The 72,089-nt window shown below is 39.3% G+C and overlaps 1 long non-coding RNA gene across 1 annotated transcript; it reads left to right on the forward strand.

The window, feature by feature from the left end:
• Positions 1–7,027: 7,027 nt before the first annotated feature.
• LOC118973580 (uncharacterized) lies at positions 7,028–44,986 on the forward strand. Its single transcript, XR_005062992.2, has 3 exons — positions 7,028–7,123; positions 42,216–42,363; positions 44,842–44,986. It is a non-coding gene; the product is annotated as an uncharacterized lncRNA (long non-coding RNA).
• Positions 44,987–72,089: the final 27,103 nt, after the last annotated feature.

Consider the following 72,089-nt stretch of genomic DNA (forward strand, 5'->3'; position numbering starts at 1 on the left):
CCAAAGAGCACCGCAGAGTCGAGCATGACCAAATTGGCTTCAGGTAACTTGGAGTTGATGGAAGGGCAGAGAGATGTGAGAGTCCAAGAGGCTCAGGATTGCCAGAGGTTAAGTCTGTTTGGAGCACGGGAATATTATGTGAGGGGAGAATGGGAGGAATAAATGAGTTTAGAAAATAAGTTTGGGGCCACCTGGTGGAAGAGTCTTATAGTCAGTCTAGTAAGTGTGTGTGCAAAGGACACATAGGAGATGTGTAAATAGACAAGTTACATATGTTCAGACCTGTGTTCAGGCAGTCATCTGGCTGCCAAGCAGAGGGACAGGGACCATTTAGACCAGGGGTTCCGAGCTATACCCATGGGCCTTGCCTCCCCTCGTTTTGGCACAGCCTGAGAGCTTAGAATGGCTTTTACATTTTTAAGTGGGGGAAAGAAAGAATATTTCATGACACATGAAATTAAATGAAATTCAAGTTCTAGTGTCCACAAATAAAGCCTTACTGGATGGATCACAGCCATGCCGATTCATTTACATTTTGTCAGTTGCCGCTTTTTTATTACAACCGTGGAGCTGAACAGTTGTCACAGGAACTGCATAGCTCACAAAGGCTACAGTGTTTGCTCTCTGGCCCATTACAGAAAACGTTTGCTGGCCCTTAAGTTAGACAGTGATTTCCATGGTCCACGTGAGGGGTATAGGTATGGCAGTGAAAGTAGTGCGAGAGGTCCTTCCTGGGTAGAATTCTAAGGATTTGGAGACAGACTTAATTTTGGTGATGAGGGACAGGCTACTGACTCCTCATCCTTCTCATTAGTCTTGGGATGCTATGAAATGAGGAAGAGTATTCGGGTCAAGAGTAATTTGATGAAAGAAAGGGTTGGGTAAGGCTAATTGAATCTGAGCTACCTGTGGAAAATGTAGGTAGAGGAATCTCCTATATATGTCTTGAGGGAAGTTGGAGATAATGATACAGATTTATGATTTATGAATTTAAGATTCTATTTGAAACTCTTGCAGGGGCAGAACTGAGAGAGAGTTGGCAGAGAGAAAGAATGTAAATAAGAAGAGAAGGGTTGAGGCAATTACTCTGAAAATCTCAAATGTTTTAAGGTTAGACAGAGAGAGACAAGTGAGAGAAGGAAGAGAATCAGAGGACAGTATTCTAAGAAGAAATCAAAGATGAAGATCTTTTGCTCTAAGGAAGGAATGACTAATAGCATCAAATGCTGCAGAGTTCAAATGAGCTGAACCCTGAACTGGACTTTTTGCATTCAGCTATTGGCTTGTTATTGGTGGTATTAAGCAGTGTTACAAAAGTTGAGGACTGCCTACTTCATAGTATTTCCACCCGGAAGTCTCATGGGTACCTCAAAGTCAACATGTTCCAATAGAAACTAATCATTTTCCTGATTCTGACACCCTACTACTGAAGTCAGTGCTTCCTTTTTTAATGATGACACCATCATATATCCAGCTGTCTAGATAGAAACCTGGGGTCAGGCTGGACATGTTCTTATTCTTCACTCCGACAGCCAATCAATCACCAAGTCATGTTCATTCTATCTCCTTAATATTTCTTCAGTATGCCCAGGACTCTCTTCTGCCATCACTGTCATGCAGTTATAGAGTCTCTCTGCTGGATTCCGATAGTAACATTGTAACTGTTCTTTCCCATCTGCACCTCCTTCTTCCAATTTATGCTCCAGCTACAGTCAGAGTGATACTTTTAAAAGCAAGTCTGATCAGATCACATCCTGTTTAAAGCCCTTTTCCCATTGCCCAAAAGTAAAATCCCCAGTATGGCTCATAAGGCCCCCGTGATTTGTCCATTAAATGTTCCACCACCATCTTTTTGCACCATTTCCTTCCAACCTTCTGCAATAAAGTTATATCAGGCCTCTTCCAGTTTCTTGAAAACACCACATTTCTTTCTACCTCAGCATCTTCTCACCCATTAATCCCTTAGCTTGGGATACTCTCTCCCCACTTGATATGGTTAATTCTTCTACATTCTTTCCTTATGAGGTCATAGCACTTCTTCTGAGAAACCTCCAATTTCTCAGTCTAGTCTGGGCTCCTTATCATGTACTCTCATAACTCTGGAGCTTCTCCTCAACCGAGGTACAGGTCATGAGCTACATCTACCCAGCATCTGGGACAGATGGTGCCTTTTCACTCAGTGACTCCTTGTGGAAATGAACCCGTGTGGAAGGAATACAGAGATGGTGGGTCCTGTAAATTCTGGGTTTGGTAAGTTTTCCATAAACTTGGATTCCAAAGGGAAGGAGAGTAACTCCATAAAGGCAAAAGCAGATTCAAAATAACAAATAGATTCAAAACAATTTTTTAAATGGGTGGGGCAGGCTTGAATATATTTGCAGAGTACTGCAAAAGAATTCAGTATAAGGAGAAATAAAATTCTGAGATAAAGATTGAGAGAGAGGGAATAACTGGTGAAGCAGGGGAGGACAGGGAACCCAGAGATCAGGTGAAAGGTCCAACTGTGCAAAGGAGAGAACTGTCTTCCGACAATGCACAGAAGACATAAGGACTGGTGGATGAATAATGGTGGGTATATTAGGAGCAACATATCAGTATTCTCTGAGAGGTGGGAAGGTGCTGTGGGTTGAGTACCTGTTAGTGTGACCTAATTCGGAAACAGGGTCTTTGTGACCGAAATCAGGTTAAGATGCAGTCATTCCGGTGGGTACCGATCCAATATGGTTAGTGTCCTTATAAGAAGAGGAAAAACACCATGTGAACACAGAGGCAGAGATTGGAGTCCTGCAGCTCCAAGCCATGAGATGCCAAGGACTGACAGCTATGCCCAGAAGCTAGGAAGAGACAGAGAAGGATTTGATCTGGATTCCTGGACAGAGGACCAAGGTGCTGTTGGCACACTGACCTTGGATGTCTAGTCTCCAGAACTGTGAGAGGATAAATTTCTGCTGTTTTAGGTCACCTAGTTTATGGTACCTTGATATGGCCCTAGGAATGAAATAAAGATTTATGATCGGTTTTTGAGAGTGATGAGTATAGCGTTGGCTCTAGGACAGCGACGAAGGGATAGAAGAGTCGCTGTGAAGGATGACAAAGGGAGATGATGAAATTCTAGCAAAAAGCTAGCTGAATATTTCCTGAGTTTTCAAAGTCATGCTAGAGTGATTAAATAGAAAATAAAAAGGACTGTGTGGAACAATGGAAAATTCTTAGGGAAAACCCTTTTTTAAGTGATAGATTTAGCTACACCTTTCCTGTCAGCCAAGTCTAAAAAGACACAAGTCAGATACTTCTCTTTATCTTTTAAAAAGAAGTAAATGTTTCTCAAGAAGAATTAACAGTTTCTGGTGGCAATTTCTTATTTGAAGGATTGTGCACATAATAGCAACAAATTTCACGTAAGATGTAGATTCAATTCATATTTAAGCACCTATTCTTGTCAGACCTCTATGTTACCTCACTTACTTTAATTATTACTTAATGTAGGTATTTTGTTCCCTTATTAATATGAGAAAACTGAGCTATAATGATATCAGGCAGCTATTATAGGGGCATCATCAAGCCTCAGATCAAAACCCTCTAATTCCTAACTCCTAATTCTTCTTTTCACCATACCAGAGCACTGGAAATATTTTTCAAACTGACCTTTAATAATTACTAAGAGTCTAATAAAATGTAAGTTCAATGAAGATAGTTCTTCAAGGATTTAAGTCTATGCAATCCAAGTAAATAGTTTTTTGGAAATCTATGTGTACAAAGAAGACAGTTTAGAATACAGAAGAGGTGAACGGGTAAACTATCTTACTCAAATATCATTTGTCTCTGTTGCCTTTTGACAGAAGCTGTGGAGCAGTCTGTTCAAGTTAAATTCTGGCAGAAGACCTGGATTGCAAATGTCAGGCATTATTGTTTGAAGGAAGGCTCACATGATCTGAATAGCAGAATGCACAAGGCAAGCTTAACATTCTATTGAAAGTTGCAAAGGCTGACTTGTGTCCTTGCCTTTATAGAGGGTCATCTCACCTCTATATCCTAATTAAAAATTCATTGAGTGAATGAGTTAATTAAAAATTCTATATTAACAATATTAGCTCAGAAATCATGTAACAGATACTACTTTGTGGCTCTTTAGAGAAGCATAAACTTTCCTAGCCTTGCTGCCATTGAACATTCTAATTTCATTGCCTGATCTGAAGGTCAAGGGCATGAACTTGATGAAAAACACCCTCCTTCAGGGAATCATTGGAGGAAGCGTGCCCCCAGTTCATCACCAGGGATCACAGAGGAGAGGATACAAATGGTGCACGAAGCATACTTGCCCTTCACTGACCCTCAAGGCACCCTGTGGCTCCATATGTCTCTGACCAAGTTTACAGCCTTCCATTGCCCTTGGCGATTATTGTGATGCACCCGGGGAGAAAGATGATCTCAGGTAGCCAAGATGCAAACTGTGCAAAATTCTTGAGATCACAATCAACCATGCTGACTATTTACATGCAGTACCAACCATGTGCATGATTTTTATCTGTGGGATCAGGAACCACACCGATATATATCATCCGGCGCAGCTTTTGTACCACATCTCCTGGGCATTAAGATAGGAACTGATAGGAACCCCACAGAGCACGTGGATTGTATAACAACATATTTTCTTTGCAGCAGATCTGAAAAGCAGCATTGGATAAGCTCAACATTTGATTAAATCAGAATATCTAATAAATTATTAAAATAAAAAAACACCACATGCAGGCTTTTTGAAGCCTCTGAAATCTCAGCTGGAATATAAATATCTCCTCAATACTCACAAATGCTTCCAGAGCTAAAATCATGCTGTCAACTACTCCTTTAGTGTAACTCTTTTATAATAGCAATAAATTGTACTTGAATTTTAAAAGAGGACTTTGACGTTTATTTTAAAAGTTCACGTACTTTTTTTTTTTTTGCTCTGGATGGTTTCTCTTTTTCTTGGTGCTGTGGGGAAGGGGCAAAGCACAGATTAATGGGGAAGAGATAGATGAGTCTGGGATATTCCACTGATACATTATCCTAAAATGCCAAACATATTTATTCTTTCTTGCATGAAATACGTGAGCTAGAATAAAGAGTAGGTAAGAGAAAGTCAAAAAGACAGAGAGGGAGAAATGAGAGGGCCAAGTGGGTGTGACACGTTTCCATCCAAATCAAATAAATGGGATGGAAATGATACAAATGATACAACAGAAATATCAATACTGTTTAGTTAATGTACGACATTGCAAATAACCTTCAAGAGATGGAATTATCCAGGCAAGATGGTTGTTATTGGAATTACTAGAAAGTTTCATAAAGAAAATTGGAGAACAATTTAGGATAAACTTATTAGCTTTCCTGTTAACAACATGAAAAACTGGTGAAAGAGAAGTAGTTCAGTGACAATACAAGTTAAATTTATTACCTTTTTCACAATTTGAAGTAGGAGAATCATTAAAGAAAAATATCAGAGGGAGACAAAATTTCCAGAATAATCTATCGTGAAAAAAATTTAATTCAGAGTACATAGCCTTTTGACCTTAATTCCCCTGACTGGGTTAAAAAATTATGAGCAGGCTAGACTATCCAGCTGATGACTTGGGGAAGGAATGCTGTTATTTTTAACTAGGAAAATCCATAGTCATCTGTGCTGAACAAAGAAGACTGATAGTCCTGTTCTGCGTTTTCCCTGCATCTGGAGTCTGAACTTGGCTGACTCCAAATTAGGAAGAAATATCCTTGACTTTAACACAACTTTAGAATCAGTGAAGGGTCCCTGTTAGCCACAACATTTAAGTTTTTACTTATAATATTAAGGCACTGACACATTTTCTAAGAAGACATGAAGGAATAAGACCCCAAAGAGTTGTCTGATGAAGGGGACTCCTACTCTGAATAAGTATTTTCAGTAAATTATTAAATGATGCCACAAATGATAGTCCCAGAAGCCACAAATTGAGCCATCACCTAGCTCTACACAAATAACTAACTGCCCTGCAGTAAGTTTTGACCTTTAGAAGAATACTATAAAATACAATCAGTTGTTGTGCAAGTTTATTGCTCATTCCTGGTTGCTTATGTTTTATTTTCAAAGATCTATAGCTTGAGGTAGTAGGTTCTGCAAAGAGAAAATCAACTACTTTTTGTAGAATTCATCCTTAGAGTCTAAATTTACACGATTACAGTCTACAGCCTTTAGCTTAACATTGTGAAGGAGCTCTATTTATTTTAGTTCACCACATTTAGGTATGCTGAGGCCATGCTGCCTTTTGGTGAGTGCTGTAGACTGAACTCCCTCATGGCAAAATTCATACGCTGAAGTCCTAACCCACAGTACACATATATTTGGAGGTTGGATCATCAGAAGGTAATTATGGTTAAGTAAGAGCATAAGGGTGGGGCATTAACCCATAGGACTGTGGCCTTATATGAAGAGAGAGAGAAATACATGTCTCTCGCTCTCCATCATGTGAGGACATAGAAAGTGGCTGTCTGCAGGTCATGAAGAGGGTTCTCACCAGAGACCAATTCAGCAGCACCCTTGATCTTGGACGTCCCAGCCTCTTGAACTGTGAGAAGTGTCTGTTGTTTAAGTCACCCAGTCGAGGGTACTTTGTTATGGCAACTGAAGCTTATTAAGACAGTAAGACTCAGTCTACCTTCTTGCCCCTTTTCCTAGGGCATGGCCCTCCAGGGCATTAAGTCAGAGCTTGCCAAGTTTTTGTTTCCTCAGCACTAAGCACTAAGAGAGACGATGGGCAAGTCGGCTCTGCTTATAAGAGATTTAGGTTTAGACTTATAAGTTCTTGTCATAGACAAAGGCAGAATTAGTGAAGGCTTGGGTGGTGAACTCGTGTTTGAGGCTCCCGGAAGTCTCCAGTTTTTGTCAGTCCTGCCCCGGCCCAAATGCCGACAGTTTGCCTTTATCTTTGCTCAAGGCATAGCCTCTGACTGGGCCAACCCCAGCTCTCAGTGTCTGGCCCCACCCAAAATTGGTAAACACCCTCAGGGAAGAACTCCCGCCCTCAGCTCAACTCTGAGAGGCTCTCCGCTCTCTGGAATTTCAGTCCTTCAATTCCCTTTACTTCTAAGCCCTTGGATACTTTAAAAAACTGTGAGTTTTGTATTTTATCTGACTTCTCTGATTGTTCTTGGTAGAAGCATTGAGCTATTGTGCTGGTTCTACAGCTAGTTGTGTGAAATTGCAGCATTGACTTAAACTCTCTCTCTCTCACCCTCTGTTTCCACATTATAGAATAGAAGCAATAATAGTACCTACCATCTAGGATTTTTATGAAGATTCAGTGAAATCCAATGCACAATACTTGTGTCAATAAGAACTAGTACTTGTTTACAACTATTACTAAGTTGGAAAAGTTACATATTCTAAGTTGATTTCCTTATGCACAGCAAAAATGAACATAATATCTGTCTCATAGGGTATGCAGAAGGATTAAATAAAAATGAATGTTAGCATATGTGAAAATATAGTACTCATTAGTACTCTGGTCACGTGGCTATTCAATAATTAGTTTACTTCCCATCTTGGAAACTTTCCCTGAGATAAAATAAGATTGTTTAAATTTCAACTCCTGCTGGTTTACTTCATATGGATTCAGATTTTTAAAGCACAGACCATATCTTACACATCTTCGTATCCCCAGTACCTGGCCCAGAGCCCATCATGCCAAAGCATATTTGTTGAAAGCATGAATCAGTGAATACTGACTTATAACTCTCTAGTTCATATTCACTCCAGTTCCCAGCACATCTCCTCGTTCAAAGTAAGAGCCAAGTAAATATTTGTTGAATAAATTATTCAGAGTTATAAAAAAGCTTAATAGTTTGTTCAGGGATAATATCAATCTTTTTCTCCACCAGATTTAGGACACAGTGATTTTCATCTGGACAATCATCTACTTGGTTCTGGTAAATGTGGTCTGGGGGTGACAGAGGACGTGCGGCCAAGAATACTTCCTCATCAAATATGTAATCTTCACTCCTATTTATCAGTTTTGGTCACCAAATTCATTTTCATATTCTCCCTGATTATAGAATCATGTAGCAGGAATGTAAATTCAGATGATGGGGCAGTGTAGCTGGATTCAGAGAGCAGAAGCCAGATGGTTTTAACCCTGGACGATTAAAACCTAAAATAACAATTAAAAACTTTCTTTTTAAAGTGCACTCTTACTCATAATATGAGAGTTTAGCAATCACAGGATGGATACAAATATGCTCCACTTAACTAGGAAAATAATCTACAGCATTATTAGTTGCCATGTGACTGTTAAAATAAAAAAATAACATTTAATGGTTTTTATAATATGCTTGGTATTGTGGTGCACACTTCCGGAACATTATCTCAGTTAACCTCACAGACACAACTTCCATGGATAGGTTCTATTGGGGGCCTGCTGCATAGCTGAAGACACTGAAATAGTAAGCATTTGAGAACTTACCCAAGGACACACAGACAGTATGTGGGGGCACACCTTTACCTGGTCTGGCTGTCTCCTGTTTTCCTAAATATTAGCCCTGCTACAGTGGTTCTCTCCTATCAGAACCAATGCCCTCTTTTAAAAATGACTAACTGGTAATGTCTTCTTTACTATCCTGAAATCAAATTCGCAGATAATATAAGCTCTCTATGCACATAACAAGAAAAGCCAAAATTCCCCAAAATTCAAGGAAAGTAATTTTTAATGAAATAATACGTATTTCACTATGTAAATGCTTTGATCTGATTACATGACAAGACATCATGAAGTGGTCAAATGCTTACACCCATCATGATGAACGTGTCAGCTATAAAAAGCGGAATGGTAGTAGTGTGTCTTATCAGGAACTCAAATACCCATTGTGGCACTGCCATTAATGAAGGGGTTTTTCCAAAACGGTTAAGAATTTTTTAGTAAAGTTTCAAACTAAACAAAGTACAGTCTTCCTTCTATTTGCACTTGTGTTGCATTCCTGGAAAATTCAGTTTACCTAAAAAGCATGTGAAAGACTTTGTGTTTACATGTAAAACATGAGATAATTATAAGTAGGCTACATACATGAATGACCAGTGGGACCCTGGGAAGTCATGAAGGATGAGGAGTAGGTTTTCCTCGTGCAGGATGGCCCCCTCCTGGCAGGATGCCTAGGACTCCTGGCCCTCATTAATTTCAGGAGCACCCTCCAAATCATTGTGAAATCCACAAAAACAACTCCATAAGTTTCTAAACTGCCCATGAGGGTGGGTGGTCCTGGCCCAAGTGAGAACGATCACTCTATTAAATGCTGAAAAGAAACTAGCGTTGCAAAACCAAGGGAAATTACATAGCGCCTGATGAGCTAACGGAATATGGGACAGAACTTTAATAATGTAATTAATTATTGAGTGGTATTTAAGGGTAGACACAGAAATAGGGTTTAGAAAGAATGACATTTTAGGAATGAAGAATAAGCACTTTCAGGAGAGACTGAAGGACGACCTCTTAAACCTACCCCCACAATTGCTTCAGGTTCTTCTAATACCCTGTCATAGCATCCCACAGCATCCCATCTACATGCTTTCTGATACCCATGATGACTGTCATTTACTAGGTAGTTATCTGTGATTTATTTAATGTGTGTCTCTCCTATTAGCTGATTAGTTTCAATATCTATATTACTTACTGAATATTACCAACATACGTAATATTTGTACAAATAATTTTTATAGAATTTATACCAAAAAATATTTGTAAAATGAATGTTTTGAGATGCTTGTCTGCAGGTTTTGGAATAGGATTCCGAGAGGTTTTATTGGCATGGCCTTGATTCTGGTAAATATATTTGAGGTCTAGAAACTGATTTTTCTAGCAAGTTGTTTGAAGGCTGGCAAATTAAACACTGGATATTTAGCAGTGGTTTTGCAAGCATAGCTCTAGTGCCACCTTCTGCCAGGCAAAGAAATACGCTCAGATCATTTGCATTCTGAGAATCTGGATATGATGCTCAGTTCTTTATGCTTAAATTAAATATTTAAAAACTTAAAATAATGGGGGATCTATATATTCCCATTTAAAAATGCAAATCTTGGGCACAAATAATGCTGACTGAAGCGAACAAAATTCCTATATTCAATGCTTGAGATACAGAAAGTTTTCTTAGAGAAGAGAGATTTAGTACTTTTGTCTTACTGATTCAATGTCATTGTACATAAAGCATAAAATTATTACAAAACGTCCCAATTACTTTGAAAGCCTATGTACAGGTACTTGCTACAGGCAAGCAGCTTTGTAAGTAGAGTTCTCATGGAAGTTATTAAGGCTAGTATTATGGAGGCAACAGTTTTAACTCTAGTATCTCTGAGAACATTTGACCAGAAGTTTTGCATATCAAGTAAGACTTTCACCTACCATAAAAATAAAACCCATGTTTCTTTATATATATTCATGATAACCAGGCAACTTGAAATGTTCATTTTCTCTTGTAAGAGAGTATCTTCCCTTTGTGTGGCACTTTTTTTTTGTTAATCTACATGCTATTGTGCATTTTATGAATAAACAATAATATTCCAAGACACTAATGGGATCGGGTATTGGTATGGGACACTGTTACATGGCAGGTGTCTGTGTGCTGCATAAATGGAGGAACCATTTTCAATATTTATTCCACATGGGAAGGAAGAGACAACTTCAATGGAAAGAGGGTCAAAACCCTTTTCTTATGCAGAAGCACAGGGCAAAGGCTGGTAAACCTTTTCTTCCAAATATCAGTTAACAAACATTGCAGACTTTGGGGCCATGAAATCTCTATTACCACTACTCAACTGTGAAGCTGTAATTTGAAAGAAGCCGTAGACAATGTATAAACAAATAAGCATGGCTGTGTTCCAATAAAACTTTATCTGCGAAGAGAAACAGTGGGCTGGATTTGGCTTGTGGGTGGTAGCTGCCAAGTCCCAGTGCAGGGCTTTGAGAAGGCAGCTTCAGAATGGAAAACTGTTTTGGGGAGCACCAGAGGGCTTGCTCCAAGAAGAGAGGCGGGGCTCCAGCACCTGGCGTGCAGGGTGGAGGGAAACAGGGCCTTCACGATGAGTCGGCAGCTACAACCCGCCCTGTGATGGAGGGGATACATAAGGCTAAGGCCCCACTGCCTTCAAAACTGCTAGGGACGCAGATGGACACATAAGGAATGTAATAGCCAAAGAGTCAGCAACCAACCAAGTGCTAACGGAGAACTGGGGGTAAAATAAAATAAAACCCACAAGCCTCTGTAGGAGCAACGGGAAGCAGGCTTCCCTCTAGTTGGTCTCTGGGGTCAGCCTCAGGTTCCTGAGACACTGCCCTTAGCAGGCGTCATTTCAGACCGTCGTCACACAGGTTTTTGATTTTTAGTTCAGAAAACACGGTCATCCTTCATTCCTTTATCACATACTCTGGGTCAACTGTATGTCAGGCAATGTTCTAGGCAGGCAAACACTGCGTCCCGTCGGGAGGGCAGGGGTAGGCAATGAGCCTGTTGGCAAGTAAATGCGCAGCATAGCCACTCTCTACCTTTCCACCTGAAGGAACTCTTGAAATAATCTTCAGGTCTCAGGAAACCACAGCCCCAAAATTATTATATCTGCAGCTCATTGTATGTTAGCAGGGTCATGAACTTGTAGATATGGTAATCCGAGAATAAAAATAAAATTCTCTATCTTTTGATAGAGAAGGCTATTTTCTTGTGGACCTATTTTAGCCAGCCTAATAGCCTCTTCCTTTTGTTTGGTACACCCTTCCCACCGAGCATATAAACCCCATAAAACAAGTCAATAATTGTAGGTAGAGGAACTCAGTTTCTCTTTTCTATTAAAAAAAATTACCTATTTGATTTTGCATGTGTTTGTGTTTTTAAGCCTTAGCCAAATGGCCTATGTATTAATTCCCTATTGCTGCTGTAACAAATTACCACAAACCTAGAGGCTTCAAATAACACAAATACATTATCTTACTGTTCTGGAGATCAGAAATCCAAAGTGGGTCAGCAGGCCTGTGTGTCTTCTGGAAGTTCTAGGAGAGAATCCATTTCGCTGCCTTTTCCAGCCTTTAGAGATGGCCTGCATTCCTTCACTGATGGCCTCTTTCTCCTTCATCAAAGCTAGCAGCGTGGCATCTTCAGACCTTTCTCTCCTGCTCCCTTCTTGCATGGATCCTTGTAATTACGTTGCACCTATCTAGTTAATCTAGGATAATCCTCCTATTTTAAGACCCCAAATTTGACCAGTCTGTTACATCCCCTTTGCCACATTAGAATGTGGATATCTTTAGGAGCCATTGTCCAGTTTACCACAGCCTAAAAGTCTTACTGCTCATTTCAATGAGACAAAATACTAATATGGCAAGTGGAAGAGTAGTTTCTCCCTATTTACAACACAAAAAAAGACTTTTCAGCCACTTGCTTAATATACTCAGTTAAGCTTAGATTACTTAAGCTTTATTGTTCCTTCCCATTCATAAATTTTAAAAATTCATGAGACAAACATAATAAACTTCTGTTAAATAACTGTCCTAAGCCAAAGTGAGATTTAATTTCCTAAAGATAGGCCTTGTAGATTTAATTTAAATAAAAGTTATAGTCATTTTAATTAGCATTATTTTTAACATGAAAATTTATTTTCAGTGTTGAATAATAAAGTTACTAATACCATAACCCAAAGCAACATGAGTAAAAATGTATTCTAAAAGTAAGCTTTATTCAAGATTTAGAAGAAAATTTGTTACTGCTTGGCAGAATTAGGCTCAAGTATGGTGACAAATTATTACACACATACAGTTACAAAATTATTATGCACCTGTTGGTTTCTTGGTTTCTTTCATAGTTTCTATGCATGTACAAAGCATTATTTTTTAAAGCAAAGGACTGATGTGTGCCCTTTCATATGACATTTGTGCTTTTGGTTGTTGCAATAAAGAATGAATTTGGGGTCAAATGAGATAAATATACAAATTTCATTTTCAGTTTCAGTGAGATGATTTCTGACTGCTCTTAGTGCTTGGTGTTTTTTTCTTCCTTCTTCTCCCTCAGTCTCTCTTTCCTCTCTCTCATCCCTGCCCCCTCTCTTATTGCATCTCTTATTACAATAGGGCAGTGAAATGTCTCAAAAGGTCATAATTCTTCATTCCTAACCATATGTATGGAAACTGTCCCTAACTATGCCTGGGATGAGAATCCTCCTCTTGCGTCTCTCATCCATCATCAAACATCACCATGTTGTATGTCAGTCATGTTTATAAGACAAATGCAAATAAAATAGAAAACAGTCACAACTAACAAAGAGAAAAGAGCAAAGACTATGAACATCCAATATCCATCTCCTCTAATCTGCACAATCCATGCAACATTTACACAGCAAATCGACAAGGGAGAAGTGAGTCATGGTGCATAAAAATTCCTTCTTCAGACTGAAAATTTCCCTCTGATTTTCGGCTCTACTGGTAGAGCTTTTTTTCTGCCCCACTATGTCAACTTGGGCACGTGCAGGGGTGCTTGGGGGTTGTAATTTGGAAGAGAAAGGCTGACCTCATTAGTCTACTATCCTCCCTCTGTGCAATTCTGCCCTCAACAATTATCAATGGTCTCTTGTATTTCCCATCAAAAATTGATAGAGAACCTAACCAAATGAAGGGGTCTTAGTCTACACTGCCATGTGGGGCAGAAAGGTTTCTAAAGAAGTTTCTGACAGGGCTGTTTGGTCATTGCTCAGCACTATGAGTGTTAGAATTGCACGGCATGCAAAATTCCAAAATTAATGTTGATGTTTTTCATGTCTCTTGCATAGTCTCTAGCAACATAGAGAACCCTAGGATTCTATGGAACCCAAGTTAAGAAACCCTGAGAAGTGTGAAGCAATAAAGCAGAATAGTGGGGATAGACTGCTGGGTGGGGGGTGGGAGTTGTCATTGACATCTAGATAAAAAATAAATAATGAAGAAAAAAAGCAGCCAACAAGCGAGAGTACCTTTTTTTTTTGTTTTTTTTTTTTTAGTAAAAATAGTATTAAGTTTGGAGGAAAAATACATTTTGGTTTTGCAATTGAGAATTGCATTGAACTCATGGTTCTGATAACATATTTGAGTATAGATGCTTAACTCCACTCTTTCCTGAAATCTCACTAAAAATGGCAACAAGAAATTAATAAAGTAAAAAAAGAATGAGAGGATCTCATACCACATGAGAACTGGCAATGAAAATCTGGTAGATGGAACTCTGTAGCTGACAACAGAATCTAGGAATCTGAAACCTAACAGCCTACACAGGGAGAAGCCAAGAAGAAGGAAAATAACTAACACTGCAGATTCCCAGAAACCGGAGGCAAACAGATATCTCAGGATGGGTGAGGCATTGGCTCTGAAGAACTGACTGAAAAGATAGGATTAGTTAAAATCTGTATAAAGAACTGTGAGTTATTTGGCTATTGCTGTGTAACAAACCGCTCCAAAAGACAGTGTCTTAAAACAAGTCATTGAGTTCACAGTTCTGGTCACCAGGGGGCCGGCTGCAGGAGGGCTTGTTCATGCATCTCTAGTCATCTGCTAGGTTGGGTGAGTAGCTTTGCTACTTGATAATGACTGGGCTTTCTCACATCTCTGGGGTTTTGGCTGGTTCAGTGAGGCAGATTGAACTTTGGTCTGTGTGGTCTCTCTTTCTCCTACAGGCTTATTCATTAGGCACAGCCAGAGTCTCAAGAGAATGAGTGGAAGCATGAAAAACTTGTTGCCTAAGCTGTAACCAGCACACCATCATTTCTTCCACATTCTAATGGCCAAGGCAAGTCAGAAGTCCAGCTCAGATACGAGAGTTGGGGAAATATTTCTACATCTTCGTGGAATGAGTTACAAAATCATGTTGCAAAGGGTATGGACACAGGAAAGAGAGAAGTATTGTGACTGTTTTTGTTATCTATCACAAAGAAGTCCTCAGATTATTACCCCTACCCTCCCTCTATAATGAGAACTGGACACTATTGACACTTAATAATATTCAAAGGACAAAAATAACTAGTAGAAAGTAAATACATGATAAAATTTTAAATGTTTCATTAAAAAGTTGTAAGATAAAGTTGAAGAAATCATCTGGTGTATTTTCAGTTACTGCATAACAAGTTACTGCAAGTCTAGTGGCCTACACAACTCTCACATTCATCTTACAGTTTCTATGTGTTAGGAGTTCGGGCATGGCTTAGTAAGGTTCTCTGTCCTGGGGTCCCTCAAGGCAGCAATCTATGTTTTGGATGGGGCTGCAGTCTCATCAGAGGCTCAGCTGGAGAAAGATAGAATTTCAAGTGCAGTTAGGTTGTTGGCCGAATTCATTTTCTTGCTGCTGTATGACTCTGGATCCCACCTTCTTTTTGCTGGTTATTAGTTCAGGTCCTAGAGGAGTGTTAGAGATCCTAGAGGGCACCTGAAGTCCCCACAGATCACTTCCTGTTCCTTGCCACGCGAGCGTCTTCAACATGCCTGCTCATTTTATTAAGCCAGTAAGAACAATCTCTCACTCCAGCTTGCTAACACAGTCTTATACAACAGAATGCAGTCATGGGAAGGACATCAACTCTGTCATGGAATGTAACCTAATCAAAGGCATAATATACCATCAAATCAGAACAACATAACTAAGAAAACTTAAGAATCAAATCTGGTGGTCTAATATCAGATTAATAGTAGTCTCCAAAAAAAGGAAGTGAAAAATTTAATATGAAGAAATTTCTAAAAAGAAAGAAAGAAACTACCCAGAATGGAAGGATTTGGAGTTCTGGATTGAAAGGATCTACTAAGTTCCCAACACAATAAATGGAAAGAGACTTAAACCAAAACACATCATTTTGAAACATTGGGTAAAGAGAAAATCCTCAAAATGTCTAGAAAGAAAAAAAATATGTATAAAGGAAGGGGATTCAGAATGACATTTGATTTCTCAACAGCAACCCCTAAATCTAGGGAATAATAAGAAGTGGCTTCAACATTCTGAGTAAAAATTGTTTCCAATATTGAATTCAAGAGTCACTAACTTTTTTTTTTCCAAAGAGAGTTACAATGAAGTTATTATTTTACAAGCACGTTTTTAAAAAAATTAACCTCCTATGCATCCCTTCTCAGGAAGCTTCTGAAAATGTGTCCTACCCAAAGAAGGAAGTAAATTAAGAAAAGAAAGATGTTAGATCTGGGAAAGAGGAAGAGTAACATAGAATCCTGGAGGTGAAAGGGATTCCTGGGCTGATAGTGAATAGATGTCCTGACATGGTAACTGTGCAGTAGGTTGAGTGAAAGTCCAGACTGGGGTGGGAGGATAGTGAGTTCTAGGACAAATAGCTCCAAGAAAAAAAAATGGAAACTGATGGTTTGCTTACTGTTTTATTATAGTGAAAGGAATTTTACAGCTCTGTTGAAGAATTTGAGAGAGGAATTATATAGAAAAAGAATTACATAGATAAAAGAATTAAATACAAAAAAACCAGTCCCCCCTCTTCTAAAAACCTAAAAAACCAAACCCTGAGGAGATTGTTAAGTAGGAAAAACAAAAGGCTGTACATAAAAGGGAGTGTACTTATGTACTGTAAGACTCATCTCTGAGCAGCATTCACATACTCATGATAGAATGTCGATTTAGTAGAAAAGTATGCTATTTTAGGAATATGGCAGGGGGAGGGGGAGTATATATGTATATGCATGTGTTTGTGAGCGTGTATGTTTGCACAGGTGTGTAAATACAACATACAACTTACCATTATAACCAGTTTTGAGTGTACAATTTAGTGGCATTAAGTACATTCACACTATTGTACATCCATCACTACTAGCCATCTGCAGAACTTTATCATATTCCAAAATGCAAACTCTTTATGTGTTAAAGAGTCACTCTTCATTCCGCCCTACCCCCAGCCCTGACAACCACCTTTCTGCTTTCTGTCTCTGTGACTCTGAGGGCTTTAGGTACCTCATATAAGCAGAATCATACAATATTTGTCCTTTTGTGTCAAGTTTATTTTATTTAGCATAATGTCTTAGAGGTTTATCCATGTTGTTTCATTTCTTTCCTTTTTAAGCCTGAATAATATCCATTGCATACATATGCCATGTTTTATTTATCCATTCATCCATTGTTTGGACATTTGGGACATCTGGGTTGCTTCAATCTCTTGGGTATCGTGAATAATGCTGCTATGAATATAAAGCAAATATCTCTTTGAGTCTCTATTTTCAATTCTTTTGGATATATATACCCAGAAATGGAATTGCAAGGTTATTTGATAATGCTGTTTTAAATTTTTTGAGGAATTGCTTCCTTATTTTCCATGGCAGCTGTACCATACTATATTCCCACCAACAGTGTGCAAGAGTTCCAACTGCTCCACATCCTGGCTAATTTTTTTTGTGTTTCTGTTTGTTTTTAGTAGTAGTCTATCTACAAAATATGAGGTGATATCTCATTATAGTTTTGATTTGCATTTCCTAATAATTGATGATGTTGAATATCTTTTCATATGGTTGTTGGCAAATTGTGTATCTTCTTTGGAGAACTGTTCATTCAAATCCTTTGCCCAATTTTAATAGAGTTATTTTTGTTCTTGTTGAGATATAGGAGTTCTTTATGTATTCTGGATACTAACCCCTTAAGAGCTATATAACTTGCAAATATTTTCTTCCATTCCTATAAGGTTGCCTTTTCACTTTGGTGTGTCCTTTGATGCACAGAAGCTTTTAAATTAAAAAAAATTTTTTAATTTAAGTATAGTGATATTAATATTTTCAAGTATACAATGTAGTGATTCAACAGTTATATACATTATTAAATCCTTATGCCAATTAGTGTAGTTACTATCTGTCATCTTAGAAAGATGTTATGGAACTATTGACTATATTCTCTATGCTGTACTTCCATCCCCAGGACTACTTTACATTATGATTGAGATTTTGTGCCTCTTTATCCCCTTCACCTATTTCACCCACCCATCCCAACCCCACCCCCATGCTAACTACCAGTCACTTCTCAATGTCTATGACTCTATTGCTATTTTGTTCATTTGAAGCTTTTAATTTTGATATAGTTCATCTATTTTCCCTTTAGTTTTCTGTGCTTTTGATGTTATATCAAAGAATTCACTGCCTAAATCCAATGTCATGAAGAATTTCCCCTATGTTTTCTTCTAAGACTTTTATAGATTTAGACCTAAATATATTTTGAGTTAATTTTTGTATATGGTGTAAGGTAAGGGTCCGACTTCATTCTTTTGCATGTGGTATTTCACCTTTTAAAGTATGTATATGTATTAAACAGAAATTTAAAAAATCAAATTTTAAAAAGATAAAAGTAATGTATTTTTTAGTCAGTATATAGAAATATGTCATTATTTGAAACTCAATTTGCTGTGACATTGTCTTGCTGGATAGTCCTTAGATTATTGTGGAGCTGGTGGTTGTAAGGTTTTAAGTAAGGTATTTAATATTTGATGACCTTATCTTAAATATTTTATTTATCATTAAAAAAATTTAGGATCTAAAACTTTTCTGTTTTAGAAGTAAAGGCACTTATGACCTCATCTTAAATATTTTATTTACCATTAAAAAAACTGAGAATCCAGAACTTTTCTGTTTTGGAAGTAAAGGGGCTTAGAAAAAAAACACCACCTCACTGTCTATACCTCACTCACAGAAATGTTTCTAGGTCCTTGACATAATTTTCATCACTGTGAAAATAAATGATGAATGAAAATTATATTGCATATGAAAAAGAGATCAAATACTATTTTATTAATTATTATCATTTAGAAGGTTATTTTACAGATTATTAACATTGTTTTCTCCCTACATAATTAGAATTCTCAAATAAGACTCTGGGATGGAGAACTGGGAAAGAGGAGGAGGAAGAAGAAAGGGGGAGGGAATGAAATATTTTGGGTGTAGAAATCATTCCAATCTATATTCCATAGAAATATGCTTCCAAGAGAGATTGAGTTCTTTTTCTTAAATTATTTTCCAGAAAGGATATCCTAAATATTATTTTAAATTTGTTTGCAAAAGGAGAACTCTAATTTTTCTGAATGTAAATGCCTGTCAAAAAGCCAGTGAAATGTATATTTTTGGCCAAAGGAAAAGAAAATTGGTATTGTTTCCACTATGTTGGTGGCAGAACTCAGGAGATTTCAAATAAATCTTTTTTTTAATGCAAAATTTTATTGCAAAGTTTTATGCTTAAAATCTAGACAATTACACTCCAGGATTTAAACTAATGAATACCACATGTTAGACTCAATAACTTTAGCTGCAGGGTGGAGAATACTGTGTTAAAGCCATTCAGATAATAAATAGCTATCTAGGTCCATTTCAGCTGGAGTAAGTCAACTATATTGAATGTGAGTGAAACATTAATTCTTTATAAGAACATACCCAATTGGCAGACAGTCTGACATGTAATATACATTAGCTCACCATTCCACCTCCATAAAATCATTTCATCCTTTGCTCCAGTCTGTACTTACTTGCATGCCTATCTCCAGTCTCCTGAATCTGTCTTTGGGGTATCACTTACATGTACTTAAAAAACATACATTTTTAAACAGACACATGAATGAGAATGGTTCTACTTTTTCATAAGTGTTAGACTGCCATTATTTCTGTTTGTTCTGCAAATATCACATGGCTCATTTCTGACCTCTGGGACTACCTCTGGGTCTCCCTCCCCATCCTTGGGACTTTAACAACTTTCCCTTCTTTCTTTTCTAAAGTCTTATAAAAACAGAGGAAAGAGAATATTACATGTTAGTATTGGACACAAAGGACACCTGGGGCTTGTTTTGGCTCCAGAATTAAAAAAAAAAAATTCAAGAAATGAAAAGGGAGGGTCAGACCTTTCTCAGACAGGGCTTCCCTGCTGCAGAAGTTATTCTCATGGGACAAACGCTTGCTTTTGAAAGCCAGCCTTGGGAAGCAGCAACAGGAAATGCAGAAAGGAATAAATCTGTCAGACTCATTTTCCTTTCTGTTTTATCGTTGAGTTGTTTTTGTTTTCTTCCCCTGCCTCTTGGATGGAAGCCAAACCTCGCTGAGCCTGGTAGGAATCCCTGAACCAGAAAGGGGGAGGAGGTGGTGGTGGGGCAGCGGCAGGCGGAGAGCACAATGCTCTCCAAATTCTGTCTGAGACACTTACTTTTCTCTAACCACAGTGATGAGGGGAATTTCAGACTTTCACAATGTAGTTACCTCCGTATACAGCATTTCTATCATACTTTTTACCATGCCATTATTAGCTAATTTCATATATATATGTCAAAATTTGAACAAAACTACATATATATGTATAATTTATGTCTGAAGAATATTCTTTGTAGTCATATACACATTACTTTATATACATTAACAGTAGCCTTATAAACGATTCCAGAAGATACACAGACCACCTTTTTAAAACTGAGAAAACTGTGGTTTAAAGAGGAAATGTGAACTGCTTAAGTTCATAAAAGTATTAAGTGGCTGAGCTGTGGTTCTATGAAGACCCTCAAGATCCAGGTCCATTTCTTTTCTCTCCATCAGTGGTTCTTAAACTGGCTTCCAAGGAACACTGGAGGCTGCCCTGCCTGGAAGACGTCAAGTGAGCGTCCACCTCACCCCACCCTGATGCCTCCCCTCCAGAACCACCCAGGCATTTACTTGTTTTGTGCTTCTATGTCACAGCTGGGGGACAGTGGATTCTGAGCCCTCTCTCCTTCCCCATTATAAGACCTCTATGCTACACTATGCTCAGCAATAACTTAGGTGGTTTCAACGCAGCTTAGATCTTTGCCTCTCACAAAGTGAGGCTTTAATGATTCTCTTATTTGTTTGTGATCCTGTGGTCATTTGAAATTTTGTTAAAGCACAAATTTGAATTTCAAGTGCAGAGAGGCTACTTGGGAGCTAGTCAAGTAGCTAGTGGCAGAGCCTCCTCCACAGTATAAATTCTGCAGCTCATCTTGGCTTTGTTGCTTATGGTAAGCTAGATGGCATCACCATGGTTTTAGGTCAGGGGTTAGAAAGTTTTTTTATAAAGGGCCAGACAGTAAATATTTTATGTTTTGCAGGCCTTATAGGATCTTGGTTGAATCTTCTTTTTCCCTCTCTTTTTTTTTTAAACCTCTAAAAAATGTAAAATTTATTCTTAACTGGAAGGAAGGCCTTCAAAAACAGTCCAAAAGGGCCAGATATGGGCTGTCGTTATGGCTTGTCAGCCCCTATTTTAGGTAATACTGCTTTTACTTTGAAGATAAGGCATCAGAACCCAGAGAGAGGAAGTGATTAGTCCAGGTCGCACTGCTCACAGTGAGGCAGCCATGATGTGCCTGTCTTCCAGTCCGATTGTTTCCCACGACCTCTGTGTTAGAGACTATTTCTTAAAGAATTTCCTTTCGCATTCTTCAGAAAGGTAGAGATACCAGTTTCGTGGGGTATTCATTATCATTTTCCTTGAACCTCTTACTATGAGAAATATACCCAAGAGAATGGCCCCATTTGTCAGAATCGTGATGAAAAGCTAATGTGAAACAGACCACACAGCTTCAGTTAGTCACCAAAATTCTGGTTTTGTATTTGTCAGGTAATGAACATGATTTCAACAAACATCTCATACCTGAGGAGAGTCGTTTTTAAGTAAATTGCATTCCATTAACTCTTAACTTTTGTTCATCAATTTTTAAAAACAAATTCAACAACAGGAAACAAAAATTCCCTGAAAGCAGGTTCAGGAAGGAGCAGGAGAGGAGGCCTGGGAGCCTCTCTGAAAGACTAGACACTAGTCTAGGCTTTGGTGATTTTGCAGGTCACTTATTTTACTCTCTGGAAGCGGGGAATGTGATGATGTGGAAATTGAAGCTCCTTCACGAACCTGCTTCTTATTCCGTCCTCTGGAAGCAGGAGACAGTATTGCTCACTGCTTCAAAGCCTACTGAGCCTGGGCCTCCTTTCTGTCTCTATATTACTACACTGTTGTGTGTCATTGGGCAAGTTACTTAATCTAAATATCTATATCATCTCCTATGGCAATTCGGACTACAGTAGTAGGTTCCTCCTATGCTGTGTGAATTAAATGGGATAATATATGTAAAGCACTTGGAAGCAAGCATGCAAAGTTATCAGCTCTTGCTACTGTGTTGACACTAGCACCTTCTTCCCAACAGGTACACAAGTAGGCCTCATGGGCCAGCATGCTTCAGACAGGCTTTTAAGTTGTATTGTCTGCAGTTTTGCCAGAGGGTTTCAGCCCCGAAAAGTTCATTATGGATTTGGTGAGACAGAGAAATGACAATGGAATGTTCTTGGGGTCAAAGGGTTTATACCTGGCTTTATTCTCATGGCGGTAGGTCCAGCATTAGAATTACGTCTGCATCCAGCCGTCCACAGGTCTGTAATGCTCCCCTGTCTCTGCCTCTCCCAGAGGATGGAGCTCTTTATATGGTAACACTAACAATAATAGCTTATTGCCTGTGGGTGTGGAAGCAGTGGCCTAGCAGTAGGGTAGTTTAGGGTCAGGTGAGGATCTTGGCATAGAAACTTCCATTTTCCTCACATCTGTGTTGTACTGTTTTCAGTTGTATTGACTTCCAAATATGGCTTTGTCCCTTTATTATCATTGTCTTATGTGGGGAAGTTGGGGTTCCTATGGCCAGGATCCTCACTGAACTTAAATCACTTGATGATGTAACTGGCCTGTTGCTAGGCTACTGCATCCACAGCCACAGGCAATAAACTATTATTGACTGAGTTACTACACAAAGAGCTCGGCCCAGTGCTCTGGGCAGAGGCAGAGATGTTAGTACTCGACTTGCTGCTGGGAGAACAAGTGGGTAATAAACCCTTTCACCCCAAAGAATGTTTTGCTGTCAATATCTTTGGTTACACTGAATCCATAGTGAACTTGCCCGGGGCTGAAACCCATTGGGAAGACATCTTATTACTGCATTTGTGTTTTCCTAACCTCTGCGTTCTGTGGTCTTAAGACCAGACTGCCACTGTCTATGCCTAGTCCCAGTTCCTGTGCTCCCAGAAGGGAGAAGAATTCAACAAGAACACATGAATCAGTTAATCAAGCCATTTAATAACATAGGCTGCACTAGGCTGTACAGAATGGCCTATGAATATAGGAAATAGGGAGATTGTTCTGAACACGATGTGTGATGGACTGAAACTGGGTGAAGGTATAAGACTGGCACTAAGAGGCTGTTACAGAAATCAAGATGCTATGGCAGGATTTCCTAGCCTGACATATCTAAGCATCACCTGGGTGCTTTTGAACATTCAGATTCCTAGGCTGAGGTAGAGCCCTAAAGCACTGGAGTCCAGGAGGCAGGGCCTGGAAGCCCTAGTTTTAACAAGTCTCTCTGGTGGTTCTTCAGATGATGAGTTTTGCAAATACTGTGCCAAAGCAAAGGGCAATGGAATCCACGGAGACACGGGGATGAACACTGCTCCAACTCACTCTTAGGGGGAACAGCTGCCCCTTGAGTGCCCTTCAGGTGACGGCGTGCTCAGAGGCCGTCCGGGTGTCTGGACACTGCAGGATCCTGTAAGAGGCAACTGTTCTGCTCTCTTCTCGTCTCTTTGTACATATTTGTAATACTGTGCTTAGCAATACCCACTGAAAACTAGAATCACCTGGGACACTTGAAAAATACTAATTCCTGGACTCTGTTCTAGACTCACTTAGTCAGAACCTTTTCTATTCAGTCCCTGTGTTTGTTTAAGTCTCCCAGTCATTCAAATGTGTGGTAAGGATAAAGAATTACTTCACCCAGCACCTTGGGTGTGCCTCTTCTTACTTTTAATCTAGTTTTACTTTTATTTTCAAAATAAACTTTATTAAGATATTTTACACGTACTCTGTTCTAGTTGTTTTTTTACCATAATCATCTTCCAGGGGTTCAAGACATATGCTTCTGGCTCCCGCTGGCCTGGGGGATGGGTATAGCCACGAGAAGAGTACGTGCTTGATTGTCCCTTTCCTGTATTGTGATTATGCAACAAGGCTGAAGATTGTGGCTTTACAACTGTTTTTAAAACAGACAAGTCCTTCCTTCAGAATGACTGGAAGGCTGATATATAAGCCTGCCCCTGTGGGTCCTCACAGCGGCCACCAAGGCCGTGCAGGAGGCCCTCTGGGTTCTTGAATAGTCAGAGACACAGGAAATGTTCCCACCCAACCAGAATCCTCTTCCTTGAAGAGTCACAGACTAGGGAGGGGCACCCTTACGTATTTGCCTTTCCAGTGGACCAGGCCGTTCCTCTGGGGAAGTCCCATGGATGATGAACTAGGAGATGCCCAAGGAGCCCTGCGAGGCCTTTGGGTTTAAGTGATGACTAAAGATGTCATAACCATTAAACCACGAGGGCTTTGATGGAATCCAAACCTTGAAAAAATAGGCCCCCAAATGGTTATGGTATTTAAAAATGACATGGAACCCCTTGAAATATCTCAATGGCTGGAGACCTTTTTCCCTCTAATATACTGATTTTTATTTTTTTTTAATCTTACACATTCAGACTGTCCTGTTGATTTTCTAGCATACTAGGTACTTTGTTGCAAAGAGTATAATTATTCTCAAAGGTTAGGTGGCACCTATAAGCGTGTCCTCTGGAAGGCTGGAAATATCAACACCAAATACACATTAACTGAAGAAACAAAAGCCACTGGTTAGTAAACCACTGCTAAAGAGGTTAATACTGCCTCACCCAGCAGATTCACACACAGCCCTGTCTGCCTAATGGACCAGGGCTCCCAGCTGTCACACTGAGAGAAAACAGACACAACACGTATGTTTCAACTTGAATGTTTTTACCAGAAAACTTAGAGCAGAAGCAACTTTCTATTAACTGGCATTAGCAGGGTAGCTCCTCTTTAATTTATCCTTCCCACCAACACGGGCTCCACCACTAGGAGGCAGCAATTTCCTGTCACTAATTTTCTTTTATAATATTGTAAAATTTATAGCTTTAGCTGCCAGGTGGGGTTGATTTAATATCCTGTACGTCCGATACTGTCCCTTCTTCGGTGAAGTGAGGAGGCATCTGACCTTGTTTACGTGGATGTGGGGAGAGCTAGGGCTTGTGTTGGCCTGATTGGTAAGCACAACATTCATTAACCACCCAACCAAAATATGAAACACAGGAGTTTGCAGTTTCAGATGTTGAATGGGGTTAGTCAACCTTCTTCACAAACCCAATGCAAATTATTTTCTGATTTCATGCTTAACAACTTTTTTCTTACTATTTTGCCAAATTTTTTAAAAGAGAAATTCAAAAGGTACTTTGTGTCATAATAGGAAGTTTGTGTCATAGTTTCAACATGGCCGTTGACTTTGTTTCCCTAGCTCTTGTAGATGACCTGCTTTTACTTTATATTCAGTAACAAGACTGACAATGGTAATAGCTGTGCTTATGTGCCATGTCCTATTTAAACATTTTACACATGGAATTCTCAGTCCCTATAATAGTGATAATATGCTCAGTATTTGAAAATGGTTTATATTCATTTGTCCTTTAAATCTTATTCTCTTTTAACGTCAACCCAGAGGGTAGGCTAAACTGTGAAGCTTACTGCCCCAGGTGACACCAGGTAGAACAAAGGGGTGAACGATCAAGGACTGTTTCTTGATTGCTTTATGTCTGGGGAAAGGTTTTGAAAGTAAATTTTTTGGACAGAGAGATGGGATTTCTAAATTCCAATGACTTGTGCATCTTAAGAGTCAAGTCTAATAGAGGAAAGTAGTTCTAATGTCATAATCAGAGCTAACGGTCCCCAGAAATGCAGTAACACTGGGAAGTGCAAGGGAGGGCGGAAAAGGAAGTCTAAACCTGTCCCTTCATATGTGGTGGCTGGACAACAAGAGAAGAGGCAGGGAAGCCATCAGATATCCAAAATGTGTCACAATTTACCTGCCTCCTGCTAAAATCCCCTGCAATTCCAGAACACGTGTGTGTGCTACTACAGTGATGCCAGCAAAATGCAGAGCGGCCCCTGGCTGCTTTCCCAGTCGGTACCCAAGAGCAGCCGTAGCCTGCTGAAATTCAGGGTGTGACTTGGCTAAGCAGGGGAAGAGCCTGACGTTTGGCTCCTCAGAGTCTCCCTTACCTTTCATGTGGGATGTAGAAGGCCTCTAGATGGTCTTGCTTGTTCTGCGCAGAGTAAAGAAGGCTGGTGGTCTTACCAGAGATGTAGGTGCAATGAGCGAGAGGTGATCCCATAACCCAAACCAGCAGAATGGACCACTTGGGCTGGGAACCATAGCTGTATCTCAGGAGGGATGTTCAGCCAAGAAAAGAGCTGAGGTTGGTGTTCCTAAGTCAGCGGGAGGGCCGCAGAGCCCTGAGGGACTGGAAAGAGAATGAATGACAGCTGTGGCTGTCAGCAGGGGGAGGAGTCCCAGCTGGTCCATAAAATGCACCCTTACGTCTGAGGCCTGTGAGGACTCCGGGTTATACCAAGGTCTCCAAGGAGGACAAAATTTTCTCAAGCTCATCTCAAGATGCCACGGGGAGAAGAAATGGTGGTGATGAGGAACTCTGAAAGACTGAGCTTTCACCTAAAAAGAACTACTGCAAACTAAAAGCAGTCTGCTTAATGAGAAAGGACTGGGTATTATTTCTCAGCAAGTTTAAATTTTTCCTTTACCCAGGAGGCTGGGAGGTTGGTAAACTAGATTAGCTAGATTCTAGAAAAATAAAGAAGCTGTATTTTCTTTGCACAGTGTAGTGTGAATAAATTGTACCCTGCTACAGTTCCATAATATAACAAATGGAAAGAAACAAATTTATAAATTTGTTTCAAGAGCAGATAAAGATCGATATTACTCAAAGTGGATGACTTGGAGAGTCAGAAGAGATTGGAACTTCTTAAGATGCTGTATTTTTGTATCTTTCAGTTTATTCGCTTTAGAGATTGCAACAGATGTTAAGACATGGAATGTATTATCCATCCCCTTCCTTTTCCCCTTCCCATAGCTCTCCAAGTGTTCTTCATCTTTGTCCTCTGCCCAGAGAGTGGTATGTCATTAAGCATGGGAAACAGGTTTTCCACTGCAGTGACCACATTGTGGGGCCTCAAAGGAAAAATTTCCTTTTGAACACACTTAATAAATGGCTCTCTGAGGCAGGACATCAGGAAAGATCCCACATATGTAACAGCAGATGATAAATTCTGGTAATTTACATTCATAGGTCACTCTAAGGACATTTCTGATTTATGGCTCTGAACTGAGGAAAATCTAACTCAATTCAGAATCTTACTAAGGCAGAAGCGAAGACGAAGCGCTCACGTCTGCCATCTGGTGTAAAGAAGAAGTAAATACAGCCATACCTTCAGGATGGAATGCAATTACCTTGTTTACCTGGTAAATGCTGCCTGCCTGACAGATTTTGTCAAAATTTTTAAATTCACAGAAAAACAATTCTTTGACTTCCAAGTTTTATAATGTAAGAATTTCCCTTATAACTTTTTTTGCACTTGGGGTTTTAAAAAAATCCATGTTTCGTACTTGAAAATTGTAGGGGCTGGAGTTTATAAAATGAGGGTAAGATTGATATCCTCAAGGTTATTTTTTAAAATAATTAAATTCTTCTTTGATTGGAATTTGTGAGCATGAAGGGTGTGCAAAAAAATGAAAGAAGCAGAAATTTCCTTGAGAGTTTAGAGTAAGATTTGGGTTTACAGAGCAACGAAATTCAGGGTTAGAGGGGGTCCTCATCCTTTTGGTTACCCTGGGACTGAGATGTTTCCCAGGATGCAGGACTTGCGGTACTGCAATGGGGAGAGTCTTGGGCAACCTGGCATCTTTGGTCACCCTAGGTCAGAATTTCAAATGTGGTTCTCTTAAAAACCGCTTACCAAAACACCACAGAAGCTGTTTGGAAGTGGTGGTTTTAAAATGGATAAGACAAAGTTGGCAGATGTTATTTGCAAATATTTTCTGCCTTTTCTTTTCACTCAATCTATGTTTGCTCTAAGCAGATCTGTGCTTCTGTAAGAGTATGAGAGAGCCACTTCCTGAAACATTGGGAAGCTGGAGGCAGACTTTCTGCTCAGGGACATCTGGTGCTAACTCTGCATTCTTCTGTGTTCTCTAAGAGTTTGTATAGGATTGATATGATTTCTTCCTTAACTGATAGAACTGATCAGTGAAGGGAGTAAGGCCACTGGGTTTTGAAATAACAATGAGCTTTGGTAGTTTTATATCTACCAAATCAGGGAATTTGTCCATATTATCTAAGTTGTTGAATTTATTGTTATAAATTCTTAGCAATATTCCCTTATTATTTGTTTAATGTTTGTAGAACATTTAACTTCTGATATTGGTAATTTGTGTTTTATCTTTTTTTCTTGACCAGTTTAGCTGGAAATTTAGTAATTTTTATTGATCTTTTTCTTTAAGAACCAAATTTTGATTTTATTGATTGTTCTCTATTCTTCTTTTTTCTAGAACTCAGATTTCTTCTTTTATTTTCTTCCTTCTACCTATTTTGGGTTTCATATGCTTTTACTAGTGTCTTACCTTAAGATGGACTCAATTTTAGGCTTTCCTACTTTCTTTCTTTGCTAATATAAGCATTTATACCTATAAATTTTCCTTTAAGCACTGCTTTACCTACCACAAATGTTGATATATTATGTTTTCATTTTTATTCAGTTAAAAGTGTTTTCTAATTCCCCTTGTGATTTCTTCTTTGGCCCTTTGGTGATTTACAAGTTGTTGTTTAATTCCCAAATATTTGGGGATTCTTTCCCTACTATTTTCCTGTTCTGATTTTTAATTTAATTCAATTTGGTCAGACAATGTCCCCTGTATGATTTCCATTGAAATTTATAGACACTTGTTTTGTGGCCCAACATGTGGTATACTTTGGTTGAATGCTCCATGTGTACTTAAAAAGAATACCCATTCTGCTAATTCTGTGTAAAGTGGTTTATAGATATCTATTAGGTCAATGTGGTTGATGGTGTTGTTCAAGTCTTCTATATGTTTAAAATCTTTGTAACTGATACAGCAATTCCAGGGAAAGGCATGTTTACATCTCAAATTATAAATTGTGAATTTGTCTATTTCTCCTTTTAGTTCTCTCAATATTTGATCCATGTATTTTGGAGTGCTTCAGTGTAATTTTAATTTCAATATCTTCTTACAGTATATGTGAGGTTTTGCACTGAAGAAATATATTTAAGAAGTATATCTTTTCTTTGATCTCTTTGTTTCTTTTCTGTGCCCATCTTTTGTTTGTTGACATTTTATGTAAGAAAATTAGCTCTTTGCCTGTGTATTTCTTGCAAGTTTTTCACTTTTGATTTTTTTTTTGGTGGCTTTATAAAGCAGAAGTTTCTGATTTTTATGTACTAGAATTTTTCAGTCTTTAAAAGAAAAAACTACTTCTGGGTTATAGGTTATACTTAAAAAGGCTGCATTCTGATGTTTCAAACTAATTTTTATATTTGAAAAAATATTTTTAATTTCAGTTTTTTACATTTAAATTTTGATCCTAGAAAATTTATGCTGTAAGATACAGTTCCAAATGTATTTCTCTCTATGGTACCCAGTTTTTCTTGTTCTTTTCCCCAGATTTGATGAGATATAATTGGCATATAACATTGTGCAGGTTTAAGGTATACACTGTGTTGTTTCATACACATATATTGCAAAATGATTACCACCATAGCTAGTTAACACTTCAGTCACATTACATAATTAACATTTTTTTGCACTGAGAACATTTAAGATCTACTCTTTAGCTACCTTCAAGAATATAATACAATATTCTTAACTCCAATTACTATGCTATACATTAGATGCAGAACTTACATGGGAAGTTTGTACCTTTTGACCACCTTCACTGCACCTCCCCTTCCCCTACTCCTGCTTCTGGCAACTAACAATCTGAGCTCTGTTTCTATGAGTTTGGTTTCTTTACATTTCCCATATAAGTGAGATCATAATATTTGTTTTTCTCTGACTTATTTCACTTAGCATAATGTCCTCAAGGTCTAGCCATGTTGTTGCAAATGGCAGGATTTTCTTCTTTTTTATGGCTAAACAATTTTCTGCTTTCATCCATCAGTGAACTCTGAAGTTGTTTCCATGTCTTGACTTTTGTAAATAAGGTTATGAACATGGGAGTGCACATATCTCTTTTGAGATCCTGTTTTCATTTCCTTTGGGTACATATCTACAAGTGGAATTGCTGGATCATGTGGCAGTTCTATTATTAATTCTTTGAGGAACCTCCATACCATTTTCCAGAGTGGCTGCACCATTTGCATCTTCAGTAACATGTACAAGATCTCCCTTTTCCCCACATCCTTGCCTGCACTTGTTATCTCTTGTCTTTTTGATGACGGCCATTCTAACAGATGTGAGTTATATGTCAATGTGGTTTTGATTTGCATTTCCTTGATGATGACTGATTTTGACCATTTTTTCATGTGTCTTTTGGCCACACACACACACACACACACACATATATATATATTTTCTTTGGAAAACTGTCAATTCAGGTTTTTTGCCTGTTTTAAAATTAGAGTATTTGTTTTTTTGCTTTTGAGTTGTAGGAGTACCTTCAATAAACGGTGCTAAGAAAATTGGATATTCACATGCAAAAGAATGAAAATAGATCCTTCTTTTATACCACTCACTAAAATTAACTTGAAATTTGAGTAATTACTTAAATGTGAAGACCTGAAAACATAAAACTCCTAGAAGAAACCTTGGGGAAAAGTTCCTTGACATTGGTCTTGGCAATGATTGTTTGGATGTGACATCTAAAGCACATGCAATAAAAGCAAAATAAACAAGTGGGACTACATCAAACTAAAAAGCTTCTGCACAGCAAAAGAAATGGTCAATAAAATGAAAAGGCAACCTATGGAATGGGAGAAAATATTTTCAAATCATGTATTTGGTAAGGGGTTAATATCCAAGTACATATAAAATGAACTCATACAACTTAATAGCAAAAAATCAAATAATCCCATTACTGGTCATTCAAAGACTGTAAATAGACATTTTTATCATCCCTTCATTTCTGAAGGACAACTTTGCCAGGTAAAGTATTCTTGGTTGGCAGTTTTTTTTTTTCTTTCAGCACTTGGAATATACCATTCTATTCTCTCCTGGTCTTCAATGCCTTTGCTGAGAAATCTGCTGATAGCTCTATGGGGGTTTCCTTGCATAAGAGAATTTATTTTTCCTCTTGCTGCTTTAAAAATTCCCTCTGTCTTTTATTTTAGACAGTTTTATTATAATGTGATTAAAACTTTGGGGTGAATTTTAGATTGAAATTTGGTGCAACTTACTAGGTGCACTGGCAGCTGGGAGGACTCTGGATGCTGGCTTGCACTACTGTGACTGCTGGGTTTCACCCTGGGCATAGAGGCTGGTAATGGGGGCTGGCTAGGACATCTAAGTACAGAGCTGGAGGTGCTAGCTGGATTTGAGTGCAGTAATTCAGGCCAGTGACCGAAGACAGTAAGTAGCTGTGGGAGCACTGGCTGCTGGTGTGTGCCCCCATGGCTGCAGAGTATGGAGACTGGTATTAGGCTGGTAGCATACAAATGCACAGCTACAGTAGCAAAAGTTACTGCAGAGCAGATCACTGGGAACTGTGATAATTTCTGCTCCATGGTTGCTATTGGGATCCCCTCCTTTTCTTCTTTGTTCCTAATGGTTTTTATGTCTCAGTTTTGCTGGTAAGGGTGGGTGAAATTGAAGTGGGATCTTCATGCAGTGCCCTGAAAGGCTGGGGGAGCTGATTGTTCTTTCTTTCCTAAAATGACACCCTCTTTCCAGCTCTTAACAGGGGAGCTCCTTGTTAGCATGAGCCAACTTGGGGGATGGGATAATGTAGGCAAAATGGCAAAATGAAGCTGTCTTCTCTTTATTTGTGGCTATTTTCCATTTTTTTTTGTTCTAGTGTTGGTGAAGTTTTTTTAAGTGGACTTCAGAATGCTCCTAGAGCTGATCGTATTCATGGATAGATGTGTAATTGTTGATCTTTGCTGGGGATGGAGTCTGGGGTCTCCTGTGCTGCCATTTTGGTGACTTCACCCCATGCTAGCCATTTTACCCAGATTTTTCACTACCGTCTTTTACCTGCCAATTTGAAATAAGGCCTTTATTGAATAACAAATTCTTACATATGTTTGGACCTCTTTCTGGCATTTCTTTTCTGTTCAGTTGCGACATCTGTTTGGTTATGCTTCAATATCTCAACTTTTAAATATTATTACATGGGTACATTTAAATATCTTTAGGCTAGCCTTCCCCTTTTCTTCTTTTCATAATTATTCTATGTTTGTGCATAATATATCCTATCTGAATGATGGCATCATCTTGTCTAGTTAAAATAAATTGCTTTGATGTTTTTAATAGGATTATGTTAAATTTATAGGTATAGCATCTATAAAATATTGAATATTGTGTCAAAGATTATGATATAACTTTCCAGTTGTTCAAGTCTTCTTTTACATCCTCACAGAATTGAAAACATTTAATCATATAGATCTTGCATGCTTAAAAAGAATTTCCATTGTAAAATGGCTAGACTTTCTAATTGGTTGTTGGTTTTATGAATGAGATATTGATTTCTGTATATTAGCATTTCAATTAATCACTTGCTGAAATTTTCTTGTTCATAATAGCTTTTTAATGAATTTCCCTAGGTTCTCCAGGTATATGATCAAACCATGTACATATAATTCAACTTTTTCCTAGTTTATATACCATATGAGTCTTTCTTTTCTCTCTGGCTAATATGTGCAGAAAAATGTTAAGATAGTGGTGGTGATGATGGACATACTTGTCTTGTTTTTACCATTAATAAAATACTTCTTGTGTTTCTTCATTAAGCATGATAGTAGCTTTAGTGCATATGTTTTATTATTTTATGCATATATTGCATATTGGATGGAATAAGAGGCATATATTTTATCATTTTAAGGAAGTGTCTATATATTCCTGTTTTTATTAAAAGCTTAATTTTATTAAGCGCAGATGTTGAAGCATAAAAACTTTTCCAGAATTTTTAGAAAATGATGTTTAGATTAAAAAGTAAGAAACAAAATGGAAAATACTAATATGTTTGATTAGACTAAAATTAAAAACCTCTGCTCTTCAAGAGAAACCATAAAGAAAATTAAAAGACAAACTACAAACTGGGAGAAAATATTTGCAGCAGAGGAAATGCATGTAGACTATACAAAGCACTCCTACAAATTAATATTTTTCCTATGAGCTCTACACCTTAATAAAAAAGACTTATAGCCCAATAGAAAAATAGGCAAAAGACATAAACAGATGAACGTTAAATTTTGTCAAATGTCTTTGCAGCATATTGAGAGATGATCTTTGATAATTTCCTAACAATAAATACATATAAAGTAAATAAATATATTTTTAATTTCTGGAATAAATCCTACTTATTCATTTAATGTAATTCTGAATTCTGTATAAGACTTCAGTATGTATTTTCTGAATTACATCGGCTTTATGTATTTGTTTTCATGGTGACTGGAGGTGTGTATGGCTATCAAGGTGATTCTTTATAAGAAAAATACATCTTGAGTGTTATTGTTGGGGGTGGTGGGTACAGACATGGTTTATAGATATCGGCTTTGAGCATGTCTGCTCTCTGGATCCAGGGTGACCAGGTTCCTCTCCTATGAGGACCAATACAGACACACGTGCACTTTGGGAGGTGAGAACAATACCCGAGCATTGGATCAATTTAGGTTCACTTGAATATCTGCCTGAAGTTGGTGATCCTGGGGAAAGGTCCAACTGTAAGAGTTTTTTTCTAAAAGCAGCTAATAGCCTTTTCCTTGTATTTTCCCTAATCCGGAGACTGAAAGCATTGCCTAGCCTGTCCATCAGCACAGAATGAGCGCTTGAACTCAAGTTATTTAGGAGTCAGGATATCATTCCTGTTGGCAGCTTATTCCCTCAAAGGATGCAAATCTGTGTTATAAGTATAATGTAGAGATACAAAACTTAATGTCACATAGAAACCAAATACTTCACTCTACTGCTCAACAATGTTGGGCCAGTATTGCCAGACAGCTCCTGGGAGGAGTCCTTTGACTTAGGTTGTCCAGGACTCTCTGCTTGTCTGGGCCATGATGCCAACCTACTGTTGCTATTTGTATAATTTTTGTTCACCTGGAGAATAAAAAAAAATAAGGAAACTTTGTTTGAAACAACATTCAAAATTAGGCCATTTAAACAAATGCTTATTGGTGCTTTGTTCAGAGATGAAGGAAAAAATACACGAGCTTCATAGATTTTCAGCTTCTGTTTCTGTCATATTAACCATTCATTTTGAAAACAGTGTTCACATATTCTTACACTTATTCTACCTAATAGTTCCCGTTACAACCTTGATGAATTGTGGGTTTGTGTTTTACAATTGATTAAAATCTAAAGTCACTATTAACGTGTACAGGTGAACTTGGAAAAAAATTTTTTTCTGGAGCATATATATCTTCTATTTGTCTTGAGTAGAAAAAAAATCATTACACACAATCTTATTCCCAACTGGAATTATATTTTGGCTTTCAATTTTTATCTGTATACTTCTGGAAATTGTTCCTGTATGAGTTCCATACCAGGTAACAGAGACAGGATACCCACAGTAACTCCGGCATCTTTTAGTGTTTTGTTCTCTTTTTGATCCCTTCACAGCCATCTCAATTCTTTCATTGCAGCTGCATAAATATACTTTACAGATCTCACATTCCCCCAAAGTCATATTAGAATCCAAATAAAATCATACCAATACAATAGCAATAAGATCTTGAAACAGAGTCATATATCAGCAGAGCTAACAATGTTTCCTTTCTACTTTGAGTCCTAAGATTCTGTCGACATCATTGTGATAAAGGGAGCGGTAAAATAACGGATTTGGACTTTCTTAGGGTGATGTGGCTGGCATTATAAATTCTCAACATTACACTTTTAAAGTAGGCTTTTTGGTGTTGGGGGGGGGAAATCTTACCTTGGTGACTGACTATTCCAGAAGGAGTTGTGGTGCATGTGAGAAGGAGAGTCAGAGAGGCGCAGGTGCCAGGGGGGATTAGGGTTAACCCCGGGGCTAACTAGGATGGTAGGAGGACAAAGTAGACAAGTGTCCCTGGGATGAAACTCAGCTCCTGGGGGAGCAGCCCCAATATAAATTCTCCCAGCCTGTTTTCACACAAACCTGGTTTTCACACAAGACCCCAGATTCAGCTCTGGTCTTGGCCATTTACTAGCTTTCACCTCCAAAAAGTTACTTCCCTTTTTCTGAGTCTTGTATTCCATGTCATAAAAATGAGAAAAATATTGCCAATTTCCCAGGGTTACTGTGAAGATAAGAAGAGAGAAACAGAGATAACAAGTGCAAAACTCTCAGTCTACCAACTAGCACACAGTAGGCACCTGATACATGTTCTACCCTCTCTCTGGGATGCTTTCTTACCCTCTCCAGGGCCCAAGTGCTTTGGAAGGTGCAATGCCAAGGGCATTAATGCACGGAGGTGTCCAGAGGCAGACTTTGATTGTTTTCCCATTCACCTTCTAATTATGATCACTTCATGGCCTTCATTCTAGTAGAAACCAAACTGTGTTCATGCAGAACCAAGAAATTGCAATGAATTTCTTCAGAGTAAATATTCAGAAGGTTCCTGGTACCCTTCCCAGAACATAATGGGGTGTGGTAAATAGACCCTGTTTTGATTTCACAGGTCCTCAGTCTCACTGACTTGGTGAGATGTACTGGAGTTGTTTGGGAGCTACAATCTCCATACAGACCACTTCTGGGCATGTGCTTCAGTCCCCACAACCATGCTGGATTTTCTTGCACTGCATCTTTACTTCCATTTCCATTATAAAGTCAAGATACTTTTTTTTTAGCTCTGGGTAAATGGAGTTTCCTTGATTTTTTTACCTAATTTCCTTCCTCTTCATTAGGCCATGTCTAACTCATCCTTTAAATCTCAGATTACCAATCAAATAAGCAGGAAAACATCCTTAATCCCCTAAACTAGGCTAGGCCTGCTATTATATGCTATTTTAGTACTCTGCCTTCTTTTTGCCAGTATTTATCAGAATTATAATTTAAATGATTATGTCTGTATATAGTGAAGTTTTATTGTTTCTCTGCTCTGTTTTTAGCAACATGTACAGTTCTTGGATCATGAGAGGAGATCAACAAATACTCATTGATTGAATGCACTGTATATAAATAAACTCACCAGTCTCAGAAATGATGAATAAGGCATTAAATGGGTCTTCATGTAAGTTTCAAATTCGGCATTAAATCTAAAACTTGGCTTTAGTTAAAACTCCAAAGCTTTCTGGGTGCTCTCCCAAGTGTAGTGCCACTTGTCGTAAATCTGTCCCCATGAGGGACAGTTGTCATGCACCGGACTGGTTATTTTAATTATACATGGGAAAACAGTGAGGTTAAAAGTTTCCCTGGTATTCCCAGTTTCCTAACTTAGAATAATTTTTTGTGCTCACTGGAACAAATTCATAAAAAATTCTAATTTATAGTCTATAAAATACTGACATTTTATTCAACTCAACCAACTTCATTGAGTTACTCTGCTCTGGGCCACTTCTCAAACTTCAGTGCACATCAGAATCAGCTGGAGTGCTTGTTAAAACCCAGAGGACCCATCTTCATGGACATCAACATCACTCTCATCAACTGATAAAACTAGTAGGCAGGATGTTATCAAGGACACAGAACTGAACAACACCGTCAAATAGGATCTAATGGACATTTATAGAACACTCTATTCAACAAAAGCAGAATACACATTTTTTTCAAATACCATGGAACATTCACCAAGATAGATCATATCCTGGGTCACAAAACAAACATTAAGCAATTTGAAGAACTGAAACAACACAGGGTGCTCTCGGGCCAAAATGGACTGTAGCTAGAAATCACTAAAAGAAAGACAAGGAAATCTCCAAGCTCTTAGAAATGAAACAACACACTTCTGAATAACCCATGGGTCAAAGAGGAAATTTCAAAGGATATTTAGAAATACATAAACTGAGTGAAAGGAAAAGCATAATATATGAAATTTGTGGGGTGCAGTTAAAGTGGTGCTCAGAGGACACAGAGCTTACATTAGAGGAGAGGAAAGATCTCAAATCAATATGAAACTCCTACCTCAAGAAGTTAAAAGACAAGATGAAAATAAGCCCAAAGCAGGAAGAGAGGTGGATAGCAGATATTAAGGTAGCAAAAATCGGTGGAATTCAAAATAGAAAAACATTCAAGAAAATTAATGAAGCGAAACATGGGCTCTTTGAAACGATGTCAATAAAATTGATAAACCTCTAGTGAGATTAACAAAGACAAAAATAGAGAAGAAACAAATTACCAATATCCTTAATGACAGGAATATGATTATAGACCTGCAGCCATTAAAAGGATAATAAGAGAAAACTACAAACAAGTTTACATTCAAGCAATTACAACCAATTCCTCAAAAACATCAATGTACCGGAACTCAGCCAAGAGGAAATTGGTAACCTGAATAAACCTACAATAATGAAAGACACTGAATTTATTATTTAAGAACTCTTGAAAAAAAAAATCTAGCCCCAGATGGTCTATTGGAGAATTTTGTCAAACATTCAAAGAATTAATACAAATTTCATATAATCTCTTCTAGAAAACAGAACATGTGCCAACTCATTTTATGAGGCTGGTATTTCCCTGATAACAAAACCTAGACAAATGCCCTCCCACCAAACAAAATTCCACCCAATAACTCTCATGAACTCAGGTATAAAAATCCTCAACAAAATTTTAACAAATCACATACAACAATGTATAAAAGGAATAATATAGCACATCCAGGTGGGATTTATTCCACATATACAATGTTCACATATACATCTGAAACTCAGTCGGTGTAATACACCATATCAACAGGCTAAAGGAGAAAAATTGCATGGCCACACCAATTTTAAGAAAAAAGCATTTGACAAAATTCAACACTCTCTGTACACTAGGAATACAGGAGAACTTCCTCAAATTCAGAAAGGACATCAACAACAAAAAAAATACAGTTACCATTGGTCCTAATGGTGAGTCTAAATTCTTTTCCTCAAAGAGCAGGAATAAGTTAAGGAAATCTGCTTTCATAAGCCTGAAGTCCTAGTCAGTGAAATAAGGCAAGAAAAAGAAATAAAATGCATAGAGACTGGAAGAGAAGACATAAAGATGTCTTTATTTGCAGATGACTTTGTCTATGTAGAAAATCCCAGAAATCTTAAAAACAAACAAAAAAAACCCCAAAGTCCTAAAACTAATAGTAAATTCAGTAAAGTCACAGAATACAGGATCAGCACACAAAAATAAATTGCTTTTCTATATACTGAGAATAAACAAGTGGAAACAAAATTAAAAGCACAAGACCATTTACAGTTGCTCCAAAGAAAATGAAATATTTAGATATAAATCTAACACAAGCTGTACAGGATTGGTATGATAAATATGATAAAATGCTGATGAAATAAATCAAAGACCTAAATACTTGGAGAGACATACTGTGTTCATAGGAAGACTCAACATAAAATCATCCACTTTCCCTAAATTGTTAGATTAACCCTATTCCTATCAAAATCCAAGCAAGCTTTTCTGTAGACAGAAACAAGCTTATTCTAAAAGTCATGTGATAAGAAAAGGCTCTAGAATAGCTAAAACAATTTTGAAAAAGAACAATAAAGTGGGAAAAATGAAAATTTATTGATCTGAAGAAATTTACACATTAATTTGTAAGTCTCAAATTATAAATTACCTAAATTAACCTTCAATAGGTGAATAGTTAAACAACCTGTGGTACATCCATACCATGGTATATTACTGAGCAACAGAAAGAAATGAACTACTGACACACATAATAACTTGGATGAACTTCAAGGAAATTATGCTGAGTGAAAAAGCCAATATGTATATTGCACGATCCATTTGAATGATGTTCTTGAAATAACATAACTACATAGATGGAAAACAGATTAGTGGTTGCCAGGGAGTCAGGTGGGAGGAGGAATGGGTGTGGCAATAAAGGGGTAGTACCTGGGGGTACTACAATTAATATCTTGATTGAGGTGGTGGCTAAATGAAGTTACACATGTGATAAAATTGCATAGAGCTACACACACACATGCACAGAGGAGTACATGCATAACTAGAGAAATCTAGTTATCTACATGTATAACTAGTGAAATGTACCAATGTCAATTGTCAGATTCCTAGTTCTGAAATTGTTCTAGTTACACAAGGTGTTAACATGGGGTAGGGGAGGCTGGGTAAAAGGTACATGGAACCTCCTTGTAAATTTCTTTGCCCGTCTGTGAATATATAATTATTTCAAAAAACAACCCTGATTGCTGAGACTTGCCCCCATAGTTTTTGATTCAGTAGATCTGGGATGGGGTCTGAAAATGTGTATTTCTAACATGTGCTTCGTTGATTCTGCTGCTGGCAGTTTAGAGACCATGTGCTGAGAATCACATAGCGCTCGCAGCAGACTGTGGGAAATAGGAAGATGAAAAGCAGGAGTTTCTAGGGTCAATATGTTTATAATTTAGTGAGAATCAGACAAGTGAAAAAGTATCTATAAAACAAGTAGATCTAATACAGATCCAGAAAAGTGATAGTTGTAGAGGTATCTAAGGAGTAATAGATTAAATCTAAGGGATCAAAGGAGACCTCATGGAAGGGGGTGTTTGAGATGCATATGAAGGGATGAGGAAAATTATGATATGCACAAGGATGGGGGCGGTGGGGGGGGAGGTGTATATTTCCATCAGAGCAACTGCATAAGCAAAGGCAATGGGGACAGAAAAACATCACTGGATTATTCAGGGAACAAAGCTTGATAGAACCTGAATGAAGTAAAGGTAACGTGTAGGGGTGTACCGAGCAAGCAGAGGAAAAGTTTAGTTGTAATCCATGTTACAGAGGACCTTGCATGCCAGGCTAAGAACTTTGTACCCAATATTAAAAGCAATGGAGAGCAGTTGAAGCTTCCTGAAAATGTAATTGGAATTATACTCTAAGGTTTGAGGTAGTTTTATTAATAAAAATGCAAAGTTTTGAGCCAGGCTTGTTATGTCAGAATTAAGTGTAATGTGGTGATCAACAGCTTAAGTTTTAGAGTCCTGTGAACGTGGGATCTGATTCACCACCTACGTGCTGTAGAATCCCGGACATATCAGTTAACTTCTCAGATCACATTAGTCTCATCATATTTAGTCCCTCATAATATGAAGGTAACAAACCCTACATCAACTGTTTTTAGGTTTACAAAAGATAATGGTCATAAAGTACTTATTATCCTACTTACATAATGGATAGCTATTATTATTATAATAATTATTATTATGTTTTATTAGAACCTAAAACACTTACTTAGTTTGAAGCATAATATGGAGATATTTTGCCTTAGCTGGTATGATAATATACATATTTCTTGAAACAATTGAGATAATACAGAGTTCATGCTTTGAAATTTCCATGTATACACTATTAAGCTGGCCCTTTGTGTTAATATAACATACCATATATTCAAATATTTTTCTTATAATAATAGACACACACGTATGTTTTATTTGATCCAACAATTAAAATTGGTTGTATTTAATACCAGATACCAATAATGACCTAAACCTACATAATATTTTTTTCCTATTTCCCCAAAGATATTTCTGTAGATACGCATGTTTAAATAAATGTTGCCAGTTTAATATGACTTACAGCATTGTTATAAATTACTTCAGAATAGGCCTTTAGCCTTCATTGTCACATATCTGCTTCTGAAGGAGTAGTTTTCAACCTCAGATATACATAGGAATCACTTTGGGAGTTTTCAGAAATTCTGATGCCCGGCTTATATCCTGATTGATTACCAGAACCTCTGATAGTGTGAACCACACTCCAAGATCTCTGTTGATTTCAATGCAATCAAATCTGCAAATCAATGACTTAAATTTGTAGTATGACTTTCAGATCAACAGTCGGGTAAGAACATAGAGCGGATGGGGTGAAGCCAGCAAAGGGGTAAGGGTAAGCAGTTGATGATCGATCTCCCAGTGACTGGGCATCAATCAAACCTCAATCCAACCATTTTTACTCAGTGCCTATTATCTGCAAAGCATGGTACTGCAAAGCATACACGAAAAGTACAAGACAAACACACACCATTAAAGTAACATAGGCTAGACTCCACTGTATGAACAACACTAGAGTTAAAAGGCAGTAGAGTATAACATTAGAGATGAAAATGTCAAGATTCTGAGGTGTAGAGGTAGAGTGAATTCATTTCCCAGCACTTTTTTCTTGGACCCGGGTCCCCAAAGGCCTATGCTTATTTCCACCTACAGGCATTCCCTTCTCCCTCCACATCTGCAATGCCTCGCCTCTAACTCTGCTACCAAGAGCCTCATGATCAAGAAGCCCTTGGCTTCCCCTCTGCGTTTGTTCTCACACAAAGTGTTCCTGAAGCCTTTGTTGCAGTTCACGCCTGCCTTCAGTTCTCTCTCAGTCTGAGCTTCTGCATCTGTCCCCAGCCCTTCAGTCTCTGGGCTCTGGTAATCACAGCATTGAATTTCCTTTTGAAGGGTGTGCTAGGCTTTAGACCACCAGGACCTCATCAGCCATCTTCTGCTAAGATCAGTTACCTGGAGAATGCTCTTGGCCTTGGCAGTGCAAGAGAATAAAGAATATGTAAAAAAAACCCCAAAACCTTCCTATGTTAATCATAAGAGCTTAGTTTTCCCTCTCATCAGTATGACAGTCTCGAGCCGACTGGAAGTAGAACAGAAACAATGAATTCTGTGTTAACATCACTAAAGTTATGTGAATAGCACATTACTTCTGAACCCTGGTTTGGTCTTTTAGAGTGGGCCTATCAGAGTTGACTTCCAGTGGAGATAAAATTGATTCCCTGTCACTGCAAGCACTTACAGCATGCAGGCCCATAATAGGGGCATGATAGATGCTGGCTGAATTGAATTCCCTAGTCTTAGAGAAATACTGTCACTGAAAGAGAATATAGTTAATTCTCATAAGACATGAAGTATTGCTTCCAAGTTCTTATTGACATATCTGAGTCGAGTGGATTAAAATACCTACTTGACTATACAATTAATGATCTGTGTTATTTTATTTCATTTTCCCATGCAGGTTACCAGGGCTGATTCCAGGCAGAATTCTGAATTCAGAAGACTACATCTTCATTTTCTCCCCTCGTGTGACCTGACACTTGTTCCTTGGTTAGAGACCACTGGGCTTTCCCCCTTTCTTCACTCCATCTATGTATACAAATGTTCAGGTCTGAATCCCCATTCACCCTAGACAATTCCTGCTACTTCCTCAAAATTGACTAATAAGATAAATAGTAGACAGACCATTTGTTTAATGAAACCCAATCTGGCTAATGTGTTCTTGGGAAAAGGTAAAAGCCCCAAATCCCCTTTCCTCAATAACTCAATTACACTTATTTATTATCTTCTTGATGCCACACCTTTGCCTAAACTCGAAGGAGTAATTTTTTTATAATGAGACTTTCAAGTCAGAAGAAAGAAAGTGAGGGTCTCTTTATAGAAAAGGGAAGGTGAAGGAAGGGAGTTAGTGTTGAGCAATTACTCTGGGCTGGTAACTTTGCTATAAGCTAAATACACATGGTTTCGTTAGATCTGCTGCACACCATCCAGTGAGAGAGGTGCTGCTGTTATCCTGATTTTACACGTGGGGAAACTGAGACTCCAGGGAGGTTAAGTGACCTCCCCAAGGTGAAACAGTGAGCAAATAGTGAAACTGGATCCACATTCTCTCCACTCTGTCTTCCTGTGTCCTGGAGCTGAACTGCTTTCCAGGTTTCAGAGTGAGGCCCGCCAGTGCTGTAAGGAATACAGACGAGGCCAAGCCTGCCATCTTCCAGTAACCAGTCTCTCTTGGTGCATGTGGGGCTCCCACCTGTGAGTCTTTGCCTGCCTTTACGGTGGGACTAGGCGCAAAGCCGAGCTCCTCTGCTTGACACGTAGCTGCATGCTGTGGTGCAGTGTGCCCACATGTGCTGAGGGTGTAGGAGGCACATGCCATGGAGCATTCACATCTGGCAGCTCTGTGTTGGTGCAGAAAGGACAAAAGGATCCGTGATCCTTGTTTTGGAGACTTTGAAAGTCAGTTAAAAGAAAGGCCTATCCTGGCTTTACTAGGAAGCTACTTTAGTTAAGCCTGAGGTTGCTGCCCATCCAGTGGGATGTGAAGCAGTGCATGCAGGGGCACGCATGCCATGTATGGCAGCGTTTGTGAACTCTAGAGCCCAAGCAGGGGCACGCATGCCGTGTATGACAGCGTTTGTGAACACTCGAGCCCAGGCACAGTGAGCACTTTCCCGAGGACATCATGGAGGTAGGGAGTCACGTCTTACAGCCTCCATTTATATGGCACTATCCCCAGCTCACTGTCACCACAGTTCTTCTGAATCTGCCAGGCACTCCTGTCCCCTCCCGGATTACCCTCTCATTATTCTCTAGACAGCAGTTGATTCAGGTTTTTGCTTTGAAAGTAGGTGAATCGTCAAACTTGGACAGCACCCAAATTCAAGAGAAGGGTGCAGACCACCCTGCTTATCTGGGGCTTCCCAAGCTCCTGTACCTCCTCTGTCTTCACAGCCCTTTTGCCCTGCCACACAGATGCACTATTGGACCTATCCCGCTGACCCCCGCCTGGTGACAATCGGACCTCACCAATCAGCTATTTGTTTTCACTTATGAAACTGCAATGACACAATATTTGCAATCTTTTGGAGTGTGTGTCATCTAAGCAAGCATGAAAAAAGAGAGTCATGTTTACTCTCTCTGTATCATCCTGTTTCCCCGACCCTTCCTCAAGCTAGTGGCCAGGCTTTTTTCCAAGCAGCAAAAATTGCTTGAAGTTTCTGCTCGTTTCAGAAGCTTAGTTTTGTCATTATTGCTGTTAAAACTAAGCTCAGAGAAGAGATTTTCCTGGGTGTTCTGAGAGGGAAGTTGGGGAGATGTTTGCAGAGAGAGGAATAGTTAGAATGTTGGTAGGGGCTTGTGGCTCATTGCTGGTATTGTCCTGGGGTGGGGACAACATTTCAGAGGCTTAGGTGCTCCCAGGCAGAAGCAGTAGGGTCTTGGGATATGAAGAAATTCTTTGGGTTAGGAGACTGGGCATCTCTGGTAACCAGAGCATATCAGTTACTAGAGGAAACTCCCAGATATCACATCACGTAAAAAAGATAATGATGGTGGCAGTGAATTAAATACTTACTGCATATTTAAGTGCCAGGCATTATCCCAAGAACTTTGTATGTAGCAACTCATCTAACTGTCTGATAACCCTGAGGTAGATGCTCTCATTATCTCCAGTGATTGTGAGAGAGGTTAAGTAAGTTACCCAGTGTCGCACTCTTGTAAGTGGCAGAACCAAGACACTACAAATCTAGGTAGTGTAGTTCCAGAACCTTCAAAGAACATCGTTTCTGACCTCTCTAAATGACACTGGAGACCTTTCATGAACTTGAGTTAGAGGTGGCAGCGAATAGGAGGAAGTTCCCACCACCTAGTGGGACAGAGATTTAGTTTCATTTAGGTTCTTAGAAAGAAAATAAAGAAATATGACACTTCTTGTATTCCTGGTTTGTGCACCAAGATTCAAACACTTTTCATATATAAAATAACTTATTTTCTAAACATTAGCATTACCACCAACAAACACAAGGGAGGAGTGGACTTCAGAGCACACGACTAGTTTAATCGTGCATACTTTGTTCTCTCCTCAGGCCTGCTGACTCTCCCTAGCTGTGTGGCTCTCTTAAGAGACCTCTTCCCACTGAGACCTACAGGGGAAGCACAGCTGGATGGGAAGTGAGCTGTGTGTCCCTGAAGATGATTGCCATGGCAACCCCATGAAAGAGGGCCGGGTGATGCTGCGGTGGGGAGGTGGGCGGGCCTCTGTAGAGACACGCACAAATGCATGTGCATCGATTAGACAATTCCCGGTGTTTTTCAGTATTTGAAATATATCATTATATTAAAACAAAATAAAACAAAAAACACCTTTTGAAGAAAATTCCCCTCCTTTCATTACCAGCTAGAGGGCATGATTTAGATAGTATTTTCCAAGGAGAAATGACAGAGGAGGGATAATTTAGATACTCCAGGCAGCTATGATTTCAGACTGGCTGGGAGCTGTGGGATGAACCGTGAGGGAGAGGGGGCAGCTACATGAATTTTCTTGCAATTCTTTGAATAGATCAGGTTTTTCTTACCTCTGTCTCTCTGTATTTGTTGGGCCTTTTGTCTTAAAATCTCTTTCTCTATGCTTCTCACCATGAGCTTCTCCTCATCCTTCATGCCTCAGTTCAAAGTCACTTCAGGCAGCCTTTCCTGACTACACCTTCTGAAGTAGGTCTCTTCCTGTTCTGTCTCTCAGGATCCTGCTTTGTGCCCTCCATTGTACTATTATAATCCTAAACATTTTATTTGCTTCATTTTTAATCAAGCTATTTATTTGATTGGATTTGCCCTCTCCCTGTTACCCTCCTGTCATGAAAGCCCCATGGGGTTAGAGACCATGTTTGTTTTACTCACCCCTGTACTCAGCACAGTGTTTAGCACAGAGAATGTCATTTTATCTTATTTGTTGGAGAGTGTATGAATGAAACTCCCAGGGCTCAGGCTTGGATATACAAATGCAGTTCCTGTTTCCTCCACGTGGTAGTGCTGCACTTGAAAAACGCCTCTATGCTTACATTCACTTTGCCTCAAGAGAATTCTTTTCCCATTACCATCTTGATTTGAGCCTTAGGCTTCAGCTCCATGGACGTTGACTCGGTTTGCTCTGTGTCAACCTGATTCTCCACCACAGCTTTTTATTCTGGTTTCGGCCATTTAAACTGCTTTTTCCTAACTTCTGCTGCTTCCATTCTTAACAAGAGCTCCTGTTGTTGTCACTTGACTTGACTGGGTCTTCCTTTTTTCCTCTCCTTTAAACTCCCTTAGCAGATGAGTTCCAACTAAGATAAAAGTAATTTAATTGAACAAAATTAAGCTATATTCCCACAAAAGAAAAACAAGAAGCAGATCCTGGCATAATTTGATATTAGGGTTTCAGTCCCAGGCAAGTTCACTCTGGATTTGGTGAGAGCAAATAACAATAATGGAACATTGCAGGTGAAAGGGTTTATACCAAGCTTTATTCTCATGGTGGCAGGTTGAGTGTCAGAGTCATGTCTGCCTTCGGCAAGTCAGCAATCAGTCTCCATCTCTGCAGAGCACTGGGCGGAGCTCTTTGTATAGTAACACCAACAATAATGGCTCTTTGCCAATGGGTGTGTAAGCATTAACCTAGTGGTAGGCCAATTACATCATCAAGCAAATTAGAGTCAGGTGAGGATCCTGGCCCTGGGACTTCCATTTTCCCTACACTCCATCCCTCCAGGATTTTCACTTTAAAAATCTATTATACACTCTCAGTCTTCCATGGTGGTCCCTGTGAGAGAAAGCTGGAGCATTGTAACCAGATTCCACAACAGCAACAGAGCATTAACAACAACATAGAGATAAAAAGTGTGGTACATTTGACAAAAATTATAATAACCCTCAAGCCTTAGATGGAGTGCCACCAAGTGGTCATTCCAGCTGTATTCAAACTGCTTCTACTCAGTTGAGTTAGGGATTTACACTTCCCACGGGAGGCCAGCAGTGGAAATGGTAGGGAGCTCCCTGCACACCCAGCAAGCAGCAGGTTTGCTAGGAGGCATGCCCAATCCACAAAGACATTAGAGATTAACCTTTAGGGTGATAAGACATATGTTTTAATGACACTAACATAGGCGACTCTTGACCATTAGGTAGGATGCATTTAAGAGAGTGGTCTTGTGATAGGACTGTGGCAGGAAGAGGGTCCTGTCTTGGTCTAGTATCCCATACTTTTACCCCTCTCTGTGGGAGTTATTGAGTGGTCTATGTATAGTGCTACTGGAGGTACATGTACTAGCCATAGAAATAAAACAAAACTCCCCAGAAAGATATTCTTACCTTCCAGCTGTTTAGGGTACACTACCATGATCCTTAGGGGTGACTTTGCTGTTACTCCAAGAATACACAGAAGGCCAGCATCCAGGTGTTGCCCCAAGGTGCCAGGTGGGCCAGCCATTGTTAGTCCATGGATTGAAATGTTCAAGGCCACATACACTGAAGGGAGTCTCCATGGTTTATTGTAGTCAGTGCTGGTAGCAAGATATTATTCTTGTGGCCAGATCCTGGCTTCAGTGATTTCTCCTTAGTTTATACTTGCAGTTGTATAGGGGAAGCAGCAACATGTATTAGCATGTTTACAGAGTTCAATGTCCCCTTCTGGGGCTTCTCACTCAAATGCTATAGCACCATCCATATGTGGACTGACAGTCTCCACAGACTATTGGTGTCTGACTTCAGGCTAGATTTTAACAAACCATTGTACCTCTCTATAATGCCTGCCCTGGTAGGATTATATGGTACACGAAATTTCCACTTTATTCCTAAGTGTTACACCCATTCTCATAGTGCATATTGAGTAAAATGGGTGCCTTACTCACTCTCAATTGCCTGTAGTCAGCCATAGGCTGCAAAGAGACACTGTAGTCTATTTGCCACCTGACAAGGGACATGAACCCCTTAGCTATCATCCCAGGTTGCTGTTGCTGTGGAACTACGTGTAAGTTCCTTTAAGAGTACCCAGTTCATTTCTTCCTGGCTTTACTGACTTCTCCAAAGGTCAAAGGCAGGCTCCACCAATGGACTACAGCCCACATTGTTTTCTGTCCCACATGCAACAAACGTTGATGTAACCATTGAGCCACACCTGAGGCAGGCTTTCCTTCTAGCCAATGTACCTGGCCAGTTTGTCTGCTTCACAGTTCCTGGGGATGCCAGTGGCAAATGGCCTATCACATGGCATACTGTAACTGCTTTAGTCTGACCAGAGGCCCATAAGCCTTGAGCCAACTCTTGCCCCCAAGGGATTGGTGACCAACCAACCAGTTGGCATGGTACCATGTCAGTAGCCACAGAGTTAAACCTTGAAAGATGGCCCAGCTGTCAGTGCAAGCAACTAGTGGGGAGGACTCCTGTCTGATCATGAGCCCTACTGCCTGCAACTCTGCCCATTGACTGCCCTTCCACTCACCATCTTCCATCCATATTGTCTAAGTCTTAGATGGAAAGCTACTTCCCTCCATTTTGGGGGCTGCCCATGACTGGAGCCGTCTGTGTGCCATGCATCAGCAAATATAGGGGTTCTTCCCTTCCAAAAAAGTCTCTCTGCTATTAATGGCTCTAAAGCAAATTCTCCATGCCTTTCACTGGTATATGTCACTTGCCTCAGTAAACATTGGAGTTCTCCAGGGGTCAGTAGAGTGTGATGATGCTGTAGGTATGTGCCCCACTTGGCCAGTGTAGGCATCTGTGCCACGCCACTCTGTGGCATTTAGGTCCAGTTCTGTACCCACCCCACAATGGGATAGGTGGTTATTACCTTTATCAAGGCCTTTCCAGTGATGGGCTCCATAGCCAGCAAGGCGAGGTACACAGCAGCCAATTGTTTCTCTGTTAAGGTGTACTGGACCTCTGCTCCTTTCCAGAGCTGTGACCAGAATCCAGTAGGTTGGCAAATTTGTACAAGCCGCTGACAAAAACCCCAGCCACAACCATCTTCAGTCACATGGGCATCCATCTCACAGGGCTTTGATGGGTCTATCATACTCAAGGCCTGCATGGCTTTGACAGACCATTTTGTTGCAGCAAAAGCAGATGTACATGTTTCAGGGCAGTCCCACCTGACACCCTTTTGTACCAAATGGTATAAGGGCTTTAGAATTTGTGATAAGTGTAGAATTAACACTCTCCAGTAGCCTAAAAAACCCTAAAACTCTTGTAATAATGCCACAATTGTAGGGGTAGGGAAGGCCTGGACTTTATCTATGACTGCTTCTGGGATAACTATAGTCTTACCTGACCAGATGACCCCCAAGAATTTGATTGACAAGCCAGGTCCCTGAACCTTTGTGCTGTACACAGCCCATCTTTTCTCCTGTAGATGTTGTAGCAGTCTAGGTGCTGCACCTTCTTGATTTGTAAAAGAATCAAAAGTAAGCATGATACCATCAACATAATGGTACAGTCACACTATTGGCAGTTTCTCCCATGCTGCCAAGTCCTGGGCTACGAGTCTGTGACAGATGGTGGGGCTGTGGAGGTATCCCTGTGGAAGGACATTGAAAGTCCATTGCCATCCTTCCCATGTGAAGGCAAACTGTTCCTGATTTTTCTCTGCTATGTCAATGGAAAAAGAAGGCATTAGCAAGGGTCACAACATAATTATTCCTAGTTCATGACTGAGGGTGTCCATAAGGGCTGCAATAGAGGAGACAACAGCATGCAGAGGGGGTATGACTTTATTCTCTGTAATCCATGTCATACGTCTCATACGTCAAGAGCCATTCAGCTTTTTTACTGGCCACACTGGGGAATTAAAAGGGGCTATGGGTGGGCTTTGTAATATCCTCCCTCTCCAGTTCCGGAAGGATTTCTCCAATTTCCTTATGCTCTCCAGGCAGTTTGTATTGTTTGGTATTAGTCACCCGCCAAGGCACAGGCAAAACTATGGGCGGGTGCTTTGCATGTCCCCTCAGAACTGCCTGCACCACACTTATCCTCAGTCTGAACTCACCTGTAGTGGTCTGCAACCATAGGCTTTGTAGGATGTCTGTCCCAAAATATATTTGGGGATGGGAGAGATATACACAGTATACTCCTTTGGGGGTAGATGCTATTCCCAGTGGTTTTTGTTTCACTCTGATAGCCTTACCCCTGTATCCATCTATAATGCTGAGGGTCTCAGGAAACCACTCAGGGTTGCCATAAATCAGTGAGCTTTCAGCATTTGTGTCTACCAGAGCCAGGACATGTTGTACATTCACTGGGGACCAATTTATTGATATTTCAACATGTAGCCTTGGGTCTCCACTTGGCCCCAAGGTGCGAGATTTGACCCTCCCCTCAGTCAGACTGTATCACCCAATCATCTTGTTGTGCAGGTCCAGGCAAAGCCAGCAGAGTCTCCAGCAGGAAGTATTGCAGGCGCATAGACCAGACTTGTGGCTTTGTCTCTGGCTTCTGTTTCTTGATCCTCAGCAGCCAGAACTGCTGCTTTGGCTTCAAATGTTGCCACAGCTCCAGCAAAATTCTTTGACTTCCCATTCAATTTCTCTTTGTCTGCTCCTGCCTTTATTAAATCAACCCACATCTGGGTCCTCATGGCCTTCATAGGGCCCTTTAAGTCCTTCCTCTCAGTAGAGGACTGCACTCCCTTCTGTGCCTGCACTGCTTCAGCCTCTCCCAAATCTTCCATATTATGGGCAACCCCATTTATGGGTTGCCCTAAGTGAGGGGAAAGAATGACTACTAGGGTCCAAAGAGGGCAAGAGAGCTGTTTGTAGCAACATATCCCTCATCCCCACAGTAAATAGCTCCTCATCCAGACCATAATTTACTGGGTTATAAATGGCATTTTTCATGCCTGACTCCTGTAACACCTGTTGGAGTTAATCTTACATCTGCCATCTAGTGGGGGAAATTGATAAGTCACCATGATTGGGCCATACAGTGTGAAGTGTGATCATTACTTATCCGAGAAGGGAATGGGTCCCAAGGGTCTAGTGTGCATTTTTCAGTCAATGCCACAGGCAAGATGAGTTGTCAAGGAAGCCAGCTTTCCCACGTCTGATCCAGACAGAATGATTCCATTCACCCCTACATCCCAAAGACGCTGGAGCTGCGCTGATATGGACTCCGAGGGTTTCTACTGAAACCAAGAGCCCAAATCCAGCAGCTCTGCCTGTATATAGTGGTACAACATGGAGGACTCCACGACCTGGGCTGGGGGCTGCACCTTTCCTGGAGGAGCCCATGGTTGCTGCATCTTTATTTTCTTGACTACAACTCAGTGGCATTTCAATAGAGAAGGGGTTGGTACCTCTGGAACCACCTCTACCTCCTTGCTCTTCTCTGGCTCCTTCACCATTTCTGGGGCTGATGGCAACTCTCTGGCTCCACAGAGCCCCTCCTCTGCTTCATCCTTTACCTTCTCCACAGTGCCTTGCAGCGACACCATCTCAGTCTTCAACAACTCTTTAACCTTCTCCTCAACACCTCACAGCTAGCATTCTTGTGCTGCCTCTTCTTGAGCATCTCTCAGGAGTATGTCCTTCTCTTTCATGGTCTTTGCCTCTTCCACAGAACATTACAGTGATGACTTCTTATTCTGCAAGGAATCTTTTACCTCCTCCACACCATCTCGCAGCTTGCAATCTTGTGCTGCCTCTTCTCGTGCTTCTCGTCAGGGTATGTCCTTCTGCTTCATAGCTTTTACCTCTTCCATAGCACCTCACAGCAATGCCATCTCATTCTTCAACAAATCTTTCACTTCCTCCACAGCACCTTGCCCCTTGCTCTTTTGCTGTCTCTTCTTGTGTTATCATTACATCCTTTAGTATCTCTGTAGCACCTCGCAGCAATGCCCTCTCAATCATCACCTCCTCTTTCATGACCTTTACCTCTTCTTGTGCTTCTCACAGTAGTGCGTTTACCTCCTTTATGGCCCTTTTTAACACTGTGAGGAACAGCCAGCCCACAGTTCCTGCTGCCACCTGGGCACTGTTTCTCCAAGGACCTCCCTGTTTTGCAGAGGGCCTTCTCTACTGCCTCAGGCATCACCTCCACCTCCCCCTAGTCTTGTGGGAGGCCTTCCTCTAGGAGGATCACCACCTTGGACTGTATGACCATATTCCCTAAGGGCAGCCTGCTGAAGTACCCTTCCCAGGGGGCAGCTTTTTCTGTTTTCAGTCTGCAGTGAATCCTGCTGACTATACCAAATGTTGCACTGGAAGATTTCAGCTCCAGGCAAGTTCACTCTGAATTTGGTGAGACCAAATAGCAACAGTGGAACATTGTGGGTAAAAGGGTTTATACCAGGTTTATTTTCATGGTGGCAGGTCAAGTGTTAGAATCATGTCTGCCTATGGAAAGTCTGTAATCTGTCTCCATCTCTGCCTCCAGGCAGAGCACTGGGTGAAGCTCTTTATATAGTAACACCAATAGTAATGGCTCATTGCCAACAGGTGTGTAAGCATGCGCCTGTGCAGTAGGCCAATTATGTACTCAAGTAGTTTAGGATCAGGTGAGGATCCTGGCCATAGGAACTTCCATTTTCCCTACAGTAACTTGTTTTAATTAAACAAATTAAGAAAATACACAAATTAGTTTTTCAGTTCCGTACTCCAATTTGAGGCTTAAAAATTTACTTTACTATGGTAACTTTTGAAAGTTTCTCTAGAAAAAATATCTACATTTGCATAATATTCTCTAAGGACCTTAGAGTGCCCAGACTTTCTAAGTCAATTTATGTGATGAGAACTATGCCTAAAATGTACTTATTAAACCTCCTCAGTAGTTAGAAACAGTGACACTGGAATCAAGGGAAGAATTCAATCCTTATCAGGAATCCCATGGCTTTCACAGAAGAGACTAAAGTCTTCATCACTAAATGCCTTCATTCTAAGAAAGGTATTCGGGATTTTGAACTTCATCCAAAAGGAAAAGTCCTCCCGAAAGAATACAACTTCCTCTACTTTTTGATTGACACCAGAGCATTTCTATTTTTGTATCTGAACTATCGTCATTTTATCTGCTTGCTACCTAGCTTCTGAGCTCTTTCAACACCCTCTGCCTCAATCAAGAATAGAACTATCCTCAGAAATTTATGCTTATCTTAGTTGGTGTCCCTTCTGTGCATCAGATGGAGGCTTTACATTATGTTTTTGGGGAGCAGGTGGGAGGAGCAGCTGGCATGAGAAGTGAGCAGCCTGACAACACAGTAAAATTGAGAAGAGTGTGAGTGTGAGTGTGTGTGTGTGTGAAAAGAGAGCAAGTGCAACAACATGAACATTTGCCCAAGAATTGTAAACCTTGCAGTCTGTTCTCCAGAGTTAGCAGTCCAGTAAATGTGCCAGGTAAAAATGAGACCCCAGACATTGTGAAAACGAGAACAGTAGAAACTTGGATTGATACTAAGGCAAAGGGATTCATCATAAATTTCAATGGTATATTATGATATTATATCCTTGTTTCTTTAAGAAATTATAATTACATTTAAATTTTTCATTTATTCTCTGACTATTTGTTGTACCCTTATTCTGTGTCACCTCCTGTCCCAGTCTCTGAGTATGGCCATGAACAAGTCAAAGACTCGGCTTTTATGGAATTTACTGATTTTCTTTAAATGAAATAACACTGAGACTATTTTGGATCTGTAACTATTGCTTTTACACAATGAAATAAATATCACACCTTCATTCCAAGTTTCAATTATTAATTATTTTAATAGTTGGTCTGTTGCAACAATGCCTTTTATAGAGCTATTTAATTTAATCCTTCAAAATTTATCCAGCATATTGCCTGAGATTGAAAGTCTAAATATCCTTCCAAATATTTGTTAGCTCAGGATGATACATGTATATGGAGATTATAAACTGTAATTTTATCTTTTTCATTGTGTGAACATTTCCTTTTTCTTTTACTTCATTCAAACATAATTTTAATTTGAGTGGGTAATATATGAACATTTGATAATATTAAAAACATGCACAATGGTGTGAATCATAAGAGTAAGTTTTCCCTACTTCTCTCCCAGCCAGATTCTTCTCCCTGGAGGCAATCTATCTCATGAGTTTCTTATGTATACTTCAAAAGATATTCATTACATAAACAAATATGTATATATATATATTTTTCTTTACTTTTTCAAACACAAAAGGAATTACAATACGTATAGTTTTATACATTCATTCATTCAACATTGTGTCTCTTTTCATTCCATAGAAATGTACTTATCAGTACATAGAAAGTTCCTTTTTACAGCTGTATAGGATTCCAGTGTATAAATATACTTGTATTTTATTTAACCAGTTCCTATTGAGGGACACTCAGGTTCTTTCCAATTTTTAAAACAATGCTGCAGGGAATATCCTTGTACATGCATCATATGGAAAATGTTCACATGTATTGTAGGATAAATTTCTGGAAGTGGAATTTCTGGGCAAAAGTTTTGTGCACTTGTACTTTTGATATATATTGTTAAACTTCTCTCAGTATAAACTGTACTAACACTTAACAATATGTAACTAGCTATTTCTTCAAAATAGGTAGTTTTCCCAAAGAATATATTATCAAAGATTTTTATTTTTGTCAATCTAATAGGAGGGAAATGATACCTCTTAGCAGCAGCTTTAATCTGTATTTAATGTGCTATCACTTTAAATGGTAACATTCACTTCAAATGATCTCTTTTTTTTCTTTGGCAGTCAACATAATAATACTAGCTCCATGTTTAAATTCCTAGACTTATTTTGGTGAGAATCAATGTTACTGTCAGTGTTTCTATTGGAGGTTCTCTATTCATTGCCCAGTTGATTGCAGTTTGTTTCTTAATATTATCTTTCAGAAGGACTCAGGGAGAAACATATTTTTGAGTTTTTGAAAGTTCCCAAGTGTTTTCTGTTATTTTTTTTATTTGAGGTTTCTTCGGTTGGGGATTAAATCTGGGTTATATTTTCTTTCTTGAGGATTTTTCACTTATTTCCCAATTACTATTTTGTGCCGAATGTTGTCGAGGAGAAATCTGAATTGAACCTGAAGTCTTCCCTTTATAGATGGCTTGCTCTTTCCTGTCTCAACCCCTAAAGAATTCTTTATTTGAAGTCCTTCCATTTTACTTGGATATTTTGGGTGTTAAGCTTTGTGTGTTAATTTTTCCTAGACAAAGTTATCTTTCAGTTTTTAGAATTAAATCTTCTTTGATTAATCTTTGTGCTCTGATTTATAATTTTAAATTTTAAATTTGTTTCTCTTATTTAGAGACACTGAAGACCTTTGGTGGATCTCCTCAATCTTTCATATCAGTCATTTTCTCTGCATACATTTTTTTTGCAGTTTTTTCCACTTTTCTCATTCCTATCTTCTATGTCCCTTATTTTGTTCCAGAAGTGTCTTGCTGCATCAAAATGAGTCTTCATTTCTGTGGTGGTTTGTTTTCTTGTTTCCTAAGATTTGCCAGGTCATTTTCATCTTTTCCTGGTATTTGCCAACATTTTAAAACTCATATCTTTGTTTTGAATTCTTGTTTTTTAAAAGTCTTCAGTACTTCTTTAAGACTTTTTTTTTAATGTCATAGAGGATTCTGGTTGCAATTTCACTTGGCCTTGTGGCCATGTTTATCTCTTGTTTGAATTTTTGAATTTCATGTGTGATTTTCCTTGTCATTTTCTTCCTTTATTTTTATTTATTTATTTATTTTTTTAGAGGGCATCTCTCATATTTATTGATCAAATGGTTGTTAACAACAATAAAATTCAGTATAGGGGGGTCAATGCTCAATGTACAATCATTAATCCAATCTTCTGAATTAATCCAATATGCTCCAATCTTCTGAAGCATAACAAACAAGTTCTTACATGGTGAACGAATTCTTGCACAGTGAATAAATTCTTACATGGTGAACATTAAAAGGGCATTCATCACAGAAACTTTCGGTTTTGATCACGCATTATGACCTATAAACAATCAGGTCAAATATGAATATTCGTTTGATTTTTGTACTTGATTTATATGTTGATCCCACATTTCTCCTATTATTATTATTATTTTTATTTTTAATAAAATGCTGAAGTGGTAGGTAGATGCAAGATAAAGGTAGAAAACAGTTTAGTGCTGTAAGAGGGCAAATGTGGATGATCAGATGATCAGGTGTGTGCCCATGGACCAAGTATTAATCCAGGCTAGACAAGGGCAGCAAGACATCCACGGATGCAGAAGATTTCTCTCAAAGCAGGGGGGGTGAGGTTCTGAGCCTCACCTCTGTTGATCCCCAAATTCTCACCTGATGGCCCCCCTGCGACTGTGCCTGTCTTAGGTTGTTCCTCCCTTGAGGAATCTTACCCGTCTCTGGCTAACCAGTCATCTTCCGGGGCCATACAGGGAAATGTAAAGTTGGTAAGTGAGAGAGAAGCCATATTGTTTGCAAAGGTTAGCTTTTTACTTCTTTGCAGATTTATGCCCTGTGGCTTCTATGCCCAGCACTTGTCTCGAGGTATCTTTACCACCTGGAGGAATTATGATACTCGGTAAATTCGATATGAGGCACGAATTCTATTTAAGGGTTGTAATTAGGAAGGAAGAAGAAAAGCTATAGATGTAGCATATGAAGGAAACATGGGAGGATTGATTATTTCTTTGACATATCTTCTTGTAGAGTACCTTAAGTATGTATAGGTTTTAAACTACTAACTAATTTGCACACACATATTAACATAATAGGAATACGGTGACATAAACAAAGCAAATCTATAATTACCATCCATCTCCAGTGAAGCCAAGAAAACCATTTAAGCACCCTAGGCATTTGTGAAAATTTATCTATGATATGATGGATATTGTCCAACTGTACTTGAACCATCAGACAAATTAAAGCAGCCCATTTCTGGGATCTGTTCACATCCCATATGTTCTTTTAACCATAGATAGTCTATAGTCATGAGATTTTGCAGTGCTACAACTTGCACCCCTCCAACTCCTGGTTGAGTTCCAACAGTACAGATCCGGTCAAATTCATTGTCTCACTGTATGCACATGCCAGCCTAGACATCTCCCTCCTCCTTCTTATGGCAAGTCCAGGAGACGGTGGGCTGGATGCAGCCACAACCGCAGCATCGTCCGGATCCCTGTGGAGGCTTTTTGATGATCATCCCCCGGCACAAGTCCCCCAGAGAGTGCTGATGCCGGAAGCTCCTCCTCATATTGTATCTTAGTTCATTTTCTGGGTATCCAAGCTAGGCCTTGATCTTCTGCATAGAAACAAACAAACCCTTTGCCCACACTTTGACATGCCCTCTATACCACTGTGCAGAACTCATTGGAGGTCAGCACACAATAACCGCTTTTTTTTTTTTTTTAATTAAGAGAAAGGAATATTATCAGAAAAAAGTACCTCCATAGCTGATCATCTGACACCCTTTAAGTGATCAACATTAAGGATATTTAAAGCATGCGTTGATCTTTGATTTACCAATAGTTTTATCCTGTTAAGGAGTAATCCCCCTTTTCTTTCTTTCTTTCTTTCTTTCTTTTTTTTTTTTAATTTTTAATCTACACTTACATGAAGAATACTATGTTTACTATGCTCTCCCCTATATCAGGTACCCCCTAACAACCACATTACGGTTACTGTCCATCAGCTTAGCAAAATGTTGTAGAGTCACTACTTGTCCTCTCTGTGTTGTGCAGCCCACCCTCCCCTTTCTCCCTCCCCCCCATGCATGCTAATCTTAATACCCCTCTTCTTCTTCCCCCCTCTTATCCCTCCCTGCCCACCCAACCTCCCCAGTTCCTTTCCCTTTGGTACCTGTTAGTCCATTTTTGGGTTCTGTAATTCCACTGCTGTTTTGTTCCTTCAGTTTTTCCTTTGTTCCTATACTCCTCAGATGAGTGAAATCATTTGGTATTTCTCTTTCTCCGCTTGGCTTATTTCACTGAGCATAATACTCTCCAGCTCCATCCATGTTGCTGCAAATGGTTGGATTTTTCCACTTCTTATGGCTGAGTAGTATTCCATTGTGTATATGTACCACGTCTTCTTTATCCATTCATCTACCGATGGACATTTAGGTTGCTTCCAATTCTTGGCTATTGTAAATAGTGCTGCGATAAAGATAGGGGTGCATCTGTCTTGCTCAAACTTGATTGCTGCGTTCTTAGGGTAAATTCCTAGGAGTGGAATTCCTGGGTCAAATGGTAGGTCTGTTTTGAGCATTTTGATGCACCTCCATACTGCTTTCCACAATGGTTGAACTAATTTACATTCCCACCAGCAGTGTAGGAGGGTTCCCCTTTCTCCACAGCCTCGCCAACATTTGTTGTTGTTTGTCTTTTGGATGGCAGCTATCCTTACTGGTATGAGGTGATACCTCATTGTAGTTTTAATTTGCATTTCTCTGATAATTAGTTATGTGGAGCATCTTTTCATGTGTCTCTTGGCCATCTGTATTTCTTTTTTTGGAGAACTGTCTGTTCAGTTCCTCTGCCCATTTTTTAATTGGGTTATTTGTTTTTTGTTTGTTGAGGTGTGTGAGCTCTTTATGTATTCTGGACGTCAAGCCTTTATCGGATCTGTCATTTTCAAATATATTCTCCCATACTGTAGGGTTCCTTTTTGTTCTATTGTTGGTGTCTTTCGCTGTACAGAAGCTTTTCAGCTTAATGTAGTCCCACTTGCTCATTTTTGCTGTTGTTTTCCTTGCCCGGGGAGATATGTTCAAGAAGAGATCACTCATGTTTATGTCTAAGAGGTTTTTGCCTATGTTTTTTTCCAAGAGTTTAATGGTTTTATGACTTACATTCAGGTCTTTGATCCATTTTGAGTTTACCTTTGTATATGGGGTTAGACAATGGTCCAGTTTCATTCTCCTACATGTAGCTGTCCAGTTTTGCCAGCACCATCTGTTGAAGAGACTGTCATTTTGCCATTGTATGGCCATGGCTCCTTTATCAAATATTAATTGACCATATATGTTTGGGTTAATTTCTGGGGTCTCTAATCTGTTCCACTGGTCTGTGGCTCTGTTCTTGTGCCAGTACCAAATTGTCTTGATTACTATGGCTTTGTAGTAGAGCTTGAAGTTGGGGAGTGAGATCCCCCCTACTTTATTCTTCTTTTTCAGGATTGCTTTGGCTATTCGGGGTCTTTGGTGTTTCCATATGAATTTTTGAATTATTTGTTCCAATTCATTGAAGAATGTTGCTGGTAATTTGAGAGGGATTGCATCAAATCTGTATATTGCTTTGGGCAGGATGGCCATTTTGACGATATTAATTCTTCCTAGCCATGAGCATGGGATGAGTTTCCATTTATTAGTGTCCACTTTAATTTCTCTTAAAAGTGACTTTTAGTTTTCAGAGTATAAGTCTTTCACTTCTTTGGTTAGGTTTATTCCTAGGTATTTTATTCTTTTTGATGCAATGGTGAATGGAATTGTTTTCCTGATTTCTCTTTCTATTGATTTGTTGTTAGTGTATAGGAAAGCTACAGATTTCTGTGTGTTAATTTTGTATCCTGCAACTTTGCTGTATTCCGATATCAGTTCTAGTAGTTTTGGAGTGGAGTCTTTAGGGTTTTTTATGTACAGTATCATATCATCTGCAAATAGTGACAGTTTAACTTCTTCTTTACCAATCTGGATTCCTTGTATTTCTTTGTTTTGTCTGATTGCCGTGGCTAGGACCTCCAGTACTATGTTAAATAACAGTGGGGAGAGTGGGCATCCCTGTCTGGTTCCCGATCTCAGAGGAAATGCTTTCAGCTTCTCGCTGTTCAGTATAATGCTGGCTGTGGGTTTATCATATATGGCCTTTATTATGTTGAGGTACTTGCCCTCTATTCCCATTTTGCTGAGAGTTTTTATCATGAATGGATGTTGAATTTTGTCAAATGCTTTTTCAGCATCTATGGAGATGATCATGTGGTTTTTGTCTTTCTTTTTGTTTATGTGGTGGATGATGTTGATGGATTTTTGAATGTTGTACCATCCTTGCATCCCTGGGATGAACCCCACTTGGTCATGGTGTATGATCCTTTTGATTTACTGTTGAATTCTGTTTGCTAATATTTTATTGAGTATTTTTGCATCTACATTCATCAGGGATATTGGTCTGTAATTTTCTTTTTTGGTGGGGTCTTTGCCTGGTTTTGGTATTAGGGTGATGTTGGCCTCATAGAATGAGTTTGGGAGTATTCCCTCTTCTTCTATTTTGTGGAACAGTTTAAGGAGAATGGGTATTATGTCTTCTCTGTGTGTCTGATAAAATTCCGAGGTAAATCCGTCCGGCCCTGGGGTTTTGTTCTTGGGTAGTTTTTTGATTACTGTTTCAATTTCTTTGCTTGTAATTGGTTTGTTTAACTTTTGTGTTTCTTCCTTGGTCAGTCTTGGGAGGCTGTATTTTTCTAGGAAGTTGTCCATTTCTTCTAGGTTTTCCAGCTTGTTGGCATATAGGTTTTCATAGTAGTCTTTAGTAATTCTTTGTATTTCTGTGGAGTCTGTCGTGATTTTTCCATTCTCATTTCTGATTATGTTGATTTGTGTTGACTCTCTTTTTCTCTTAATAAGTTGGGCTAGAGGCTTATCTATTTTGTTTATTTTCTCAAAGAACCAGCTCTTGGTTTCGTTGATTTTTGCTATTGTTTTATTCTTCTCAATTTTGTTTATTTCTTCTCTGATCTTTATTATGTCCCTCCTTCTGCTGACTTTAGGCCTCATTTGTTCTTCTTTTTCCAGTTTTGATAATTGTGATGTTAGACTATTCATTTGGGATTGTTCTTCCTTCTTCAAGTGTGCCTGGATTGCTATATACTTTCCTCTTAAGACTGCTTTCGCTGCATCCCACAGAAGTTGGGGCTTAGTGTTGTTGTTGTCATTTGTTTCTATATATTCCTTGATCTCTATTTTGATTTGTTCATTGATCCATTGATTATTTAGTAGCGTGTTGTTAAGCCTCCATGTGTTTGTGAGCCTTTTTGTTTTCTTTGTAGAATTTATTTCTACTTTCATACCTTTGTGGTCTGAAAAATTGGTTGGTAGAATTTCAATATTTTGGAATTTACTGAGGCTCTTTTTGTGAGCTAGTATGTGGTCTATTCTGGAGAATGTTCCATGTGCACTTGAGAAGAATGTATATCCTGTTGCTTTTGGATGTAGAGTTCTATAGATGTCTATTAGGTTCATCTGTTCTAGTGTGTTGTTCAGTGCCTGTGTGTCTTTACTTATTTTCTGCCCGGTGGATCTATCCTTTGGGGTGAGTGGTTGTGTTGAAGTCTCCTACAATGAATGCATTGCAGTCTATTTCCCTCTTTAGTTCTGTTAGTATTTGCTTCACATATGCTGGTGCTCCTGTATTGGGTGCATATATATTTAGAATGGTTATATCCTCTTGTTGGACTGAGCCCTTTATCATTATGTAGTATCCTTCTTTATCTCTTGTTACTTTCCTTGTTTTGAAGTCTATTTTGTCTGATATTAGTACTGCAACCCCTGCTTTCTTCTCACTGTTGTTTGCCTGAAATATGTTTTTCCATCCCTTGACTTTTAGTCTATGCTTATCTTTGGGTTTAAGGTGAGTTTCTTGTAAGCAGCATATAGATGGGTCTTGCTTTTTTTATCCATTCTATTACTCTGTGTCTTTTGATTGGTGCATTAAGTCCATTTACATTTAGGGTGACTATTGAGAGATATGTACTTATTGCCATTGCAGGCTTTAGATTCGTGGTTACCAAAGGTTCAAGGTTAGCTTCTTTAGTATCTTACTGCCTAACTTAGCTCACTTATTGAGCTGTTATATACACTGTCTGGAGATTCTTTTCTTCTCTCCCTTCTTATTCCTCCTCCTCCATTCTTCATATGTTGTGTGTTTTGTTCTGTGCTCTTTTTAGGGGTGCTCCCATCTAGAGCAGTCCCTGTAGGATGCCCTGTAGAGGTGGTTTGTGGGAAGCAAATTCCCTCAGCTTTTGCTTGTCTGGGAATTGTTTAATCCCACCATCATATTTAAATGATAGTCGTGCTGGATACAGTATCCTTGGTTCAAGGCCCTTCTGTTTCATTGCATTAAGTATATCATGCCATTCTCTTCTGGCCTGTAGGGTTTCTGTCGAGAAGTCTGATGTTAGCCTGATGGGTTTTCCTTTATAGGTGACTTTTTTCTCTCTAGCTGCCTTTAAAACTCTTTCCTTGTCCTTGATCCTTGCCACTTTAATTACTATGTGTCTTGGTGTTGTCCTCCTTGGATCCTTTCTGTTGGGAGTTCTGTGTAATTCCATGGTCTGTTCGATTATTTCCTCTGCCAGTTTGGGGAAGTTTTCAGCAATTATTTCTTCAAAGAGACTTTCTATCCCTTTTCCTCTTTCTTCCTCTTCTGGTATCCCTATAATACGAATATTATTCCTTTTGTATTGGTCACATATTTCTCTTAGTGTTGTTTCATTCCTGGAGATCCTTTTATCTCTCTCTATGTCAGCTTCTATACGTTCCTGTTCTCTGGCTTCTATTCCTTCAATGGCCTCTTGCATCTTATCCATTCTGCTTATAAATCCTTCCAGGGATTGTTTCACTTCTGTGATCTCCTTCCTGACATCTGTGATCTCCTTCCAGACTTCATCCCACTGCTCTTGCATTTTTCTCTGCATCTCATCCCACTGCTCTTGCATTTTTCTCTGCATCTCATCCCATTGCTCTTGCATTTTTCTCTGCATCTCCGTCAGCATGTTCATGACTTTTATTTTGAATTCTTTTTCAGGAGGACTGGTTAGGTCTGTCTCCCTCTCAGGTGTTGTCTCTGTGATCTTTGTCTGCTTGTAGTTTTGCCTTTTCATGGTGATAGAGATAGTGTGCAGAGCTGGTATGAGTGATGGCTGGAAGAGCTTCCCTTCTTGTTGGTTTGTGGCCTTCTCCTGGGAGAATAGCGACCTCTAGTGGCTTGTGCTGGGCAGCTGTGCGCAGACAGGGCTTCTGCTTCCTGCCCAGTTGCTTTGGGGTTTATCTCCACTGTTGCTGTGGGCTTGGCCTGGCTGGGGCTGTTCCTCCAAAATGGTGGAGCCCCGTTGGAGGGGGCGCGGCCGGGAGGCTATTTATCTCCGTAAGGGGCCTCTGTGCTCCCTGCTGCCCAGGGGGTTAGAGTGCCCAGAGATCCCCAGATTCCCTGCCTCTGGTGTAAGTGACCTGTCCTGCCCCTTTAAGATTTCCAAAAAGCACTCTCCAAACCAAAACAACAACAGCAGCAATGAGAGAGGGAACAGAAAGGAAAAAAAAAGGAAAAAACACGTGATTTTTTTTTTTTTTTTTTTTTGTCCTCAGGTGCCGGTCCCAGGCACCCGCTCACTGGTCCTGCTGCCCTGTCTCCCTAGCACCAGGGTCCCTGTCCTTTCAAGGCTTCCAAAAAGCACCCACCCACCGGTCCCGCAGGGAAGGAACGCTCGATATTCTTTGTCCTCAGGCGCTGGTCCCAGGCACCCGCTCACCAGTCCCGCCGCCCTGCCTCCCTAGCACTGGGGTCCCTGTCCCTTTAAGGCTTCCAAAAAGCCCTCGCCAAAAAGAAAGAAAAAAAGGGGAAAAACACGCGATTTCCTCCGTCCTTAGGTGCCGGTCTCAGGCACCCGCCCAACAGTCCCACAGGGAAAAACGCGCAATATTCTTTGTCCTCAGGCACCGGTCCCAGGCACCCGCTCACCAGTCCCGCCGCCCTGCCTCCCTAGCACCGGGGTCCCTGTCCCTTTTAGGCTTCCAAAAAGCACTCGCAGAAAAGAGAAAAAAAAAAGGGGAAAAATGCGCGAATTCCTCTGTCCTCAAGTGCCGGTCTCAGGCAACCGCCCACCGGTCCCGCAGGGAAAAATGTGGGATATTCTTTGTCCTCAGGCGCCGGTCCCAGGCACCAGCTCACCAGTCCCGCCACCCTGCCTCCCTAGCACTGGGGTCCCTGTCCCTTTAAGGCTTCCAAAAAGCACTCGCCAAAAAGAGAAAAAAAAAAGGGGAAAAATGCGCGATTTCCTCCGTCCTCAAGCGCCGGTCTCAGGCACCTGCCCGCCGGTCCCGGAGGGAGAAACGCGGGATATTCTTTGTCCTCAGGCACCTGCTCACCGGTCCCGCCACCCTGCCTCCCTAGCAACGGGGGCCCATCCCTTTAAGGCTTCCAAAAAGCACTTGCCAAAAAAAAACCCCTCCGCCGGGAGCCGGGGGGAGGGGCGCTTGGGTCCCGCCGGGCCGGGGCTTGTATCTTACCCCCTTTGCAAGGCGCTGGGTTCTTGCAGGTGTGGATGTGGTCTGGATGTTGTCCTGTGTCCTGTGGTCTCTATTTTAGGAAGATTTTTCTTTGGTATATTTTCATAGCTCTATGTGTTTTTGGGAGGAGATTTCCACTGCTCTACTCACGCCGCCATCCTGGCTCCACCCTCCTATTTTTTTAAATGCAGTACCTTAGTATAGATCTGGTCTTGACGCATTTTAATTATTGGTAATGTTTGAATGAGGAAGGTTGTTGGACCAGTTATTTGAGGGGAATTTGTATTATGGAGTAGTCAGGGCTGTATTTCAGAGATGCAGGCTTGCAGGAATGATATATCTTTGAAATTACTCATTCAAAACCAACTCCTCTGTCTATTCTGTCAGGAAAGTTCCTTAACAAATGCTTGTAGGGTTTGTACTTCAAAGTTTCCCACTTAGTTTGGAGAACTGTGCTCCATTTGGTTTGTCTGAGATACTTCCTTGCGGGTGTTTTCTTCTTCCCATTCCTCCAACCTTCAGAGACTTCGATAGTTGAAAGAGACAAAATAGAATTATTGTTAGAGATAAGGCTCTGTAGCCAGATTGCTGGGTCTTGGTTCCTGACTTCTTTATTAACTGCAAGCCAAGTAACCTGGGCAAGTTGCTTAGCTTTTCTGTGCCTCATTTTATTCATCTCTGAAAGGAGGCATAATAGTACTGACCTTACAGGGTTTAAGTGAGTATAAAAGGCATTAATACATGTAAGATGCTTCGAAGTGGTCCAGGCAAAAAGGGAAAGACCAGTTTTATTGCCATTTAAAAATAGGAACTATACAATGAATGGTTTCCTTCTGTGCTGTAGACTTGTTGCTACCCTTCATTTTCCATGCTTCGTCCTGTTCTGCAGTGTTTGGAAAACATTTCCATTTTGGTTGAGAAGCTATTAGGACATAATCCTTTAATTTGTCTAGACCGACAACTTCCAGCTGTGTTGCTAAGCAGAGTCTGTGGATGGTCGGCAAGTTATCTATAAAAGAGAGCTATTCATCCTCAATTGATTTTGAATCTCCTTAGAAGTTCAAGCCTCTCTCTCTTTTGTTCATCTACTCTGTTTTCCAGTCATTCTCTTTACAAAGAAGTTTATCTTCTCATTAAAACAGAAACAAAATATGATTAATAGATTTCATTTGTTGATAACAAAACACATTTCATCTGAGTATTGAAATCAAACACTGAGAAATATATTTGCCCAGAAAACATGAATATACACTCAAAAGTGTATACACTTAAAAGTTAACGGTGGTAATCTCTTGGAAGTAGAAAGATGATATTTTAATTTTAATTTGCTTTTGTCTGTATTTTCTAATGTTCTATAGCACACATATATGGCTTTTGTAAATAAATTCTTATAATAAAACTGTAGATCAACTCAAAATTGTGGCAGATGCAACATAATTGTTCTATTCAAATAAAAATTTTGTGTAACTTGAACTTGATCCTAAGGGAATGTAACTTGAAAATTCTTTAGTCTGGAGGCAGAATACAACAAAATTGGATTTTTAATAAAGTTTTTTCCTTCTTAAATTAGTTAAATACGAATGGCTGGAATAAAAATGACAAGTATTTTTGTCATGTTATAACATTATCAAATAAAATTATTCCCCTATATTGATGTCAATAATTGAAATGCTGTGTATAGGAGCTTTGTCTTTACTGGGTAGTGTCTGATATATGAGAAGTTCCTGATAAATAATTTTATTTAAGGAAGAAGAGGCTCAAAATGGGCTTTTTCAAGACAAGCTTCATAGTGGAGAATGGAGAGATTATTGACAAGGCCTTGAATGCCAGGACTGATGTTTTAGATGAAAATCTTTCTTAAAGGTACTGGTAAATCACTGGCAATTGTTAATTAAAAGATATATCATCAAAGCAAACTAAGCATACTTTTCTTCTGTAATTGTTTGATTCTGATATCTCAAAAGTGAACTACCTTTGTAACATGGGTACATATTAAAAAATAGAGTGCATGAAACTGAGTGTTTAATGAATACATCAGTGGACTGGGATGAACATAATTCTGCAAAAAGTGAGAATTGAGGGTGCCCTGATTCTGCATTCTGATTCAAATTTGCCACTTTTCTAGATTCCATTCTAATCTTGACCCACTGTATTTATCCAAGAGCATTATGTTTCTGGCAATAGACAATGAATTTTGGAGACAGATTACTATTTGAATATTAACTTTGTCATTTAACTAATTCTATGATTTGGGGTAAGCTACCTAATCTCTTATTTTAAGTTTTCTCATCTTTAAAATCTGGGAGTAATGTTCATTTCACAGCATTTGTTAGAGGTCGGAAAATATCTATAAAGCACTTAATACTGTGCCTCCCGTTCAAAGTAAGTGCTTAATGAACTAAAAATAATTCCAATCCCAAACACCAAAAACCAAAGAAATTGGGGGGTATGTTTTATAAATAGGAGAAAGTTAAATGAAAAAAGTTAATACAGGGACCTTCCTTGGTCTTGTTACCAGAGACAATTGCAACTAACATATCGCACAGAAGTAATTTCTGCGTTTACCTCCTGTTTTCAGACTGTGAGATTTTCAAGAGCAGAGAGAATGTCTTTATTTTATATACTCATACCTAGGACGGTTGCTTGCACATAACACATAAGTATTTTTTGTTGCACTGAACTGAACTTGACCACCATTATCTATTTTTCTTTCTATGTTACTATATTGTGAGGAAATGGCTGGATGAATATCTTTCAACTTGTATGTTGGCGATTTTCCGACTTACAATGGGCAGTATGTGATGTACCAACATCCCTGCAGGGAGAGCTCTGCGGAATCCCTGAGAGAGAGATGTCATTGAAACTGAGGGTGGGAGGGCAGCGGGACAGACATGCTATGTCATCAGGTGCTCTGGACTGAGTAGGCGAGCACAGTGTAGAATACGAATCTCCAGGAAAGATCACAAGGACAGGCATTCTGTTTCCCTGGTGTGCAACTTCTCACACCCTCAAGGTGTGAACTTCCAGGATGGGGAACGGCAAGGATTTCCTTCCCACCTTTCTTCCAGGTGTGCTGGGTGCTAAGCATACAGAGGTGAATGCCTCAGTTTCTGCCCCAGGAGCTGGCGAAGTGTGATCGTCAGGGTGTGAAAAGTTCTGACAGTGTTCTATTTAGTTCTTCTCAAAATAACTCTAAAAGTTTCCTTGTCTTCAAAACAAACTTTTAACCCCTTTTCTTCTTGCCCTGAGCATCGCCATACAGCTGACTCAGCCAGTTTCCCATTTCCCACTAGTCCTGTCATTGTCTCCAAGTTCTACACAATAAATGGGCATTCTTTTTGTAATTAAAGAAGAATTTAAAAAAGATAACCAGCACTTGCTCTGAAAAGTCCTGATTGCCTTTAAACATTCACACTCATAAACTGAGGTTAACGTTTTAACACAGAAAAGCTAAATCTGCCTCCACCGGCACTTCCTGAGACATTAATGTGTTACACCCCACAGTTTCTGGGAGGTGGTATCTCTCCGGAGAGTACAGGGTGGGGGAGTTTCCCAAGGCCTGGCATAGTTTATGCTCAGTGAGATCATTGTTCCATCGGAGGGCTCTTCACAGACCAGAATGTTGAGAGATGCAGGATTTACTCCAAACGCCACATGAATCTGTGGACTGTGACCCATTGATCACATTTTCTGAGAGGGCTGCTAGATACTTTTTGAGAAGCAGTTGGTATTAATTAATATTACTGTTTTCTTGTCAGCTGCTTTTGACACTTCATAAAATTCTTCATTAGCTAGCTAGCTCTTTCCCCAATTCTCTTTACTGTGTTTGCATAAATTTAATTTGGAATTGTTACAACTGTTACCACGTTTTTTAGTGTGGCTAAATCTTAATCAGTAAATCCAGGGACCTATAAAGCTCAAGACAGCAGAATATTAGAAATGTGTTAAACTATATTTAATATACCTCCCGTATGGAGCGATGCTAACTGCTTATTTCCAAACCCAACTTTTTTTTTTTTTTTTTTTTTTTTTTTTTACCAATCTCTTACACCTGTAAGCCCTTACCTACCTTAAGATGGAATACTGGAGTCTTCAAATGGATGCTTATGGGGTAGGATTTATTTTGAGAACAGGTAGGTTGAGGTTAAAGTTACTTTCCTTGGCAATTAGCATTTTCCCCTTTCCACAGCTACTTAGATATTTATAGTGAAGAATTTTTAGACTTCAGTCTGTGTTACATAGAGAAGTTATAGACTCACTTTCTTAGGTGAGCAGTTATAGACTCACCTAGCTAGGATAGACTTGAACAATTTGCAAGTAATTGGGGCTCCTGACAGCCTAAAATAATTGAGTAGCCTGACAAATATCTAAGTAGCAAACAGATGAGACATCCTAGTGAATGTATGGACTTGTTCTGCAACTCTTACATGGAGATCAATATCAACAAAAGCAGTATAGGAATGGGCCATTATTTTTCCAAACTAATGTTTGGCACACAGCAGGCCCTCATTCTTTTAGGTAAATGAATGATGGAATAGAGAGTAGTAAGTAAAGAGAAAATGCTGTGAAATTGCAAAATTGTTTCTGTGTGTGAGGATCAAGAAACTCTGTTGAGTTTTAGAACTCTCTCTGTAGAGTTGAATCAGATACTTCCTTAATCACCATTTCAATCTGGTGGTTCCATTAAAGTCACTGTAAGAAATCTGAGTACGTATCTATAATACATCCGAAAATGATTTAATGTCTTATTAAAATCAATTAAAGTTCTGGGGATGTAAAGTACAGCATGGTGACTCAAGTTAACAAAACTCTGTATTAGAAAGTTGCTAAGAGAGTAGATCTTAAAAATTCTCATCACAAAAAAAATTATAACTATGTGAGGTGATAGATATTAACTAAAGTTATTGTGGTAATCATGTTACAGTATATACATGTATCAAATCATCATGTTGTACACCTATACAATTTTGTAGGTCAATTATATCTCAATGAAACTGGAAGAAATTCCAAATAAAGATATTCATTAATATATCATTACAGTATCACAGAACCCTAAAAGGTGGGGGAATATTAAGCCCATTGCAAGGGCTGGAAATGGATGCATGGTAGAGTTAACAAATGCCTAAGGGTAGCGGAACTGAGACTTGACTCTCTGGTCTCTTGACTCCAAAATGTTCTTTCCTCTGCTCTGTCAGGAATGTGGGGTTGCCAGATGCAGGGATGGGTGGTGGGTGAAATGAGGTGAACGGGGTCTAAAGATACAAACTTCTAGTTATAAAATAAGTAAGTCCTGGGGGTGTAATGTACAACATGGTGACTACAGTTGGTAATACTGTATTGTATGTTTGAAAGTTGCTCAGGGAGTGTATCTTAAAAGTTCTCATCAAAAGAAAATAATTTGTGACTGACATGTGGTTATAGGTGTTAACTAGGCTTGCTGTGGTGACCATTTTGCAATATATATAAATACTAAACTGTTAAGCGGTACACTGAAACTCATATAACATTATGTGTTAATTATATCTCAATAATAAAAAAGTGTGGGGACAATGGATAAGGGGAGATAGGACCATGGGGACTTGTGAAAAGGGGCCTTAGAGAGCAGCCACATTTACCTACTTGGAGATTTTCTCCTTCTCATTAGGTGGGTCTAGTCTCCAAAGCCACACTGGTAACTGAGAGGCGTTCTTTGAATCTGGAACGGAGGAAAGTCACTAATCATGGAGGACTGCTCAGTCTGAGTGGCGTATGGAGAAGAGCCCCGGCAGGGAGTCAGCTGCATGTCCTCCTCCTTGTTCACCAACGTCTGATCAAGGGGCCTCCGGCAAGCCTCTGACTCTCTCGGCCTCAGTTTCCTTATTTGCCAAGGGAAGGTAGTGGACTAAACAATCTCTAAAGACCCTCCCTCCATAAACGTTCTCTTGTGCTGATATATCCTCAGTCCAAAGAGCAAGAGATTCATCGATCCATTACAAATGGAGTTGGTTGTTAAAAGATTTTTTAATCTTATTTTGGTTTCAGAAATATGTAACACTGTATTGTTTTGGTAATATTTTCTTCCTCTCAGGACTTATATAGTATATGATGAAAATGAAAAGAAGCCTGTGAATAGAAGTGAGAAGTGTTGGGACAGAGAATCAGGTGGCAGAATATCTGGAAGCTTCTTGCAGACACAGATGGTCGATGTAAACTGTTGTGGCAGGGAATTTCTGCCAGACATCCCATGGAGTTTATTACTAAATGTGAGATCAGGAAACTTTAAAAAACATACTGTGCATGTAAAATCGTTTAAATACTGCAAGTGCAAACTCCTTTTGTTTCAGTAATATCTGATCCTTTCCTTCTGCTTTATAAAAAATTTAGATTAAAATCTCAGCGTTGGTGTTGAGCAGTTTTATTATCTTTCATAAAATGTTATCTTTTATAAAACTGTTGAGTGACTCATTAGAAAAAGTAGCTCTGATTGTGTGGTGGACCCCAGTCCCAGGATATGTTTCATTTGACTCCAAAAATGTTTTTGTTAAGATACAAATACTATAAAAGACAATTAAGAAGCATAAAATTAATGTGAAACACTGGAACAAAATGAAAGGCTATTATGCCACAGTGTGTGGTCTCAGTAAAAAGCATTAAAGTCAAGCCAGCTGCTAAATTCAGCACTAAAGTATAACGGTTAATCTTATGATATGGGAAACAACCATAATCAGGGAAATGGTTGTATCTTTGAAATGTAACTCGATGTAGTAAAACCAGGCAACTTGTGGGTAAAAGCATGGCTTTTTTTGAACATTAAAAATATTTCAATGCAAGAAATCCCAGCTGCAGAAATTTTTAATTGAATAGGTGTTTGTCCTCTGTACAAAACATTCAATATTTACAGTTTAAAAATGTTTTCACATATATTATTCAGTTTGATTTCTGCACATTCTCCAAAAGGTATGTGGGAGGTAATACTGCAGTAATAGCTTCACTTTAGAGAGGAAAAATTTGGCTTCAGACAGGCTAATGGCTTGTCTAAGTGAACACAGCCAGTAAGCTGCATGGCTGGTACTCAAATCTGGAAGTGTCTCTCAGTGGCCATTTAAAAGCTCTGCAGAAGAGCATATAGGGATGCTCATTTTTGTCCTGAAATGGTACAAGCCATTGTACAGGTACAGTTTTGATTTTCAAGCAAAAAATGTTTACATTTGTCTCCCCCAAGTTCACTCTTACCTAACTAAGTAGTCCATGAACTGGTATTATTACATGTGTTACATCTATTTTCTGGATAAACTTAATTTGAGGTTTTTAGAATAAAATAAACTTGCCAAACATCTTGTCCTAGCTGATGTTAGTTTTTAAATTCCAAATGTGTTGAAGACAAAGATTATAGGCTGTCTCCTTTATTCAGTATAGCCAGAAGAGGACCCCCATCCCAATCTTTATATATAAATATGTAAAGGAAAACAAACTAACAGAATATAGACTGTTGGAAGAGACTGTTACGTCATTGGGCCCAAACTCCTCCCCACTGCAGGAACATGGTCCACAGGTCATTGGGTCTGTGCCAAATATTTGACTGGTTCACTATTTTAATAGGCAATCCATCTTTATGGGAAGGCAGTCATTGTTCCTACCTTCTTTCTCAAAGAGAACCCAGCACTGCCTCTTGGTAATTTTGTTCCACTGGTGCTAGTTCTACCCCTTCAGTTATTCTTTGTGATAAGGTTTCCAGACCTTCTGCTTTCTGGTCCCCTTCCTCAGAAGTGTAAATGCAGAATCTAGAGTTCAGCAGAATCATCTAGATGTAATCAGACCCAGTAGTGGCACTACTGACACTCTTGTTCTAGACACAGTAATTCTATTACTTCTGCTAATCCGATATGCAAGGACCTTGTGAGAAGATTGGCTTATGGTCATGTTGTAATTAACAGAAGATCATGGATTTTCTTTTGCCTTGTATGATTACTGTTTTGCTAGATCTGCCACATTCTGAAACTCAAACCAGTGTTTACTGTGATCCTCAGAGCAGTACCTCACATTGACTTTATTATGCTCATTTTGATCTATTATTTTAATGTTTCACAGTGTTCTTGATTTGTTAGACTTTCTCAAATTTGTATTCTCAGCAGACTTTG

Source organism: Manis javanica, chromosome 3 (assembly GCF_040802235.1).
Source record: "Manis javanica isolate MJ-LG chromosome 3, MJ_LKY, whole genome shotgun sequence".
In the NCBI taxonomy this organism is placed as follows: Eukaryota; Metazoa; Chordata; class Mammalia; order Pholidota; family Manidae; genus Manis; species Manis javanica.